Source organism: Alosa pseudoharengus, unplaced genomic scaffold, assembly GCF_046254945.1.
Source record: "Alosa pseudoharengus isolate Yale_2024_CS ecotype anadromous, Long Island Sound unplaced genomic scaffold, YU_APseudo_1.1 YU_APseudo_1.1_scf_5, whole genome shotgun sequence".
Classification (NCBI taxonomy): domain Eukaryota; kingdom Metazoa; phylum Chordata; class Actinopteri; order Clupeiformes; family Clupeidae; genus Alosa; species Alosa pseudoharengus.
Genome location: NW_027468837.1, coordinates 19,319,150 through 19,391,238, shown reverse-complemented (window position 1 = coordinate 19,391,238; position 72,089 = coordinate 19,319,150). Strand labels below are relative to the sequence as shown.

The 72,089-nt window shown below is 41.2% G+C and overlaps 3 protein-coding genes across 6 annotated transcripts; 2 read left to right on the top strand and 1 right to left on the bottom strand.

Annotated features, from left to right (window-relative positions):
* The first annotated feature begins 12,622 nt into the window (after nt 1-12,622).
* rtf2 (replication termination factor 2) lies at nt 12,623-43,744 on the top strand. The gene is made up of 8 exons (XM_076269269.1): nt 12,623-12,793; nt 13,557-13,651; nt 13,821-13,914; nt 14,405-14,541; nt 15,030-15,108; nt 35,269-35,382; nt 37,474-37,528; nt 43,174-43,744. Exons 1-8 carry the CDS (start codon nt 12,725-12,727, stop codon nt 43,398-43,400), a joined length of 870 nt encoding a protein of 289 aa, XP_076125384.1. The 5' UTR covers nt 12,623-12,724; the 3' UTR covers nt 43,401-43,744.
* On the bottom strand, nt 20,193-32,038 carry gcnt7 (glucosaminyl (N-acetyl) transferase family member 7). Its single transcript, XM_076268583.1, has 4 exons — nt 31,951-32,038; nt 28,479-29,463; nt 26,945-27,040; nt 20,193-20,455 (listed from the first exon to the last, which is right to left on the bottom strand). Exons 2-4 carry the CDS (start codon nt 29,425-29,427, stop codon nt 20,193-20,195), a joined length of 1,308 nt encoding a protein of 435 aa, XP_076124698.1. The 5' UTR covers nt 29,428-29,463; nt 31,951-32,038.
* A 5,388-nt stretch (nt 43,745-49,132) lies between the features above and the next one.
* On the top strand, nt 49,133-60,243 carry tfap2c (transcription factor AP-2 gamma (activating enhancer binding protein 2 gamma)). 4 transcript variants are annotated; one of them, XM_076267931.1, is made up of 9 exons: nt 49,133-49,149; nt 51,054-51,241; nt 52,523-52,969; nt 53,152-53,203; nt 54,557-54,628; nt 55,338-55,560; nt 56,902-57,020; nt 58,279-58,420; nt 58,740-60,243. In XM_076267931.1, exons 2-9 carry the CDS (start codon nt 51,194-51,196, stop codon nt 59,032-59,034), a joined length of 1,398 nt encoding a protein of 465 aa, XP_076124046.1. In that variant the 5' UTR covers nt 49,133-49,149; nt 51,054-51,193; the 3' UTR covers nt 59,035-60,243. The 4 variants fall into 4 exon arrangements, with proteins under 4 accessions (XP_076124046.1, XP_076124045.1, XP_076124044.1 ...); XM_076267930.1 differs by lacking the exon at nt 49,133-49,149 and adding an exon at nt 50,861-50,952; XM_076267929.1 differs by lacking the exon at nt 49,133-49,149 and having other exon boundaries at nt 50,861-51,241.
* Nucleotides 60,244-72,089: the final 11,846 nt, after the last annotated feature.

Genomic DNA, 72,089 nt, shown 5'->3' with positions numbered 1-72,089 from the left:
GTGTGCAGCAACACCCCCCACCCCCTCCCACACACACACGCGCATGCATGCATACACACACGCACACACATACTGAACTCATGTGGACTTAATTACTCTGAAGTCAAAGACTCTGGGCTTCATATGGTTAGAGCACGAACCCCTATCCAAATTCCACCTCCGTCCCCACACCACACTCCACCCTCCTATTTCCCCCCAAACCTCCACCCTCCAGCTCCTCTCACACACTCTCGGGGCCGGTGATTGACAGGCAGGGGCTTCAGTGCAGGGATTATGCTGGACGTGGAGGGATGGGAGGGGGGGATTAGGCGCTCTGAGCTTCATTAACCTGAATGTTTACACAAGCTGATCTCTCCCTTTCCTTCCCACAAGTGTCCCCAACCACCCCCACCCGCACACCCACCTCCACCCCCATGCCCTGGGAGAAGCCCAGCAGCCCCATCCCCACCTCCGCCCCCGCCAGACACGCTCCCGGCTGACCAGAGGTGCAAGAGCATGGGGCAGATCGCGGCAGAGTGGACGCCAACTGTGGAGTGTGATGGGTATACCACATGAGAAATCAGTGGCAGACGGTGAAAATAAAATGACAATTTAAAACTGCTGTTGCTGTGGAGAGTCAAAACCGTTTTGCCTCATCCAGAGATCCATTTAGTTGCAGTGTGAGTAGTAATACATTTTATTTGTAAATGCCTTTCAATACACCCAAGGGCATCATGCCATCAAAAATATCAAGGGCACAGCAAAAAAAAAAAAAAAAAAAATGAAAACAGAACAGAAACAGAAATACACAAAACAGGGCAAAACACAGAAATACACAAAACAGGTCAAAACACAGAAGAGAGTGGAGTTCTGAAATGTTTAAATTCAATGTAACATTTACAAAATGTTTATAAGTTTAATATTTCCAGCTGTCATCCCTATGTCTTTAGTGAGTTAAAGCACAGATGAAAATTATTTTCTTCCTTCAGTAAACTTCAAGAAGATTTAAGGTCAAACAGAAAGCCCACTTATGTTTGAAAGCACAGATACATTTGTGTTTGTTCTTAGCCAACTCCAATGGGAATGACTTTGAAGTCTTCATAACCTCTTTCATTGGAGAAAAAATTTGTTTATTTATAAGACTGTTGAGTGTGCAACCCCCCCCCCCCCCCCCTCGGTCTTTTAACAGCAGTTCCATGGGCCAGAGCAAGACTATATCCGCCGCCTACGCGCAATACCTGAGACCACTTCAATGCCTGAGAGAGGAGCAGAGAGAGAGAGAGAGAGAGAAGAGGTGGAGGGGCAGGGACAGGGGAGGTTGAGGAGCAGTAAATTCTTACTCATCAGGCTGCAGACTTCAAACGCCGTTGCTCCTACTTTGTTGCGTCTCTCCGAGGGGCCATTGCACGGTCCTGGAGTCGAAGTCGAGCACTAAAGATAACACTGGGAGCTGTTTGCTCTCAGATTAAAGAGCCTGAGGTAGATGGACTCTGTTCGTGGTTGGGGTGGTGGGGTGGGCTGGGTGAAAGAGGGACTCCCCAAAGGGCCGTTTTTCACACAACGAGGGCCCTGCATTGTTTAGTTACTCCAAGAGAGGTGTTTCCTCTCGGCAGCCGGGTGGAAAAACAAATTTGTCTTTCTCCCGGCTCAGGGAGCGCGCTGAATGCCATGTGTGGACAGCAAAAAGAGGGATACTCTAGCTGCCTCGGGTGCCTTGATGGTTTGTTGATTTTTTTCCTCTCTTTACCAAAAAAAAGATGGACATGTGTGGAATCTGGAAACAACTTCAAGATCGCTGAGGCAGTGAATTTATGTTTAATTCATTTAAACGGGAAAGGGGGTATTTTGGGACCCTTTCCCATATGGCCATCATTTTCTCACCTTAGCTAGGGTTAAAATACAGGGAGGTCTGCGAGAGTGTGTATCGGCTAAATTGCCATCCAATTTTTGAGAAAGGTGTCTGAAGTCTGGGAAAACCCCATATTGCTGTTCAATCTCTGTCCATTCAATTGCATTTCAGACAGAAAAGATATGCTGGGGGAAAGGGAGCAGAGAGAGAGAGAGAGAGAGAGAGAGAGAGAGAGAGAGAGAGAGAGAGAGAGAGAGAAAGGGGGAGATGGTTAAGGGGGGAACATCTGGAACTGATTTTCGAGGGGCGCTTTGGACACGCCAAGGCTGAGCTTGTTTTGACTGGGATTCCTGGGGAAGTTGCTGTTGTTTGTTTTTGACTAGCAAGTGGGCTGCTAATTGATGAGCGCACCATGCCGACACTAATAAGGAATGTCTTCATTCGCCATCGCTGGAGAGGGAGGGTGGGTGTGAGGTAGCAAGAGACAAAAAAACACTGGAACTTTGAGTACGATAATTATGTTCTCAACAACACCTCTCTCTCTCTCTCTCTCTCTCTCTCTCTTTCAGTGTCTGTACTCCTTGGCTCCTGTGAAAAGGAGGATGTTCTGCCCAAAAATCCATCATCCACATTGAATGGAAAGCCCTACTGGCCAGCTACAGAGAGCCTTTTAAACCACATAGCTGAAAGCGGTTGGTCAAAGCTTGATAGGATCAGAGGCCTGGGGAAGCCTGCACCGATAAGGTGATGACATGGAGGTGAATAATGCTTTGTAAATGTACAGCATAGAAATATAGGCTTGTCACTTTCATCCTCTATTCTATCTTTGATTCCTGAATGTGACTCTCTCTCTCTCTCTCTCTCTCGCCCTCTCTCTCTCGTGGTATTTCTTTCTCTCTAGTTCTCTGTCTGGTCACGTAGGGGAAAAGCTCCAATTGGCATGGCGTGTGCCATGTACGAGTCACGAGGTGCGAGTCTGTCGGAGAGGGAGTCTGAAAATGACTCAGACATCTTGGGCTGTCTCTTCCTCAGATGGATTAAGTGCGAATTAACTCATGGCGAAGCGTGCTCCGAACGACTGCATATGCATAAACCATAAACCCCCGAAAAAATTTGCCAAGGAAAATGAACCACAAAAGCCGGTGCGGTCCAAAAGGAGTGGAGCCGTGGTGGTGGTGGAGGAGGAGGAGGAGGAACATTAGAGACTCGCCGTTTTTGGAGATGGTGTATATGCGCGAGAGCAAAAAACCAGCATAAACAGGCCATCAAAGATGCCTGCAGGCCACCGAGTCATGATTACGGGCCTGCTTTGTTTGGGTCTTAAGTGACTCCTTCAGCACAACCTCACTGCCCAGAAGGCAGAGAAAGTCTTCTCCTTACTCTGAATTACTGTAAATCTGCCTCGAACGGGTGCCAAGAATCTGTAGGAAGCTTTAGCGCCGACGCACAAGCTTCTAGAGAAGCAGGGGCTTTTCACCGGCAAGACCATAGAGACAGATGATGATGATTGGGAGTGACACGTCCCAGGTCAGGAAATTTGCTGGCCGCTGATGTCTGTTTCGAAGCATCTAACGGCGATTTGTTTAAGAAGATGGCTGCTGGATGCGGGCAGCTGGTAGCCAAGGAGTGGGTATTTACAGAAGAACTGGAGAATGCCAGTGGTGTGTGTTTACATGTATGTATGTGTGTGTGTGTGTGTGTGTGTGTGTGTATGTGTGTGTGTGTTGGGGGAAGGGGGTGTTGAGGCGAAAATAAAGTTTGACGATGATATGTTTTTATTAGTCGCGTCACTGGTCATGTGGAACTCAAGTATATAATGGAGAAGAAGTCGGGTGAGCTGGGCCTGTCACCTGTGATTTTGGTGAACGTGTTAAAAAAAGGCTGCCATCGGCTCCCCACGGCTACCACTCTGCTGTTTCCACCTCAGGCCTCAGCTGGTGAAACTGTATCTGTGAGCAAAGGGCACACACACACACACACACACACACACACACACACACACACACACACACACACACACACACACACACAGTAGATTAGGTGGGATGTTATTCCCTCTGCTTATGAAAATACAAAAAAGTTAGAGATTGGAGAAACGCTTCACTGAACAGAAAAACCTTAAAACCACACAGTTCTAAATTGTCACTCCCAAGCACTCCTAAATCCTCTAAATGGTTTTGTTATTAGTGTGTGTGTGTGTGTGTGTGTGTGTGTGTTTGTGTCCATAAACCATATATCAGTGCTTATATATAATACATTAAATAAGAATGAATGATATCATGAAAATAGCATCCTTGATGATAAAAATCATACAAAAATAAAATGTCTTGGCAGTATAAGTAATCCTTTCACAACAAAACATCTTTAGGGGAAGCACCTCACTAAATGTCTTTGGAGGATTAGTGGTCTTTCTCTATAGCAGAAGATGTATCAGACACTGCAAGTTAAATTAGATTAATTCATCTGGAATTCTTGTTAGTGTGGAGGGTGTGGCAGTGAATTCTTGCTCTTGCAACTAGGAGGTCTCGAAAATCCAATTTTCTTTAATTAGTCTGTTTTGATGTCCCATGTTTAGTAACACCCAATGTAGTAATACGGCATCAGATTCCAAGCACGTGTCTGGTGAGGAAGAGTTAGAAAAACAATGATTTTTGTTTTTTTTCTTTTTTTTAATATATGATTTATAGAAATATTTCAGAAGTGTAATTTTGTTTTAGACTGACAAATCTAGATTTTGTAAATTGTTTTTCACTATTTTTCGCACTACTTAACGTTATTCTTAGTTTTTCCCATAAGTATTTACAGGATTTGTCCAGTTTACTATGTTACGTTAAGTGTATAGGTATTGCTTAAAGATCATTTTTATATACTCGTAACATATTCCAAACGCAAAACTAAAAATGTTATCCAAATTGGTCCCACCAAAATGGTACTCAATCCATTATCCAGAAAATAAAATCAAAGACAGCTATAGTTATCACTCCCGCCCATCAGGGTCCCTTGTATGCAGATGTCTCTTCAGCCATTCTTATTTACACTAATTAGACTCTCTGTTATGGAGGTGACAGAAAGTGACTACAGGTCTGACCCACAGCTCCCGTCCTGCACCTCATTATCCCATCAATCATCTGGCTCATTCCCTGCAAATGGAGCCCTGGGGTAATACAGGTGAACTTCTCCTATCAGATTTGGGCGACGGGTGACTAATGAGCTTCACTGAGTAGGTCGGGAAAGTGAAGAGAGCTGACCTTGTGGAACAGGTCATCATCAACAACAGAGAGAGATAGCTGGTGAGTGTGGAATACCGTGGTCAATTTAACCATCTGTGTCTCTCTGCCCATTTGAAAGTCTTGAGGTCTGCTTTCATTGAGAATCACGACTGGACAACCAACCTACTAGGCTACCGTACTGGGCTTGTGTCATGTGCACATCGGTGGGGTGTGTTTGTGTAAGTGAAAAACAGTAATTGACCTTTTCAGTACCCACTTTCAAAAAGACTGGACTGCAGTTTGCGCCTCGCTCCCATCAGCCATCACCCCTACCTCTCTTCCCCCCCTCCTCTCTCTCTCTCTCTCTCTCTCTCTCTCCCCCCCACCGTATGGACTCCACACTCGACTCAACGCTGCAAATTTATTGACAGCCTTTAAAAATATTTACTGCAGCACTTCCTCTCCCGATGGGCTCCCTGCCTGTAATCTCCCTCTCCGTTTATTAGATCATTTGTCAAAGCCCTCAGCTTTTCTTCTCTCCTTTTCGGTTTGTCATCCTCCTCCTCCTCCTCTTCATCCCTCAACTCCCACCCACCTCCTCACACACATGCACACACACGCATAGACACACATACACACACATGCACGCATAGACATGCACACACATACACACACACAGGCATAGACACACACACAAACACACACACACTCACACACTTCCTCTTCCCCCTTTGAGAGAGAGTTATTGAGCAGTGGAGTCTGGGCCTGGAGGATTAACTCTTTCCCTGCCTGCCGCTTCCTTTTTAAAACAAGAATTTACAGCTGATTAGCCGGCGCGGCCGAGGGCAGCCTATCCCAGAAGGGGAGCGCACCAAAACATTTATGCAAGGCCCGGCGCGAGGGGCTCCTGATGGGAAACACGTGTGGCGTAGAGCGGCCATACCGAGGGGGGTCCCACCACAGACAGGGGGGCTGGAGCTCACATGAGTGGAAATGGTAGGAAAATCAGAAAACAGAGCAGCCTGCTGGGGAGGGGTGTGTGTGTGTGTGTGTGTGTGTGTGTGTGTGTGTGTGTGTGTGGAGGGGGGGCTACTCATTTGATCTGGGTACGGTGATAAATAAACAGAAGAAGTGGATATGACGGGGGGGAACAGGCTGTGGACTTCCAAAAGCCATGCAGGGCTGAAATGGCTCCCAGGTTCAAGTTTGGTGCAGGCCTCCGTGTGTCGGGCCCTTTTTCCCCTTCCTCCTCTCACTCATTCACTCTCTCTCTCGCTCTTCAAGTCATCCTTCACTCCCTCTAGTCTCTTCCCTCCTCTCTGTCTCTCTGCACTGCCCCCCCTCTCTCTGTCTCTATCTTCCTCTCTCTGTCTCTCTATATATCCCATCCTCCTCTCCTCTGCTCCCTCTCCCTCTCTCTACTGCTCCCTCTCCCTCTATCTCTTTCACTCTATCTCCCTCTCTCCCTTCTCTCCAACTTGCCCTCTCTCTATTTATCCCTCACTTTTTCCTAGCACTTTCTCTCCCTCACTACTCTCTCTCTCTCTCTTTGGCTAAATATGGAAAAAAGAGAAATGGAACCTGATTGAAATTCAGCAGCAGGCTGACGATGAGGTTGGTGGGCAGAGGAGAGGGGGGGGGGGGGGGGAGGGGATGGGGGGGGGGGGGGGGGGTTGCTGTGTTATTATTGGGGTGCCGAGCGAGGCTTTGGCACAGGGGGCCTCAGTAATGGCAGCGCCCCTGTGTGCGCACCATCCCCGCCACGCGGCCGCAGAGCACGCTGGCCCCCACCGCAGGTATGTCCCCCGTCTCCACGGGTAACCCCCGCCTCGGCCAACGAGCTGTCAGAACCTGTCTCCGCTCTCCTCAGCCTAACGAGACCTGACCAGAGCCCCGACCAGCCAGCGACTTGAGTTTTCAGTTCCACTGAACTCCGGCTGAGGTATGGATCTCCCACACCCCCACCCGCCGCCACCCCTCCGTCCCCCCACCCCCGTCCCGCCACCTCCAGCTTCCCTGGGCTGGTCTGATAGGGACTGCCAGCTTTTGTTGGTCTGTCACAGTGGAAAAGATCCTCTTCTACCAGGGCCGCACTGAATCGGAGCCAGGTGGAACTGGAATGGACAAATGTATACAAAACATTAGGAGGCCAGTGCGGTGGAACGAGCCGTATGTGGTCAAAGTCAGCATGGAGCGTGTGTGCGAACATGTGTTCATATTGGTGTATATTAATTGGTCCCAAGCCAGGAAGAATAAGGTCTCATTGAGGACTCCCGCTGTTAAAAACTACAACATCCAGTTTGCTTTTTGAATTAAATAGTTTCTGGGCCCAGTGGTTACTGGGATATGCTCTGGAAGCAGATGATCAGATTAAAATATGGAGCTACTACACATTTACTGTAGACACAGAACAAATAAGAATTGGTCATGGATCATGTTTCCTATAGAAGGAAATTACATGGAGTGAAGCCGATATTTCATTATAAACACATACACAGCAGTGGAGAGAAAAAAAAATCCATTGTGGTTTAAAAATGGCACAACAGTAATGATACAATAGTATGTTACAGACCTGTCTCATCCTCATTTGGCACTACAAGTACCTCAACATCAATTGTGTCTGCAAGCTATGATTACAGCATTGCATGATCTATTTTTAATATGTTCATCTCACATGATTACCCATCATGTTTCTTTGCTGGAGAGTGGACGGCAAAGCAGGGTGCTTTCCTCAAGTTACTAGCTCTGGAGCGGCATAAAAATGCCGTCCCTGGCCAGCAGTGGAGCACCCACAGCCAACACAAACACAACAGTGCCTTTCAAATTAGAGACGGTAAATGCATTTGACTCGGTGCCCTGCCATGGCTCATGCGTGCAATTAATATTGCCCTCATCACCGTAGCCACGCTCAAACCGATTGGTTTACAGTTGAAGGCACGCTGATCCCCACCCCACTCTCTACAACCGCCAATGCCAACCGCACCTCCACCCCCAAACACTGGATTCTATTGTCTGACTCAGACACATATGGGCATGCATACTTGACATGGTCATCCTGCGCTAAGGGCAGACGTGTCCAGCCGTGGTGATACACTGTAGAAAAGATCTGATATGGAGGTGCTGAAAAGTTGGACCCCAGTGTTGACAGTGTTACAAATCTGATGGAGAGTGGTCAAGTGTGCAGTGTAGGTGTAAAGTAACAAACGTACATTTTAGTAGACTATAAACGTACGTTTTGTGGACTATAAATGTCACTGCTGAAGATGACCTGTAGATGGACATCTACACTTTCGTGTTGTGCAGGAGCCTGCTACACACAAGATGTTTTGCAACACATTTGAACGGTGTAGCTGAAAGAGACTTTCAAAGAGTTTTCAAAGAGTTTGCCAACATAACTCTTAGGGATAATGAAAACCCATCTCGAAACATATCTCTGGGTTGAGTTAGATGTAATCAAATTCAACTCTTAACTCAATTTATGAGTTGCTGCTATGGGTCTAATCGAACAAATGGAAGTCAGGTAACATATTAGGCCTACGGAGTGCATTTTGTAAACTAAAAAAAATGGTCTGGAATATGAATCTGAATAGTTAAATAAAAATCCCTCACGTGTTTTCTGATCACAGCATATCATACAATGCTAATCAGTCCAGTGTTTAACAGAACAAATCAATTGTGCGGGCTGCAGATATCCACACAAAGGTACTCTTTCACAAACTAATGGTCACTCACTGATGTGAAGGTCAATGGTAAACTAATCAGCTCTGTGGAAGGCACAGGAAGTAATCGCGTTAGCGCTCACTAAGTCTTCTTGGAGAACATTTATTCCTCACCCAGTCTGTCAAAAAGGCTAGATGTCATCTGCCACCTCTATACCCATTTTTCTAACAGTGCTATTGAGTCAGTGAGTATACAAAGTGCAAAATGATGCTGTAGATCGCGAGCGACGTACAAAATAGTACAAAACATAGTTGCACATAATCAAGTGAATTATGAAACCACACTAGATAAAACAGATTAAATACAAAATTGTTTGTTTTTGTCCTGTGTTGAAAAACAATATACACCAAGCATACATCGCAGATGTGTTTGGTGTACACAGTCAAACAACATCAGCACGTTCTGCTCAATTTGAATAGATTTAGAGTGCTTTTACTGTTGGTTTTATCTGAGACACGCACACTTGAAGATATGTTATTTTCAGTGTTGGATAATTGCACCATGAGGCAAGGTGTCCTAATGCAGGGATCCGCATTCGAACGCAGTCTGATAGCATTCTAATGCTAACAGGGGACAGGGAGCCCAGTAGGATATCACTTCATCTTGTCTTACTAACTGTCCCTCCTGCTCATGCTGTAGATGTTGATGTGATCTTGTACTTCAGCACTGCCAACATTCATATCTCAGCTGTGTTCATGATGTAACAGCTTTTTCAGGTGGTAGAAGGCAAAGATTAGTTACAATTAATGCAATAATTATGTTCACATTGCTTGTCAGTTTAACTGCCCGTCACATTCTCAACTAGATGTACCGCATAGCGGTACAAAATATGACCGCCACTCAGTCCTGTACATCCGTTCCGCGAAAATAAATCACACTTCAATTTGCCTCCATCTTTTACTCCATCCCCCACTCTTGAAACTTTTGTGTATGCTTGTTTGGCATGCCTGCGTGTGTGTGTGCGGCTGCACAGAAAGTAGCCTACTGGTGCTGAAAAGGTGAATAGATTGTAGAATAGCCAAAGAAGATGTAGCATTGTTATAAAACCTTTAAAATCTCTAAACAATCACAAGTAGGGCAGTTCATCACAGTTCATCCATTGCAACTGGATTGATGAAAGGTCACTTACACCTGTAAATTAGGCTACATTGTATTTGGGAAAAGCAAAAGGTATCAGCATAATGTTATTTATTTATTTATAAACAAAAACATCTCTGTTAGTTCCATGCCGTTTTCAACAGCTATCAAAAACAAAGGTAATTTTTGGATGGATGGATTTTTTGTGAATGTTTCTTCTTCTACATAAGATTTTAGTTATCTTTAGTTCATGTGATACTTTATTGTCAATGCACAAAGTAACAGTAGTCTGAAACGAAATGCTGTTTTACATCTAACCAGTTGTGCAAATAACTGACATGTCCAAATGGGCCTTGATGAAATGCGTCGCTGGACTGTTCATACACATTTTAATGAGCCAAAGTTGAAGAGCTGTTGTCCATTATTGTTCGTGCAAATATAGGCTGATTCATGTTCCCTTGCATTGTGTAACTGAGGTCCATGGCTAGTCTGGCTTTCACCAGACCAAGCTCAATCTTTTAAGAAATCAAAAAATAAATAGCGGGCAGATCAGGCTGCGGGTTCACCCAGCCTAGTCCATAGGCACCCGATATTGTTTAATTTTCCGATTGAGATATCCACGCTCTGGCTATTCTAAATGCAAAAATGCATCAGGGAGTTATGACAAAACTGTAACTAACAAACTAGATCCTAACAGAAAGCTGTTAGCTTCCCTAAGCTACAGGTAGGCTTATAAGGTAGGCCTATTTACAACATAAATTGTCAATAGGCTATGCTGGCGACACAAATAAAATCTCCTTTGGAAACCAATGGCTTACGCCTTACAGTATCAAGCGGACTTAAACTGCCATATCGTGGCGAGAAGTTGTAATAAAATTCACGCAGCTCCATGAGTCAAGGAAAGCGCGAATGAAGTAGCCACTTCTAAATGGGACCCACTACACAGTAGCTTAAGGTGTGTTGCTAAAGCAGCCATAATGAAATGAAGGTGTCATTGTTTGGCTACTTCACACACACATGCTTTTTAATTTCACAGACTACAACTACCAAGCTGGAATCAAAGCACATCGATTCCCCTCTCACACCCTGCACGCACTTAAAACAAATAAACAGGCGTCTTAGTCTCACGCATGTATAGGCAAAACTGTATCAGACCGGTGTAACGTTGGTAAATCTTCCATTGCACAGAATGATTTTTGTAGCACGTGCAACAAAACAGTGCTGCTATCAATTTGCTTGGTATAACCGCATTTATAGTTTTCTACAAATGCAATCAATCAAATTGGCCTCCATCACTCAACCAACGCTAACGGTAACATTATCTAGGTCCTAATTGATATTATAAGATTAACGTACCTGCAGTAAAAACCAAGCATGTCCGATAAACATCCTCAGATTTATTTCGGCTTCAAGAAGAAATGGGAATTACATTTCATGCGAACATGTCGTCCATCGACATTACGTCTCACTGCAACGATGCGCCATCTAGTGGACAAACGACTACTTATCGCCAATACTGGAAATGCAGCCATGATGATGATGATGAATATTTGGCTTTCTTTTAATCCTACTGAATTTGTAATTATGTATCGGCTGTTCTAATACCGATAGTATGTGGGTGCCTGTGTGTGTGTGCATGTGTATATGTGTGCACCGCCATCTACAGGCCAATGAGTGTACAGTCACTAAATGTACACATAACCTAATTTTTTTTAGACCCCCCCCCCCCCCATGGATGAAATTCTACGAAACTTGGCCCCCGGGGACGAAACAATTTTTTTCCGTAAAAGTCTAGTGGGGCTACATACCCACCAAATTTCATGTCCCCCGGTGGTTCGGTGTCCCGGGTATCGTTGACCAAAAATTCAGGAAGTAGATGACGGGGGGGGAAAAAAACAAAAACTTTGACAATCCCTATATGACCGCTTCGCTAGCTTCGCTAGCGGCGGTCATAATAATCTATTAATAGTTCAACAGTACTTGTTTTCAAACATATAGTGGGTGTGTATCAATCACTCATTACCCTAGGCCCTCTTATAACAGCTATAGTCACTAAACTAACTTCCATCTACCTCCATGTAGACTCAGTAGAATGAATGAAAGGGCATATAGGCCTATTATTGGCTTTGCATCGCGCCTAACACCAACACTTAGTTGTTCTTATCACTTATACGGCCTCTTGGAACTTATTGCTTAAATAAAACTATATTCCTCTTTTTAATCTTTTAAAATTATATTTCACTTAAACTTGGTTGCTGGAATTTAAGCCTATGTCCTCCACTTCTAAAATAGGCTATCATTTCCTGTATTTACATTTCTGTTTTTGTGCTTCTGAAAGACTGCTCATTTTTCACCAGAAGGAACAGAGATTTAAAAACGGTAACCGGAATCATTTTTGTCCTTACCTCTCCATGGACAGATGTAGGCCTTATTCTATTTTCTTCCTTATGCATTTAACAATTTAAGTGCAAATCCATTGAAATCAACAATGTAAGTCCAATTTTCAATTGAAAACATCCAAATAGTGGGTTAAATACTACTTACAGTAACACAAAATATAACAATAGGTACATTTCTATAAACAAGCAAGCAAAATCTTTTGTTAATTCGTGTTGAACAGTCGAGAGGTAGGCCTACTCACAGGAAAGATTTCTTTGTAATGTTGGATGCATGCTGCCATCTAGTGGACATGCAGCACATTTTCAACAGTTTCAACGATAGGGGGCGGCATCTAGGAAAAGGTTAGTATAAAATCCAAACAGCCGCTCTTGGTCCATCTCATTGATTGATTGTTTACAGTAAATTCCTGAGATTGTAGCAGTTAGCAGTTGCGCACATAGTTCTACTTTCCAAATAGAATTGCTAACCAAGTCTAAATCAACTAGTCAACATGGGATGTGATGGTGGAACTATTCCTAAAAGACACGAGTTGGTGAAAGGGCCTAAGAAGGTAGAAAAGGTAAGAGGTTCAGGTACTTATCGTTAGTCGTAAAACGCACTAACAGCTTAATGCTAGCTCCATGTATGATAGTATAAGCTAACTGAAAGTTAGCTAATCTAAAGATGGCATAACGTTAATGAGTTGCACTCTGAAATATTCTAGTTACAGTCAGCAAACATACAAGTATTATTTTATCGTTAAGTTACAACGATGTCACCCGCGCTTTATAACGTTAACGTTAGCGTTTTCAATTTTAGGCTAAACATGTTAACACTGACAGTAAGGTATGGCAACGTCAGCGACTGCTAGCTTCTAACTTTAACCAGAAGAGTTCTTACAAATTAGTTTGCTTGTTTGTAGGTCCTAGGCCTTGTAAGTTAAACTTAAGTGGCGTTATGCAACCTTTCTGTTTAATGGCAATGGAGTATGAAGACATTTATTTACGATTTGAATGCGCATTGTAGGTAACGTTTGTCAGTTATGTTTATGGCAAACTAGCTAGCTTAGACTTCTGAGCATGAGCTTAACCTTATTCTAGATGGTTGTAACTTGTACACGTTTCTTGATGTTCTAACGTTAACGTTGCACACTGTCACAGCAGATTGTGCATTTGAGTTTATGATTAACGTTTGATACTCTGAATTAGGCACAGGTGGTATGTTAGATCTCGGCCAGCGGAATTGAGTTTTTGTCCTTGACATAAAAAATTATTAACTTATAACATGACTTTGGTATCCTCTTGGTAAATCCTGCCTAACCTCTACCCTAAATTCCTCAACAGGTCGATAAGAGCGCTGAACTTGCTGCCCGATGGAAGTACTGTGCACTGAGTCAGGAGAAACTGCGTCGCCCCATCGTTGCCTGCGATTTGGGAAGGTGTGTGTTCGCTGTCATAGGCAGGCTCTGAACGCTATGGGACTTCGTGCTATATGCTTTTGGCATTCTAGTGAATCTATCTATATCTATTTTGGTGAATATGGAAGTAGTGTCTTTCCAATATGGCACAGTGTGCAGCTCAATTGTTTGTATTTTTCTTCACTTGTAGGTTTTACAACAAAGATGCAGTGATTGAATACCTGCTGGATAAATCCGCTGAGAGACCCAACACTGAAGTGGCAACGCACATTCGTGGTATAAAGGTCAGTTTTGGAATAGTATAGACTTACTGTGATGGTTCATGCAGCGAAAATAAACCATTTTTACAGATGTGGTGTCTTCAAGTTTTTGGTGATCATTATACAGAAAGCCTAAACATGATCAAATGTCATAGGTATATCCAAGTGCTGGGAAATTGGCCCATGTGACTCTTTTACTTGGTTAAATAATCTCTGCTTTAAGAGGAGACCATGTGCTGCCCTTTTTGCAGATCTGTCAAAAGCATTTTATATACTGTTGATCATCAGTTCTTACATATGTAGCATATGTAGTATGTCTTTGTTGCTTTAGGCGATTGGTTTCAGAAGAGGTTTTAGGTGTGATGTTTGGAAATGTCAATTCGTAGATCTTGCTGCAGATATCAAAGCATAATCTCTCAATAATCAGCAACGGCAACAGACCAGATTTAGAATTGTACCTTTGCTGTTGTTTGATTGTTTGATTAGCTGTGTCTCTGCACTTGCAATTGAACAGGATGTTAAGGAGCTGAACCTAACAGACAACCCAGCCTGGGATGGTGAGAGCAACACGAAAGGGGATCGCTATGAAGCCCTGCACCGTGCCATGTTCATCTGCCCAGTGGTTGGCTTGGAGATGAATGGGAAGCACAAGTGAGTACAACTGCAGTGCTTGACTGTGATGAGTTTCTGTACAGACAGGTGCAGTGATCCGTTACAATGCATTAATCAATAAACAAGACAGTTACGTTTTTTTGTTTTTTTCCAAACATCAGTTTAGGTTAAACACACTTTTTTTTGTTTTAAGGGAGTATGCATAGAGGTAAAACCTTCACAATCTTTTAATTACTCAGTCACTCTATGGGGCAGTAATTATAGTTTTTCTGGATGACAATATTGTGATCAGCAACGTGTGTGGTTATGCTAGCAGCCAATCTGTTTCTGATCTTATCTTTTTTTTCTCAGTATACTCATATCAAAGAGTACATGATTAACCAGTACTGCATGTGTTTATTGTGGTTGGTTGTTTTCCTTTTTTCCTTTTTTTTTAAATGTACTTAGATTAGACTGTATGCTAGTGTTGATAATGTTTTCTTCAAAACAAATGAATGTTTATTTAACATTTGTGGAACTTCCTGTAGGTTCAGTTTCCTGCAAACCTGTGGTTGTGTTTTCTCCGAACGTGCCCTTAAGGAAGTCAAAACTGAGATCTGTCACAAGGTAATTTTGCATCTTCTGAATGTATTCTTGTTTGAGTTGTTATACTGTAGAGCTGCACATTCATTTTAGTTTGGTTCATTCTTTTCCCTGTGGATTTTCCGTCTCGTGTCACTGATTGCAAACAATATTCTAAATAATGCTAATCATGATTTTATGGTTCTGTGTTGAATCTACACCTGCTATTTTGAGAATAAAGTCCACTCCTGAAAACTTGTTTTGTTGCTGATAAAGAATTAAAAAAAGAAGACCTCAGGATGCCACAGAGTGGAGACAGAGCGGTAGAGGCATTCAGATAAATTATTACAATCGTTTATTTGGTAAACTTGTGTTTATCTAACCAGTCACAAGTCGAGTAGTCGGACCTGTCTTTTCTCTTACGCATGAAAAAATGAGCAAACATTTACTGATGACTACTTCCCTCTTGTTAACCTCGATAAGACATATTGGTGGTATGCTGCAGCCAAGTAGATACTGCTCATAAGCAATCATCTCAATTTAATAATTTTACACATTTTACAAAATTCAACTCAATATACTATTCTGCTGTATATAAGGAAGTCAAATCAAGTTACAGTGAGAATGCAAGCTGAAAGAGATGGGTTTTTACATTTCTTTTAAAGTTCATAATAGATTCACAATTCTTGATGTGATTGGGAAGAGAATTCCAGACCTTAGGGGCAGTGTGACAGAACGCTATTTCTCCCATGGTGTTGAGGTTCATTTTTGGTGCGTTAAGTAGACCTGCTGAGGAGGAGCGCAGTGAGCGGGCAGGGTTGTAGTTCTCCAAAAGGTCAGTAAGATAGGTGGGAGCATGACGATGGAAAGCCTTGTATGTGAGGAGCAGAATTTTGAATTGGATGCGGTATGCAGTAGGAAGCCAATGAAGCTGGTGAGCACAGGTGTTATATGGCTTGTAGATTTGGAGAGGGTGATCCTTGCTGCAGTGTTTTGGATTAATTGGAGCCGGTGGAGTAGGAAACGGGCAATGATCATGCTGGGAGGAAGAGAGACAGTAGGCTTTGTAGACATATATAGCTGGGTGTCATCAGCATAGCAGTGAGAAGTTGCCGATGCCAATGTTGCACACCCAAGTTTTTGAATATTAAATAGAATGTAATATATAATGCAGTGTTTCCAATACATTGACTTATTTGTGGCGGCCCACCACAATATCAACATTGACCACCACACAATGATTTTCCAGGTTGTACTAAATTGTGCTTAAATCTGGTTAGCATCATAACCACACTGTGCTAATTTGTTAAAAACTGTTGTATTCAAGTTAATTCTGCAAACCAACCACCACAAATGGAATTCAATTCTGTGGGAAACACTAATGTGTGTATGCATCTGTACATAATAGAATGCCAGGAACTGATTTCACCCACCATGCACATTTGCCCCCTCCCCCCCATGTTGACTCCATGCTTACGGCCTAATGTCAATATAATTTAATACGTTTTGGCACTTTAGGCTTCACAAAAATACAAAGTCAACTTCCCTCTCCTCAAAACATTGTAGCACCTCTATGTCAAGGCTATTTAAAGGGCCAGTTCACCCATGTTACTAAAAAAAGACTGAGCTATTTTCTCAAACACCTCTGGCGATAGGCTATCTTTCCATCCAGCTGCTTGGCAGAGTGTGGGGTGGGGGCTTGAAAACGTTTGTAGTCCTGAGGCCCACAGTAATGTTAAGGCACCCCTGATTAGGCTAAGGCCTGCATTATGTAAAATTTGCAATAAATGCAAAATACAATATATTGCATTAGTGTAGACATAAATCTGATTGAGTCTGTACTATACTTGATTTCACATTCAAAGTAAACATATCATAGGCTTACATCTCTGTGACATTGCACATAATTTTGACCTTGTGACGTTTCCTTCTCACAAACTTGTTGTCCACCAAAACTTGTTCTCCAGATCGATGTTTGCAGCTTTTTATCAAAAGTAGTTTATGTTTTGAGACACATTCCTCACCCAAGGCATCTTGCAAAAAATTTAAATACTTTTAATAATAGAAATAATTAAAAACAATTAAAATTACATAAAAGAAAATAAGCAGACATTTATGGAATCAGTCACTTATTAAAGTGTAAAAATGTACACAAACATAATAAAGTGCAGTCTACACACAAAGCCATGGATTTTACAGTAATCATCAGCGTTCACTGATTATCAAAGATGCAAACCACCTACCAAAGGCTCTGATATGAGTTCAGCATGCCCATATAACCACCTGCACTGAGGTCATATGAAGGTTATGCCTGTCATCCTACCTCTGCCTCTATGGAAATGATGACATGGAAACTGATCAGAGCAACCAGTGAGTCATTTGACTTGATTATGATGATTATGTCATTATGATGATTAGGAAAATCGTTACCTGAAAAAAAAAAACTGTTTCAAAATAATTATACATCGCGCCATAAAAATTGATACAGTATTATACATTATGTATAATGTATTGATACATTATGACACATTGTTTTCATTGCACAGCGACAGAATTGCTTTGTATTATTTTTCATTAAGACAACATTCAGGTAGACCTTATTGTGGTAGAGGGAAGGGGTTGTTTTTATATGAACAAAAACAAGCTAAAAATAGTTAATAAAATTAAAACGTTTGTGATGTTTTAGAATAGAGTAAAGAATGATAAGACGCATTGGACCTGTTTGTGTGTGTGTGTGTGATGTGTAGGCTTTCATGGGAAAAGTAAATGATGGCGTGCGGAGACCACATGCAAATCTAAGGCTGCATTTACATTTTTGGGATGATGGTAGCGTAGTAGTTAACCTGTTAGCATTAGGAGTAGTTTGATGGCATACAATCAACATTGCAACATTGCAATGAACATAGCCTGCAATTAACATCGCATCCACCAACAAACCTAAGAATATCTTAAAAGAACAAAGAATGAAGAAAGAAATGTCATGTTATGTCATGTTATGTTGTAGTGCTGACAGACACTATAACAATAGAGGCTTTTGCTGAAGCGCCAGCGTAAGAGTCAGCCCTCGGTTAAGCCGGACGCGGTCAAGACGATCAAGCCTGGGCAAGTTCACCGACAAAGGCAACTATGTGCCGCTCCTCCATATCTGTTATCACCGGCCAAAAGGCGCAGAAATCTAGCTAACCTCTGGTCATTAAAACAGTCCTCAGCTACAAGCGCCATGGGCTTGTGGAACTGCCAATCTGCAATACACAAAGCTGATTTTATTGCTGCCTATGCCAACCACCTTTCTTTGGAACTTCTTGCCCTCACTGAGACTGGGATCTTGCATATCACTGAGACTTGATCGTCTCCTGTCTACCTTGTAAGAATGTAATAACTCCCAATAATGTAATAAAAAAAAAAAAACCCACAACTCCAAAAACATTTAATAAAACCTGATGATGTAATAATCCATTAATAATTATTACATTAATGGGAGGTTATTACATTATCAGGTTAACCTTACTTTTTCCAGAACCTAATAATGTAATATCTCCCAATATTGTAATAACTTTGGCCAACGCTGTAGTAACAGGCGACCATTTATTGGGCGACAAGTGGTGAAGCCCACAAATTCACAGGCTACTGCATGCTAGCCCAGTGCCTTATAACACACACACACACACACACACACACACACACACACACACACACACACACTTTTTGTGTGTGGGTGAAGTGGGCTTTCCAACTTTCCAACCACATGTTCTGTGGATATCAAGCAGTTGGGTGATATATCCGAACAACATTTGGAACTCCGAACTTAGTCGGCTCTTACTGTACACTACTCCCCACCTAGTATTTTGGACGGATGTCATGTAAATGAGCTCATGTCTGAACGAAGCGAAGATAATGCAGAGATTCTGTTCAAAATGTGCATGTTCATCCACGTTCCACCTGTTCGACCACACAGAGATTCAGTTTATGTGCATCGGTGTCGTTCACACATAATGTCCACATAATGTCCCCATGTAAGCATCATATCTGAATCACCCGAAGGGTCGGACATCCGTTGGACAAAGATCTGCAGGACATGTCTGAAAACAGTTTATGACTATCTAACACCACTAAAAAAACAGCAAAACACCGTTATGGGTACCATGGAAACAAAATATCCCTAGACTCCAGTTGTCTGCATGGTTATTTTATGGTACAAATAAAGGCATTAGACCATGTTTTCCTGATGGGGTATCGGAGAACAAACAGTCAACATTAGTAGTCAATATTGCGGATGTAACAGGTTTAATGTGAAAAACAAGGAAATCCTGAATCTGAAAAGCTGCACTGCAAAAATTTGAATCAGATTGTTTTACACAAAAGATCTGATCCGCCTCTCCCTTTTGCACATTTTCTAACAGAATTAAATGGTACACCAAAGCCCAGAGTGCCTCTAGCTTTAATCATGAAAAATAACAATAATAATTCATATTATTTCTTTGGATTGACTGACCTGAATACATCTAGTTGGCACACTTTGCTTCAAGAGCCATTTCATTCCGTCTTCATGTTTATACAGGTTAGAATAGTTACACATAATTTTAACTTTATATATACACTTACACATAGTTTACATTTCAGCTCAACTTACATTCAGAAAACACAAAACATGTCTACTTTCATTAATGTCAAGGCCTATATGGAAAGCATAAGGGACTGGAGTGAGGTTTTTTTTTTTTTTTTACTTAAATGTTATTTGCCAAATATAACATTTTAAGTACTTAATAAACCAAAATATATTCTCTGGATGGCTTGTTATTCACTGCTGTTCATTTTCACATGAGTGAATGTGGAGGACTGGCTTCTGTTATTCGGTTGTAATGTACCTGAGATGTTGATTGCATCATGTTCATAGTGGCATTGCACCACTGCTCTCTTAAGAGAGCCTAGACCTAATTATACCACAGCCATCTCTCTAAAGACTGTCAGTTTAACTGACTCTAGGCCCGTGCCTGTGCCTATTACGAAGTTCTCAGGAGTGCAATGTTTGCGTACCTCAAGGCTATCCGATTTATTGTGATACATTGTAAACATATTAATTTCCTTCAGCATTCCTTAGCTTACTTTATCTCCAATATAGTTTCCATTAGCTAACTTAGGAATAGCAGATTGCTTTTCAGCCCTGCTGTGTTGTTACAGCATTGGCTGGTGTCAACTTCATGTGCTAGATGCCAGGATGGCTGTATGGGCACTGCAGCTTGCTGCAGGACTTTAAGTCGGTGCCACTGCTCTAGACAGTGGAGAGCATCTGGAAAGGTTTCAATTCCAAATTTGTTGGCAAACATACTTTGCTTGTTGATGATCCAAGGGATATCCTCTATGCTGTAGATGCAGATATCCCTGATGTAGTGACCTGAAATTGAGGATTATTACAGACACAGATTAGTGTTGGTCTAGTGAAGTCTCTTGTTTTGTAAACCTTAATTTTGTGTTCCCTGCTTGAAATCAGATGGTCAAAGTCTGTAGAATATCCTTGGAAGGTGATTGTGCTTTATAGACATGGCATTTTGATCAACAATGATTATATAAATCAATCTATCAATAATAATAATAATAATAATAATAATAATAATAATAATAATAAGGGTGTTCCCATATTTATGGAGGTGAGTTTTGAACTTGAATTAATAAACAAATCTTAGTAGCAGTGAATTAATTTCATAACTTTTTAATGTAAGGTCTGCAGCAAATCCTCAAAATGTACATCCTTAAAATACCATTATGTACTTTTGTGGGAGATTACACGTTTTTTACACACTGTATTTAGAAAATAGTTGCATAATGCATTGCACACAGTTGGAGTTACTTAACCTTTTGAGGGTATCCGTGGGGTTTTAATAAGTATTAAAGGTAAACTATGCAGTATTGGCATATTCATTACTGTTTTCTCGGTTTTTGCTTATTTTTCGCTGGCTCTGTCATGACGAATGTCTGAGAAACTCCATCGCTACCTTTTTCTAGCCGTGGCCTGGCGTGTATTTGTATTTGAATGCAGTAAAGCAATTCGTTACACTCGTTATACTTCCTGACACTGAGGCCGTCGGCCCGCCGGCCCACAGTTGCAAGGGTGTTTTTTCCGCTTACAGGCGCTAGGGGGAAGCGAGACGGCCACCATTCAACCCGAAAAAAGTCATATAACCATTCCAATGACTCTGAAGCTGTTAAATTAAGGTAAATTAAGCTAAAAAACGTGCACTTTAAGCTAAAAAAAACTGCATAGTGTGCCTTTAAAAGGTAGTAAATTTTACAATTTTACAAGGTAGCCAGCCATGTACATGGGAGCACTGTATCTGCCTGGCTATGTTAGCTGCTGGCTGTAGCAACTCAAGCTAGGTAAAAGCGATTTTTCTTTTTTTAACCGACCGTACTTGGTGACCTCGAAATGGAGATCTATGTGAGAACTCACCGGATTTCTCCTTTAAATTTGGAACTATTTTTTTAAACAATAAATGGCTCATTCATTGTTTACATGCATTCAGGAGCAGGACACCGCCACTCCTAGGCTGTGTGCGCTGCTGGAAAAATCTTCAAATGATCAGTAATATCACAGGTGAATAATAACTTTGACTCGCACATTGTGAAGGCACAACACACAAAGTTATCTTAACTTAATTGCCGACATAATTTAAGTGCATTAAATAATGACATAATTTAAGTGCATTAAAACCTGGCAAATCCTGGCTTTTTACAGGCGCTCTCCTTCTGTCTGTTAACATTAGGCCTACAGGTGATTTTGAATTAGGCTATTATTACAAGCGATATCAGACAGTTGACAATGAAGTAAGTATGAGGGCAGATGTTTAAGTTAAACAAACTGCTTACACCTGACGATGTCCTGCTTTGCATTAATTTGTGAATTCATAGTAGTCAGAATAAATAACATGTAAATGAAATACAAGAAGTAGGCTACTTTTGCATCCTGATGTTTATTTAGCTTACCACACAGAGGTGGCACATTAAAATAAAAGTTCCTGGACACTTTAGTGTCTAGGCAGTTCAAAAAGTCCCTTGACTGTTTGTGCACACAGAGGGTAATTTGGGGGTGCTATAAGTAGGATTACATTAATACACAGGATTCGATGTTAAAATCCCTTGTGCCAAAAACCAAGGTAAAAACACATTCAGAAGCCCCTACTCAAATTAACTTTAAAACATGGGCGTAGATTTAGGGTGGGACGCTAAGGACTAGTCCTAATCAATATTTTAAGATGACAAAATTGTCCCCACCAATATTTTAGCGAACTTATTTGCGCTGCTGATCATTCCGACAGCCAGCGCAACAGTGAAACGTTGTCATATGATTTGCTGAAAAACAGAGGGGGAGAGGGAAGGGTTATCTGACATGCACGCTACAGTAGGCCTACACGCACGGAGAGTGTCAAAGCAGGCTACTGTACTTGTTTGCACCAGCAGTCAAGCGAGCGGGTGTGTCAACGACAACGGTAAGTTAGGGCTGTCTGCCAAATGTGCCAATACATAGCCTATCCCAAAAAAGGCCAGAGTAAAACATTGTGATATTCCCTTTGCCCTTCAGCATGTACATGTTTGCCCCTTTTTGTGGTTTGTAGATCAGCTATGCTACCCAAAAATACAAAGCTTTTTCATTGCAGTCTATGTCAAATAATTAGCCATACAAACTGGCAACTGGTGACCAGGCTTTCAAATGCTGATTTTACTGTGTAAAATAGCATTAGCTGTTAGGATATTACCCAGGATATTGTGACAGCTAACCTAGCTTCTGTAATCTTTCAACCAAAGTTAGGAGTCATGTTGAATAACTGCACGGACAGTCAGGCTATAAGTCACTATCACTGACTGTTAGGCTAATTGGGCTACCAATTTTGCAGTCGCAATAAACAATGGATCCGAGACATTTTCCTGTTCCTATATTCTGTTTATGTAGGCTAATGTATTTGTGAATGTAGCCTGCACAATGCAAAGAAATAACAGATAAACTGGTGCATTTCCATACTCATAGAAATGAACATTGCAAAACACTTATCTGTTCTATGATCTCATCCCAGAAAGATTTTCTTTGACTTGTTCGTTTTTTGAACATTTATTTTATCTAATGACATAGCAAATATGATTAATTGAATCCACATATCCTTGCACTTGCGAAACTATGTTTCAGCATTCACGTTCTTCTTAAAGTGACAGGCACTCAATTAGATGTACACACCAAATGTGATGATATAGACAAGTGTAGCCTAATAATTTAAATATCAATATGATGTAATCAAATTACTAAATATGTTTAGCTATTAGTAATCATGCAGATCATAAAATACTATAAATAATTATCAGTATACATTTAGTTTATATGAATTCCAAAATATGAAAAAGAAACCTATGACAACCATCACTTTCTATGTGTGTGTGTGTGGAGGGTCAATCAAATTCTATGATTGCCACTGATGTGAATGATCTCACAAATCACACAAACCAAATCAAATTTTAAAAAATTGCAATAGGCTAGTATCGAAATCGAGATTCTTCACTTGCTATTGGTATTGAAACAATAATGTTGGTATCGTGACAACAGGAGTTGTGGATGTGTCCCCACCAAAGCTGAGACCAAACCTACGTCCTTGCTTTAAAAAGCACGCTACCCACAAATCTGCCAACAAATAGTCACAAACACAAGACGAATGGCCCATCCAACAGCAGTATATAATATGTTGCATGTCATTGGGGTTATCAAGTGGGCACCCTCATTCACGGATGTTTCGTTAAGTTAGGCCCACGACACTTCATGAAGGCTTAACAGTGAAACCAGCATCCTGGAGACACTCCCCACCATGCTGCCACCATATTACCACATTGAAATATCCAATACCCAAAATACTCTTAACCAGCCTGGGCAGTTGGCTAGGTTGGTCCATCCCGTGGATGTGGACTGAACCATAACCATAAAAACCCTAGCCAACCACCATCAACCTAGGCACAGCCCATCACAAACACAAAACAAATAAGCCAGTTAGCTTAGCCAGTTAGCTTAGGCCCCATCACGAACACAAAAGAAATTAGCCAGTTAGCTTACGCCCCATGTTGCCACCATATTATCACAATAAACATCCAAATACCCTTAACCAACCTAGGCATGGTCTAGGTTGGTCTGTCCCGTTGATGTGGACTGAACCATAACCATAAAAACCCTAGCCAACCACCATCAACCTAGGCACAGCCCATCACAAACACAAAACAAATTAGCCAGTTAGCTTACGCCCCATGTTGCCACCATATTACCACAATAAACATCCAAATACCCTTAACCAATTGGATCAAATTGTACTGAATAGAATCAACTAGGTATGAACTGAAGTTTGAAATCAATTCATTTCTTACCCCGGTCAATATATTAAAACAACTTTGTTTCAAATTTGGCTTAGAAAGGTGTCGCCGATGAAACTCAAAATGATGTTGATGTTTTCAAATTGTTGAGAATGTATTGAATATCACCTCAGGATTTCTGTATACCCTGCTCTTGTACAAACCCCTACCCTCATTTGTACAAAGACATTTTCTTTTTTAAGTCATTGATCTGAGAGTTAGTATTTGGTCTGATTGATTCAGTAGCTCAAATACTACTTTCAGTGGTTCAAAAGACTCATCTACTTATTAACTGTCCTTAATTAGCATCAGGATTAAGATTTTGTTCTGTGACTTTCAGGGGAGTGTAGTTGTTTTTTTACCGCAAGCCCTTTTATCTTTTTGATAAGGCATGTAAGTAACAAATGTAAGATAAGTGTACTTGGTAGCTGGTATGTTGACAGAAAAATACATAGGCTTACCCACCTAGAGATTTATTTCAAGGTAGGCGTTACTAATCAGGAACATGTTGGTTGCTGGAGATCTCTTGATATCATTTCTTTTAAGTATAACATGGCCATTTGGAAAATGTGTCAGTGTGGGTATAACACCTAAATTATTATTTAAAAGTGTGCAATTGTACTGTATATCAGTTTCTATTAGAGTGGTTACATACAATGAAATATAAACCCAAGTGAACATTTTAAAACATCAACTTTTTATGGAGTTGACCATATGAATAGACCTCAACAGTCCCGCCCCTCCTCCTAGAGATCTTAGTTTCCGAAAGTATGTTTCCCATTCATTTCTCTAATCGACGTCTGGAAAAATCCATATATAAAAAGTTTTAGACCATGCCTTAGGCCAGGGGTGGGCAACTAATTTCCCCAAGGGGCCACATGACAAACTGGGACTGTTGAGGAGGGCCGGACCCAAAATACCGAACTCAAGTCTGAACTCAATTCTGTTCAATTCTATTCTGTTCTTATAACATTAAGTAAATCATATGGTTTTGTTTACTAGTCGTAAGAACAGATGAAAATGTGAGGGAGACAAAGGAAAAACAGCAATATTTAATCTATGACCATTATTTAATCCTCATTATCGAAAATTATTTTTTGACATTGACATTTTTTTTCAGTTTTCAAAGACTGATATAAAAAAGTACTACAATATCTATATAATTAGGCTAGGTCATGAAAATGTGAAGGAGTCAGTACAACCGATAGGCCTGTGCCACCATTTCACACTCAGCAATATTTCATCATTAAATCATTACCATCATTAAATTAACTCTATGCAGAATTAGACTACGAAAATGTGGAGCAGACAATAGTAGGCTGTCATTAGTTAATCAACATGCACAAAGAAAACTATTTTAAAAATGTAGGCTATGGTTTTGCTTTAACTTTATGCACATAACTGTGATTGGTCAACTCGCTCTGTGTGTTGAGCCGGCTGCTTCAAGCAACCTGTGGGTAGTAGCATCATACTAGTTCGCTAACATAAGCTTTGCAAATAAACTCAGACATATTTTGGTTACAATTACGGGGTTATCCGATTGTAAACTGTCTATCTGCCAGTAACTTTTTGAAATGAACACTTCGTATCGCCAACGAGCACCAGTAGGAGTTCGTTCTAACAACCTTTGCGGTGGTGAGCGACGCAAACATAAGAGACACAAAACTTTGAAAGGTTTACGCCGACGTAAAGGCAACTGCATTGTGTCGACGCAGAAGCATAAATTCACCAGCACATCAGTGAGGGTGTTTACGTCGTATGCATCCACGCACAAATGTATGGGCGTACAAATAGCTGTCGCTTTCAAAATAAAAACAACGATATTGATTTGCATGCATTATCTCTATGCTAGGCTCTTGACTATTGTTCTTTCATGGACCTTACGCGGGCCGGTCATGGAAAGCCCACGGGCGGAATGTGGCCCGCGGGCCGTATGTTGCCCATGTATGCCTTAGGCTAACCAGCTACGACGTGACTCATAATCATACATATCATTTTGAATAAAAAAAAAAACTAACAAAATAAAAAAGGCACAAGGTACAAGTCTGTGTACATATTTTAAATTCTGAGTGAAGGAACTACTATCCCATGAGCATTTTCAAACTTACACATTTCGAACATTTGCAGCCTAATGATAGTTTAACATGCCTATATTTTAATGTTAACAAGAAGATGACTAACTTCCTACCGTTTCCATTGAGTAAATTCAACTTTCAAGAAGAGAAAACCGTTTTTATCGGACAGCAACAGATCGGTTCTGACAGCCTCGGTATCCATCTGGATTCCAGCAAGTAACGAGACGACAGGCGTGGAAACAGTGGCATTAAACATTAAACAACGGCGATCTCTACCAATCAAAGGCTCTGCTTTTACCAGCTTTTACACATTAGGATGTTGGGTAGTGTAGTACTTTTCTGTTAAATTGCAAATAAAACATTTCTTCTCAGAACAAGGTTGATGCCCCATTCCGGAATCGGCTGTGGGCAGGACTGTTATGGTCTAATGTTACCTTTACAGCCATTGTGTGTAGTTCCTTCTTGATCTTTCCACTTTATGGCACGAATATCCCCTTCCCAGCCTCCATTTAGATGACTTCCTGGTGCATCTGTGGTCAGAGGAATGCATAATTCAATTTGTTTCCCGTCCACTCAAGAATTATGAATTATGGAGTAAAATGACCACCACACAACAGATAGATGTGTGTGCATACAATTTTGTGAATCTCTGTACTGACTGCAGGATCAATGTTTGTGTTAAACATTTCATCATTTCAATAGGATATTTACTGAGGACTTTCCATGAGGACTTTTACTTTCCATCATGAGATTTGCAATTGTATTGGGGTGTGTATCAGTGTGCCCATTGGAAATGGCACAAGCACAACTTCACAGAGCTTGTGTGTACCAGGGCTTTCTTTTTTACATCTCTTCCTGGGATGGATGAGAATTGATTACTCCCAATTGATTTTAGGCCATCTATATCTATAAAAGCAAGAAGTGTCTGTGTGTGTGTCTGTGTGTCCTAATGTCTGTGGCACGCATATCTCGCTGACTGTTTGTCAGACTGATTTCACTTGGCAGGTGTCTTGCTACGGGCATGAGTAAGTGCAGTGACAAATTTGACGTTGTTTGAATAAGAAATGCAAAAGATAAATATATCGGTAAAAGAAGCACACATTGGCTTTCGCAGCTAGCCACCCCCTCCCACACAGCACTGTACTGTAAGCTATCAGTGAGGATAGAAGCAGGGCTTTGGCAGAACTGGATCAGTGTAGGTTACACAGTGTAGGATGTGTTAACATGTCTGACCTCAACAATAAAGACCCCCTGTATGCGGTTTGCTTGCATAAAATGACTCCGCGGATTTTGCAACAAAGTTAAGCGAGTGCAAGATGTGTTCACATGTCTGACCTCAACATTAAAGACCTCCTGTATGCGGTTTGCTTGCATAAAATGACTCCGCGGATTTTGCAACAACATGCCAAAACACACAGGTATGCAATGGCTCTTCAAAATGATGTAAAAAATGATGTGCAATAAACGGACACTTCGAATAGCCCAGACTACTTTGGACTGTCTTTTGACTTTAAATAAGCAATCGACAATTCCAACTGCAAGGTCCTAAATTGAAACGAGCGATAATGGTCCCGCATTAAAGAACGTCTCAGAATGCCACACATGCCAAGCATGCCAAGCATAACCAGCAACAAGCAACGAGTGGCAGACAGAGTGTGATGTCACTTATAGGCCACTAGAGACTGTTTTTGAGTCACGCCGTTGCAAATTTCATATGATGATGCATCATTCCACAAAATGGTTTGTTTTCTCTATCATCAAGTTATTCAATAGGCTAAGCATATAGCCTTGACTCAAAACAGCTGTTAGGATTATGTCATTTTGATTTGTGGGTCCAGGTGCCTGTGGGGACCCGGGTGCGATTCTGACCCACAATAATTTCCCCATCCCACCCCATTCTTTTCTCCCACTTCCTGTCGCTGTGGTCTGTCTTGTCTATCTGCTTAGGGCTAACTTATTTTCACTCACCTTTAATGTGATTCAGTGTTACCCAGTAGTGCTCATCTGGGCTAAACGTATCCTTAGACCACTCCAAAAAGTCTTTTGCTACTGGACTCTCCAGAACAAACTGTACAAATGCACGGGTCAGGGAGTAGTAGGCTGTTCCAAAGTATATTTGGAGGTTGTGTGGCGGGAGGCTCTTCTTGTGGCCCCTCTTGTGCTGTACTACATAGGAGTCGTCCGCTTCCACATACTGAAACTCTGTGCGATAGCGCTTATCCTTTGGCTGCTTGATCCCAGGTGTCATGTTCCGATCTCGCCACTCTTTGCTCTGCATGTATCGCACCAGCTCCAGGTTGCTCTGAATGGGAAAGTCCTGCCCACAGAGGTTGATGACTTTCCTCCAGCGGACAGAGGACTTTACCAGGTCACTCATGCAGTTGATGTCGGCCTGCAGCCGGGAGAAACCGGCATAAGTCACCCTCTCGCTCACTGTGGCTAAGAAAACATTGTCAAAACACCCAGCCAGGAGCTGGACGCTTTTCTTATAGTCCTCAGGCGCCTTCCTGTCCACGTGAATGCAATAGACGTTATGCGGGGCATAGATGGCTCTCAGGAGCCTCACAAATGTCTCGAGCTCTTTATGGATTGTGATGATAAAGGCCAAAGGGTACTCTTCTTCCTCTTTGCTCAAAGTCCTGGTGATGAAATGAAAATCTGACCACATCTGAGTACAGTTCAGCACCGGGGCCATGAAGTAACCCTCCAGATGGCACTCAGTGCTTTGCCATCTCGTCCCATTCCTGCTGTGGCCCAGGGCTGGACAGTGCTGAGGGAAAGGCCTGCATGTGAGGATGCGACTCTTTGCTTGTGGTGTGTCAAAAACTGTGGTTTTCAAGTATATGATTGAGCAGATAAAAATGCAAATTCCAAGGCAAAAGAGGAAGCTGCATTTGGCATCCTCCAGCTGGGGCATGCTATCACAGCAGTAGCCAGAACAAGATCCCACCTGCTGTAATGTAAACAGTAGGTTTGATTACATATAATGTATGACCATACAGAATATCTACATGCTATTATTCTGTCTATCTACAGATCTCTATCTCTCTATCTCTGTATCTGTCTTTCCATCTCTCTATGAAAATTCATACAATAGTCTTTACCAATGCTTAATCTATGCAATAGCAAATGCTAGTTTAGGTAAATCAGGGCTCTAGTCTGCGACCAAATATGTGTCCAGTGCGACCGAAAGTTTTTATTGGTCGCACGGGTTGTGCCTAAAACTTTACCATTTCAAGTAGGCCTTCTTAAAGTCCTCTGAACTGATTCACACAGCCTATCCTTGCCCCACTCTCTCTCATTCTCTCAAACAACAGAACCACCCCTTGTCTGGAAGAGGCGCAAAGACACAAAAGGCACAAAAGTCTGGGCCAGAGGATAAAACAGAAACTTAAAAAGCACATAGAAAAATTGACCAGTGATTTAGATATCCTACTTGTATGCATTACTTTGTATACATCTCCAGGCTTCAACCAGTGCTGCTGAAGTAGCAAGAGAAAGTCAAGAAGAGGTAACTGTAGAGAAGAGTAGAGGAGGAGGACAGTAGCAAACATGGTGATGTGGGAAAGCCAGCTTAGTGCAAGTAACAGCTTTCTGTTTTTCCGTCAGCAAGCACAGAGGCACTGAATTGAATCCAGAGTAGCTGGATATGCCACACATAACATGTATTTTACAGCTCGGATGCAACGTGACAGTTAATTTAAACTTCACAACGTATTCGGCAAATTAATATACAAGTTTGATACGGCCAAACAAATGGATCTACTTCAAGTGTTCAAATAACATAATGTTAATGATCGTTCTAAATTACGTAGGACAATGGGAAATTCAAACCAAGCAGTGGAATAACATGTAATAGTAGCCTAATGTGAGCACAGTGATCTATGAAATTATTTCTCTTTTTGTTTTTTTCCCTCTACATTAGTAGTGTTTCTTTTGTTTTGTTATAAACCCCCCAGAGTCCTACAAACACACCTGTTCTGCAAAGACCCATCCCCACCCTGACCTATTATTGCCGTGCTGAGAAAATGTTGTGGGTGCAACTACATTATGTGCCGTTGCATCTAAATGAAGTTAGGCGCACCAATGCAACCAATTTAAATGTTAGTCTGGAGTCCTGTAAATTAAATCTGTTCCTTCATGGCCATTTGTCCTAAGCATTTCACTGCACATTACTCTGTGTATGGTTGTGTATGTGACATAAGATTTTAGCTTTCATTTTGAGTAAAAAAAGAAAACCAAAAACTGACTGCTTTTAGCTACACTCTTCTCATAATTTAACTGACAGGGTTTCGGTTCACCTCCACCACCAGGTCACCACATGAGTGAATCAGAAGGTAGCATTTTGTTTTACTTTCCATACTGCTGTAGGCGTGCTAGCTATTGAACTGGAAATACAGGGGTATTTCACCTACGCTATGCAGTCTTGTGCAGTGGCACAGTGCAATGGCACCCCTTGAGATATAGAGCCATTGTATTGCCTACATCACCAGTCTTAAAAACGAGTGTGGAACACTCCAGAAACAAAGAAGCCCATGTGGTCTGCTGACCTTCAGTTGTTATCTAATCGCCTCCCTGGGTACGCTATTCACCTGAGCCCAGTAGAATGTGTCTCATTGGCTGATCGTACATCTGAGATTTGTACTTATCATGGAAATGTGTGGCTTTTTAATGAAATCTCCAGGGTTTGGGCAAGGTAGGCAACCTTGAGTGACAAACAAACACATGTTGATGCCAGTGCATGGAATAAAAGCTAAGTTGGCCAAAGAAATGTTTATGTAAAAATTGTGTTATTTTATATATTTACAATATTGCCCCTATTGGCATCTATGTGAAGTAACAACTTTTTCTACAGTATCTCAAATTTACTTTTCTAATCTGTCACTCCTCAGTACATACCTCTGTATCTGCATCAGGCAAAATTTGATTACTACAATTCTTACTTTATTGTAAAATATATTGCAATAGAAAGATCAATCAAAATTGATGGTTTAAAAATGCAGATATTTTTGAAAGTCACGAATTATCAAAGTTACAATTCTTACCTCTAACATTATGAAAGCATTAAAACCCTTAGCAGTAGCCACAGCCTGTGAGCTGAACATGGTAAAAGAGAATAAATGCATAATCTAACTCACGTAATCAGTGAAGAGAAGTAGCCGGTGCACCTGTGGATCCCCAGCTAGTCTATCAGACAGCTGCAGCCAAAGGGCTCGCTCTATGAATGAGCTGTTTAAAGATGAAGTTCACCTGAACTGAGCTCTCTACACTGGCAAGCAGTGTGGAGTGTTTAATAATAATCATCATTGAACAAAAGAAAAAATCAAATTTCGCTCATATGCCCAGCCCCCTGCTGCATAGACGTATGTATCTATCCCGCCTTTGTATTCCACTCACTCGCGTCACCATCAGTGTTTTTGCCAAGAGCGTGCTACTGTACCTTAAGAGCCTCCGCATGTGGACATTTTGTGATGAACGAGGTTAAACATTAGTGAGGTTCTAGGTCCAGGCCTGGAGCTTTGCAGCGGTGATTGGTGCTGTGGTTTCTCTCTCTCTCTCTCTCTCTCTCTCTCTCTCTCTCTCTCTCTCTCTCTCTCTCTCTTTCTCTTTCTCTCTTTCTTTCTCTCTCTTACACACACAGCGAAGAATCAGGTGGCTAACTCCTGGCTCTGTGTTTCCACCACCAGAGCGTCTAATGCACGAGGCCACTGTAGTTGTCGCTGTCACGGTCGCTGCCAGCGCTGCTGCTGCTGCTGCTGCTGCTGCTGCTGTTGTTGTTCCTGCCACCGTCACATTAGCTGTCTGTCTGTGCGGGGTGTTTGTGGCTGCTGTCCTCCTCTGCCACCCCCCTCTGCTGAGGAGCTGCTCTGCTTCCATTCCCCATGAGGGGACATGACGGGGAGAGGGCCAATCCAGCATAGCAACCAGCCAAGTCTCCTCCCCTTCTTTCACCCACACACACACACGCGCACACACATACACACGCGCGCACACACACACACACACACACACACAAGCACACATTACAGTTTATCTTTCTGGCTGTTTTTCACTTCCTCTCGCTCCTTCACCCTTTCCACTGCTCTCTTGACTCCTCTGTATATATGTATCCAACCAGCTTTTCTCCATCATGAACTTGTTTGACTCTGCCTGCCCAGTTGGATTGAACTGAATCTTGTCTGTGTTGGAAGCCTCAGCTCCCAGCTCTCAGTGAGTGAGCGGACTGGTGCGTGTGTGCCTGTGTTTGCTGCCTGAGCAGCTCCGGAGATTAGCCCTCTTGTCAACACAGATAGAGGTCACATTCAGCTTGCCGTGGTATACAATAGGTCCCCTGGTGGTGAATTAGTTTAGCAGCTTTTGTCTTTGTGTTCATCTGTGCATGTCAGAGAGAGTGAGAGAGAAACTGAGTATGAATATGCAGTCAAGTCATATTTATTTGCATAGCACATTAAAAAAAAGGGAAAAACTGAGTTCCAAAATTATTTACAGGATGAAAAAAACATGTTTCTACATTGCAAATATAGGCTAGAATATAAAGTAATGAATGTGTGTTGTATGTTAACAGCTGGTAATGAGTATGCTGAGTACAACAACATTTTTAAATAATACTTGATCAATATCAAAATTTACTTCTCACATGATCACATTGATATAGCACCTTTTTATACCATGAGTAGGCATAATGTCATGAGGCATAATGCTTGCTATTTGTTTCGTCAAGCTATTTTTCAGTTATACACAGGAAAGATCCTTACTATTGATTGGGACATTCTGCACTGGCCGAATCAAGCCAGCAACCAAGCCAAATTAATACTTATCAACTATAACACACCACAGGGTGTACCCGGGAGCTGCAAAGCCACTCCCTCACAGTACAGCATGAGATGTTGGCAGCCAATTGCTAACCTAGGTTTATCTTTCAGCTGGATACCACCAATTCATGGGTTTCATCAGGCCCCTTTCCACAGGTGTATTACAGTTTTTTTCAGTCGCTAACAAGCATTTGTCTAACCAGTTGTCACATTTTCAAAACTCTAAACACGATTAGTACAGCATCAGTCTTTTGTGGCCATACCATTCACACATTTCATGTCGTTTTTACACAATATGCAGTCAGTGAACACATTTCCACAATGCTTACATTTTCTTAATAGACAAGCTATTATCTCCCAACAAAACTATGGATTGCTTTTGTAGTATTTATGAATGTTAACACACAACATCCCACAATAGCAAACACAATATTCCAAACCTTAGATACAGTATAAAAACCTCTGTTTCTGCTCTGCTTCTGTTACCAAATGGTTTTATCCCAGGTGCATCGCCTTGGATAATATCAGATGCGATGTTGATGAAAACATGGCCTAACTCTGAAGATCGCAGAGATTAGATACAGTACAGTAATGTTGTGCTTTTTTTAGTTCCCCCCTTTTTTATCTGGGCAATACTGTAAAATAGCAAAACTGTAATAGCAATACTCTTAAACTTACAGTATTTCTACTGTACCTCCTGTAGTAAACAGTAAAGGGAAAAAAACTGATTTGCTTTTTAATGGAATGCTTTTGAATGTGGAAATTTAGTGTAAAAATGGTGGATTGCATGTTTTGCATGCAAATACCTGTAAAACTGAAACATAAACGTCTATGCAGTTTTTGTAATGTCAACAATAGCCAGTATTTTGAAACCTTGTGTACTTTGATTGACTGCATCTTGTGAAGTGAAAACAAGTGTTATTCTTTGACAGAATAATTTCATTTTGAGTCAGAATTCCAGTGTTTTTGTGAAGTTAGTGTGGGCAGAGAAAGATGTGTTCTGTTTTAAAATGAAGAGTTATTATATATTTAACAAAATGTGTTTTTAAGAAGAAAATTATCCATTTGTCCAATTGTGTTTTGTAGGTGTGAGTCTGTGTTAAGAGTTTAGAAAAAGTATCTGAAGTATGGATAAGCACTTGTTAGCGATTGAAAAAAATTGTAATTAAGCACCATGCAATCTGCATTAGGGCTGGGAGCAGAGGCAGCGACTGTTCCATTGAAGTCTATGGCCATAGCTCAGAATTTCACCACATATGCTAAGATCTTGGTTCTATAGAGTTTTCATGATCCTCAAACCCTTCTGACCGTTTCAGGTACATTTTTAGCATTTTTGAGCATTCCAGTCTGGTCAACTTTATATCAGATGTACGCCTGTTATTTATTCTACTGCTGTTGGCCGGTTACTACGTACGCATCAACGTACGTGTCAACGACAGCGACACTTCTCTTTATTGAACTCGATCCACATTTTGCGCCCAAAGACATGAACTACGATGAACTATCTTGCTCCGCCATGTATAATCTTTGTATATATTTAAACTAAGTAGTTGAAGTGTTCAAGTAGGCGGTTTGAGACACAGCCATGGACCAGAAAGCAGTTTGACTGCATAGCTCTTGACGTCTTCCAGTTGTTGCCAATTGCCAACGATTGCTCATGATTAGATCGAATTTTGGATGTTGACGTTGAAGGCAACATGAAGGATGCATCTACATTGCCTTCAAAGTCCATCAAAATAAAGGTATCTTAGAAGGCAAAAGATATACCAATATTTGATTCGGACATGCCTCGATGCCTTGCTGCCACCGAACACTATCTTAAAAGGCAGTAATTTTTTGGTTTCCGTTTTCCGCCTATATCCAGCTAATTTGGGTCAAATTTAACAAATACAGTTCTGATATTGTATTGGTAAGTCCCCATTCAACTTGCCTTTTGCTTCCTGCAGTGTGGAGACCCATTCCAAGAGGGAGATCTCGTTGTTCTCAATGGAACCAACGAAGAGGTGGAGAAACTGAAGCTGCGAATGGAGGAAAAGAGAGCCAAGGCCAAAGCAGCAAAGGTATTCACCTTCAAGTTTTTCTTTCACATTCTTACTTTACCTGAAATGATTATTGGAATGAAGAGAACAAGGGTATTTTTTTATTGTTTTGTAGCATGTTTACTTGTATGTATGCACATCATTCTGAATATAACAGAAATAGTTTGTTCTCCCTTTTTTGTAGTCTGTCTGCATTGTGTTATGGGTCAGTCCGTGTCAAAACAAATTTGACAAGGTTGTTGCTGCATTGTGTCAGAGCTTGTTTAAATCTTGTCTATATCATGAATGGGTCCCAAAACCAAAGCCTGTGAAAACTGTTCTGTTTAAATCATGCATATTTTGTTTTAAGACCTTGATATTATTTTAGTTTTACAACTTGAAAAACAAATTATCTTGGAAGCCATGTTTTGGCATTGATATATTGAAATGTATTATTCATAGCCAGCCCAAACTTTTAAGTTCTAGACAAACATTTTCTCAGTACGACTGAATCACGAAAAGTTTGCTCGACATGCTCATCATTTTCTATGAGGCCATAGATTTGGGGCGTAAAGTGGAAAAAGTGTAACATTAACAGTAAGGTCTCCACAAATAAGGTCTCCACAAAAATGTAAGGCTAAAACATTTTTCAGTCATTTTCAGAGGACTACAATAGGTAGGTGGGGTAGCTAGTAGGAACATAGTAGGATCACCTTTGTTGAAGTATTTCATTAGGCAGTGTTGTACCATAGATAAATATTATAAATAAGTATAATAGTGTAATTAGCAATGTTATGATGACCATATTATTTCTCATTGTCTTTATTAGAATTAAACCAGAAGATGGAGGGAATATAAAAAACAAACAAAGAAATTGCATGTCTGGTTCAGGTTGTAGTCTTCCAATCGATTGGTTGTTTTTGCAGTGTTATAATGACCGATCTCACAAGGGGAAGGCTGAAGTCAGTTGGTACTGATACTGGGTCTGGCTCTGACACATTGGTATCAGAAGTGGAAAGGAGATGACTACACTGACAGATCGAAGATCTCATTGAAAATCTACAGCTGGAAGAGTTCATTGCTCACCTAAAGTGGAAAATGCGTGGCCAAAGATACCCTCAGTATCACTCTTGTTGCAATCCATTCCAAATATAGGGCCTTAAATAAAATCAATGGCCATGTTTGTCTTTCAATCCTACACAGTTTGGTCAGGCTAGGAATATTACTTTTTAAGATGCCAGTGCCCAAACATAGATTCCAAGATATGGCATTTTTGACTGTAATTACTAAATAGAAATCAATGGAAGCAACATTAGAATTGAACAAAAATATTTTTCATGTGTTAGTTTTGGGACCGAAACATTATGTAGACAAACTTTGAACAAAATCTGAGACTCTGTGTCTGATTTGACAAGAATTGAGTCAGCCAGCCTGGGACTCAATTTTTGTCATTGCGACACCAATTTGACTTGCCTTATGCAAATTTTTCTTTTTTCTTTTTCACCCTGAACACGGGCAAAATGCACCATTGAGATCAATATTTTATATAGAGTTACCACAGAGTTTGGGGGCAGCCGTGGCCCACTGGTTAGCACTCTGGACTTGTAACCGGAGGGTTGCCGGTTCGAGCCCCGACCAGTGGGCCGCAGCTGAAGTGCCCTTGAGCAATGCACCTAATCCCTCACTGCTCCCCGAGCGCCGCCGTTGAAGCAGGCAGCTCACTGCGCCGGGATTAGTGTGTGCTTCACCTCACTGTGTGCTGTTTGTGTTTCACTAATTCACCGATTGGGTTAAATGCAGAGACCAAATTTCCCTCACGGGATCAAAAAAGGATATATACTTATACTTACTTACTTATACACAGCGCCACCTTTGGTTGTATAGAGTAACCTGTGGTATACAAAACATGGATCTCAACATATTTACTTTTTGATTCATGTAGATTATTTTAACCTTAAACTGACATAAAAGTCATGTTTATATGTCCATGATGACCCCTCTGCAACCTCTTACTGTCATACGAATCATGCACAAACATCTGACATGGGTTCTCTAGGCCTATATTCTGTACATTTTATATTGGACTGCTAAAGACTAACCATGTTGTGTTCTGTGTTTTTGTTTACTGTTCAGAAATCCAAAAAGAGTAAAGTGTCTGAAATGGTTTCCAAGTCAGAAGATTCTGAAGGTAACTTTACAACTTTACACTTGTTTCATTTGTCCTGCATTTGTGTTGTATTATTTTTTTTTCATATATCATACATATACAGTAGGTGTACATGCAGTGCCTTCAAGAATTATTGGCACCCCTGGTAACTAGAAATAGGTATAAAAATAGGTATATATATGAACAGTTTCGTTCCAAAACGCTATATCCACCATTTTAATGAATTTTCATAAATCATTTTATTTACATTTTGTATTCAAAGTCATTTCAGTAGAACTGTAATTCAGTAGAATTGTGTATTGTAATTTATATTTAAAACAGCAACCAACCAAACTATATATATATATATATATATATATATATATATATATATATATATATATATATATATACATATATATATATATACACACACACACACATAAAAATCTCTCTTCATTTTCGTCTACAAAATGAGAAGACAGAATATCTAGCTGTTAAGTTTTCAAAATATTCCGAATGAGTTCATACGCAACAGCTTTCCTGTAGGCTAGTCTACGTGCTGTTGCTGCAACCCTGTGGCTGCAACACGAAACTACATGGAACAAGAAAACGAGATTTCTGCCAGAGTTAGCAAGCTAACTACTTAAGCTTTATGCCACAATGCTACATACCCAGAAGTTGAAGCTTCTCTCATACAAATTAACATCCCCCAGAATGTCCATATGAAAATGTTCATCATGTAATGTCAACTATTTAACTAGTTAGACTGATGATGCAAAGTTTGCTAGCAAGTAAGCTAATATGGAAAGTTCGCTAGCAAGTTAGCTATGGCTAAGATGGAGAGTCTGTTTGGGGAATGTGTTTTGTTTGGGCGCATATCGCCATGTAGCGTGTTACAACACACTCAGCAATAAGACTCCTACAGCAAAGATGGCAACATTTCCGGAAAGGTACTGGCTTGATGAAATTCATTCTGGACTCTCTATTCGACCACATAAAGACCTCGGGATACTTCGGTTTGGCTTTAGGGACCCTTTACTCACTACCACGTAAGTGTTATGTTGTTTGGAACTGTAGAAGAGGTATAAAAAAAGCGTTTTGTAGCGGCGAAATTGAAATGCCCTGCTCACTTCCAGGCTACGAGTTGTGACTGAAAACGGTACAATCGAACTTTCTCAAAACACATCCGAATGACATGATTTTGATGTCAACTCAACGTATGTACCCCCAATCATCCGTAAATCGATCTAAAGTGCATTTTACTCCGGATAATTCCTTTAATATGACAAAGACTAAAAAGGACATTTCGTCACAAGACTAAGACTAAGACTAAATTAAAAATAGGTGACAAAATTAACACTAGCACCAACAAGGAGCACCCAAGAGCAACAGGGACAAGGAAAAACTCCCTTACTAAGGAAGAAACCTTGGGCAGATCCACGGCTCAAGGGGCTAACCCAACTGCCAGGGGTCTTGGTGTGTGTGTTGGGGGGATGAAAAGGGAGATGGGATAGTGTGCTGTGTATGTGGGGAGAGGGCAGTGTGCAATATGTGTGTTGGAGAAGCTTCCTCATGAGACAATGTGCTGTGTATTGGGGGGGGGGGCAGTGTGCTGTAAGTATGTTGGGGATGTGTGTTGGAGAAGTTTCCTGATGAAATAATGTGCTGTGTATGTAGGGGAGGGGGGGGGGGGGCAGTGTACTGCAAGTATGGTGAAGGGACTTACTATTGCAAGCAGAGTACTGTATGTATGATGTATGTGAGTGATGACAGTGCAGATGTGTGTGTGGGCGGGAGGGGAGTGGAGCAGTGACTGTGTGTGTGTGTGTGTGTGGGTAGGTGGGGGCAGTGTGCTGTAAGTATGTAGAGGATGTGTGTTGGAGAAGATCCTGAAGACAATGTGCTGTGTATGTAGGGAGGGGGGGGGGGGGGGGCAGTGTGCAGCAAGTATGTAGAGGAGGCTTACTGTAGCAAGCAGTGTGCTGTATGTATGTGAGGTGATGACAGTGATGATGTAAGTGTGTGTGTGTGTGTGTGCGTGTGTGTGTGCGCGTCATGTCATGTAGGTCTGTGTGTGTGGGGGGGTCATGAGTGCTGAGGAGTGAATGAGTGCAAAGTCAGTATAGTGTGAGTTCAGAGTTGGGAAATGTTTGAGAGTGCTGAGGAGTGAATGTGTGCAAAGTCAGTATAGTGTGAGTTCAGAGTTCGGATGGCCTTGGGATAAAAACTTCTCCTGAGTCTCTCAGTTCTGGCTTTGTGACTACATAGGCGTCTTCTTGATTTCAGCGGTAGGAATAATCCATTGTTAGGATGAGAAGAGTCCTACAGAATCTTTTGGGCTCTTAGGAGTACTCTTCTGGAAAAGATATCTTGTAGAGCAGGGAGTTGAGTTCTTATAGTACGTTCAGCTGACCGCACTACTCTCTGCAGAGTCCTACAACCTCTAACTGTGGAGTTCCCATACCAGGTGATGATGCTACCAGTTAGAACACTCTCAACCGCTGAAGTGTAGAAGGCCTTCATGATGGATGTAGAAACTTTGAATTTCCTTAGCTGACGAAGGAAGTAGAGTCGTTGTCTGGACTTCTTCAGAACATATTGAGTGTTAACAGTCCATGTTAAGTCTTCAGTAATGTGGACACCATATATATATTGGATTTAAAAGTTGACTTCTCTGAAACTATAAGAACCACATTGCAGGATCCATTAGTTTTATAGAAACTGCACACCTGACAGACTTCAAAGCACTAGCTATGATGCTGCTTGATTACTTACAGTAGATGCCTTATGTTGCCTTTGTGTGGTGAAAAAAGTGTCACTGCCCACACAGCAACAACTGCCCACAGCCCACTATCTTGTAGACCACGTTCTGCTGCTAGCTCAATGTGTGGATAAATAAAAACATAAACAAAGCAGTGAAAATGATAGGGATGTAACGATATGCATATCGAAACCAAAATCATGACACTCATATCCACAAACCGTCTCACGGTATGAGAAGGCAGAATCGTGACACACACCTTCTAGTGTTTCCCGCAGCACTTTGCAGTTTACGCGGCTGCACAAGCAACACACATCTCCCACCTTACTTACTGGTATGTTGTCCATAAATAAATAAATCATAATTTCATAGCTTTCATTGTAGACTATGCATGCAACTTTACCAAACAGTATAGAAGTAAACCCCCTCTCCTTGCCCTGTTCTCTCTCTCGCTCATTTGACACGCACCCCTTGGCATGCACATTTAATCCAAGTAAAACATTCACAATCGTGAAAGCAAGGATGCATAGAAGACAACTAACTAAATTACTATTAAATCTGGTTAGCATCATTAGCATGCTGCACACATTTGTTTAAAAGTCTTGCATTCAAGTTGACTGATCATTTCAATACGAATGTTTTCCAAGACTCAAAAGGGCCTGTCCCAAGGAGAAAAAATATTACTTTGAAACTTACACACATGGGGAAACTGAAATAGTCCAACCAATAGACTATGATAAGTTAGGCAACTATGCTACTTTGTTTACAATATTTCCAGGCTTCAACCAAAGAGGTAGAGTTGTAATAGAAATAATCGGACGTAAACGCACGTAAACGCCATTTATGCACCTCAACCGCAACACAGTGTATCCATATTGCTCTGCATTATGGTGTCAGTGACCAATCGTCTTATAGGTTTAATAGTCAGTAGCAGGAAGCATCAAAGATTAGTCACACCTCATCTCATGTAAATGAGTTTGGATAATGAATGGATTTTTAAAATGGATATACACTGATTTCTGAAGCATCAGGACAGCATCCCTCCTACTGCAGCCGGGCAGCTGTGGCCTACTGGTTAGCGCTTCGGACTTGTAACCGGAGGGTTGCTGGTTCGAACCCCGACCAGTAGACTGAAGTGCCCTTGAGCAAGGCACCTAATCCCTGAACCACTGCTCCCCGAGCGCCGCTGTTGTTGCAGGCAGCTCACTGCACCGGGATTAGTGTGTGCTTCACCTCACTGTGTGTTCACTGTGTGCTGATTGTGTTTCACTAATTCACGGATTGGGATAAATGCAGAGACCAAATTTCCCTCACAGGATCAAAAGAGTATATATACTTATACTATACACTTATACTACTGATTATGCCAGAAAACAGCCTTGACTACAAACCCAAAGTGAGTGAGCCCCAGAAACAATACAAAACTGCATTGACATTATTAGGTTACTTCAGACACGAAGTTGCAAGTCAACTCTACCTTTTCCCAATAGCCTATGTTACAAGTAGAATTCAGGATATAAAGTCAGATAGATAACTGGTTGTTATTTCTTGCATTCTCTGGCATTTAAGCCACTGTAATCTAGTGACAAACCTCCTTTGCTAATCAGCTATAATGTTAGACTATAGCCTAATAATATTAACCAACCATGGGAAACCGTGTTTCCGATGTAGCCTGAAATAAAGTTACCTTTCTCATTATTAGCTCACCATTAAAACACAATCTTGGGTACAAAGTCATCACAACTAATTGTGGATGATGCTACATGGCTTCACATCCCAGACATAATAAAGTCTTTAGAGAAATGACTGGGCAAGTTTTCTCTGACAGGCTACCATATGAAATGATAGAGGCCCTTAGCCCTTTTCGAAATGCTACAAAGGCTACATAGCCCAATATGCTTATTTACAGCTTATTTAACTAAAAACATATCGTGAGAAAATGGCATGCGAATCGTTGAGTGTATCGTTACAACCCTAGTGTGAAGGAGCTTGTTTGAACACTGTTCGACTTTAGTTTTCCTTCAGCAATGCCAGTCTGCTTTCGCTAGGCACTTGAAGAGGCCTTGAGAAATGGGTTTTCAGTTATTCAGCTGCAATGCAGGTTATGGAATTATGGTAGGGTTGCAACGGTGGGTCAGGATTATGGAAAAAATATGACTCGTGAAGTCATTCTTTTTACTTGTGGAAGGTGTGTTTATGCTTTTAAGTCAAAACGAGGAAACAACATTGACGCTACAAATATTGTGTTATTCCTTATTGTGTTGTTCAAACAGCTGTTAAATAACTTCCTAATATTGTGTGAGAGCAAAAGAAACTGATTAATAATCTATAGCCTAAAAATAATGTAACATATTTGCACTTCAATCATGCTCTAAAATGTGTTAGTGAGATGGACATGCACCTTGCAAGTGACAAAACTGTACATTTGTCGGGTTCATATAAAAATCACTTAGCCACAGAAGTCTACAATCGGCTACTACTGGACTAAAAAGTGACGTGGGTATCCCAAATTGAGTACCAAATTTATCTCAAATTTTCCATGATAAATTACAATTTGACAGGGCATTCATGTGCAATTTCGAATCGCATACCGTGATTTCCCCCCTATAAACTTGAGGTTCTACATTCATTTTGGCCAAATTTCCTCATTATGAGCTTAATACACAGCGGCAGGCTATATACATGGGAATGCATTTCTAACCTTCATTCTTCTCTCTGATTAAAGCACTTAAGATCTTAATCTGATTCACTGGGCTGCTGGGTGCGGCTTATACACAATGTTGCTAATGCGCAGGAAATGGCTTTATCTTGTTGCCAAATTGTGCTCTTTTAAGTCTGCTAACTCTGCTGTCTTTTTATTCTCTGTCCTCTTGTGCTCACATCAACTATTTATTTTTGTATTGCTTTATTACTTATTTTGCAGCTGCTGGGCCCTCTAACTCTGCGTCCAACTCTACGCTCAGCTCTACATCATCTGACCCCTCCAAGACAACCAAGCCCTCTTCCACCACTGTTGGAAGTAAGAGGTCCGTCCAGGACATGGTGGACAAGTCTGAGACTTATAAATCCCTATTCACCTCCCACAGCTCAGCCAAACGCTCCAAAGACCAGATATCAAACTGGGTCACTCACACACCCTACCACTTTTGAATGCCCCCAGTGGTTTGTCATCATGCTTCTATTGTAATGTCTGTCTTTTATTTCTCTTCATTTACCTCTCATTGTATCTTTTAAAATAGATACAATTGCTCATGCAAGTTTACTTTGTGAAAGTGTTCGTTAGCATAATAGCACCATTTTAAAAGAATGAGTCATATTCTCATATTTTTTTTATGAATGCTTTATTATTAATTAGTAGGCAATATGTTATATTGTCAAAGTGCCCTGCTTTTAAATCCTTTACTTTGATGTACTGATGTCAAATAAAAATGAGTAATACACTGTTGTATTTGAAAATGATCAGCAAAACAATAAAGTCGGCATGAGTAACACAATGGTATTGTTCACAATGGTATCGTTATAACTGTTATCATTTAACCACAGTTTGGAAACTTGCTATCTCATAGCTTGCTATAAGAATCCCAAAAAAGCAGTGATGTTTCGAGATTCATGAACGGAATTCCACAAAACTTGGCATGCATTCAGAGGGTGTCATAATGATCCTACACTTTCCACCAGTCAAAAGCCAAAGATACCTAGGAACACCTCGTTTTTGCTTTTTCATTTTTAACTAGGTGACGCCACAGTATACATCAAATGAGTGGATATGGGATGGGTTGACATGGCCCCTGGAGGCCAACATATAAAAAATGGTCATCCTAGGCATAGGTATTACAAAGCTAGATACTGCATTGGGCTCCAGAATGTGGCGGCCGCGTTTACGTATTCCACATAATAGAACTGGACGGACAATGCTGTATCTAACTTTCTAATATCTATGATCCTAACTTTCTAATATCTATGATCTTGAGATATTCACAGAAAACTGTCTGGCCATCTACAGGCGATTAGTGTACAATCACTAAATGTACACATAAATTAATTTATTGTATGGCCCCCCCATGAACGGAATTCCACGAAACTTGCCATGCATTCAGAGGGTGTCGTAATGATCCTACAGCTCCAATTTTGTGCAGTTTGACCATGTCAGCCAGAGATACTTGAGATTACACCTCATTTTTGCTTTTTCATTTGTAACTAGGTGGCGCTATATATCAAATGAGTGGTTATGGGATGGGTAGACATGGCCCCTTGAGACCAACATGCAACAAAAATTTGGTCCTCATAGGCCCTACCGTTCTCGAGATATTCACAGAAAACTGTCCGCCCTACCCTTCGGAGGTCGAGTCCGGCAGAGGGGTGACAAATCAAAACAAAAATCAATGGTTCTGTGTCATCCTTGTGGATCTATATGGCCACCAAGTTTCGTGCAGCCATCTGACTAAACCAATATAACCACTATGCTAGCTAGGAAGTCATAATAATAATAACAACAACAAATCAATAATAACAATATGACATATCAACAATGACAGCAAAGAGCTTTTCATATTAACAAAAGGCATATTACAGTTTTTTTCAGTTGCTAAAACACTACAACCCATTGGCTGAAGAAAGTTCTCAGTTGCTTGAACTCATTATGCTAATTGTTCAGTCTGTTGTCAATACCTTAAACCATTTCACATGTTACAGTTTTTTCTGATTGCTTAAGCACATTTTTTGTAACTATGGCTTTTTTTGCAAAACTCTACACACAAATAGGAAAACCTTTCACCCAATCAGCAAAACGTAGTTCTCTTGCAAAAGCTAACACACCTAGCTTAACTCTTCACACCTTCGTAAAAATAGTGTTTTCGTATCAAACAGTAAACACAAGCCATCACAATAGTAAGCACACAATGTGCCAACTACACACTGATGGTATGAATAAAAAACACATCTGGCTTTTGCTTTCTCTGTGCACAAGGTAGACTACGTCAGTTTGAGGTCTTTTGTCATAGTTCTGTAAACATACAGGGATCCAAACTTCAAGTATTGGTGTTTATTTACACACATCAAAACAAACACATGTGTGTTTTTCCAAGTCAAAACACAAAATAGCAATGAGTGTGAATTTCACTGAAATCAGTCTACATCGGGTCGTCTCTCTCAAAATTTCGTCTCCATCAAATGCAACGTCCTAGTCCAAGGCACCGGGGAAGAATGCCGTATCCAGGCCTGACATGACAATATCCCCACATGTAGACTGATTTTGTTTGCCTGTAAAAGGGCTATTTCTTTCTCTTCTTACCCTTCCTCTTCCCCCTCCACATCCTCATCTTGCTCCTCCTTGTCCTCTTCCTCTAACTTCACCTCCTTGTCCTTGTCATCCTCTCCCTCTCACTTCTTCACCTCCGCGTCCTCCTCTTCTTCCTCCTACTTCTTCACCTCCACGTCCTATTCTTTGGCCTCCTCTAATTCTTATTCTTCCTGCTCCCTCCATTGTACCCATTGTACATTACCTGTGGCATATTTATAGTGCTTAGGCTGATTGCAAATTACTAATTATTATAAAACAGTTTTCACATGTGAAAGTGTGCCAGAGAGTTGGCAAAATAGTGAAAATAATAGCCATACATGTGTATAGATTTCCTAGAAGTGTGTTGATCATTTGGAAATTAAGTGTAAAGCATGAGTTGTGTTTACAGTTCTGCAAAAAGAGTGCTGTGCAGTGAATTGTGCCTACAGTTGTGCAAAGTTTGTGTTAGAAAATTGCAAACTGAGTGCAAAGCAGTGTTTGTGCTTTTAGTTTTGCGAACTCAGTGAGTGGTTTTGCTATAAGTATTAATAGTTTTAGAAATTGTGCTATAAGAATCACGGTTGTGTTTAAGCATTCAGAAAAAACTGTAAAACATTTGCAGATCTCAGTTACAATTTTTAGCAAAACACATTATCATTCTCAAAACACATTCTGCACTCTAATGCACATGCATACTGGTAAACACAAGTGGCAAAAATGAAATAGAAATAGACATACACATGTCATTGATTAAACCAAAGTCCTTTTAGGCAAGTCCCTCCACTCGGAGGCCATATACCAACGTTTTATGGGCACTCATCGGGCACAGTCTTTGGGTCGAACTGCGCGTGCGCAAGGCTTCACGACACCAATCTTGCTCCAGCGGCGAGATCTCAACACATGATTGGCACGATGTCTTCACAACACACCATATGATTGGCTCAATGTATTCACATCACACCACATGATTGGCTCAATGTATTCACATGTCGACGTTTTGCCGAGGAAGGGGTGGGATATGTGTAGACAACGGCCATATTGGCGTGACAAACTAGCCCCATGCATTTCTATGGAGGATTTTTTGAGTGCTGTGTCTCCTCATTAGAACGTCTCTGATTAAACACAACCACTCAAAATTGATTTCACTTGTTTCAAATGATGTGACAAAACTAATATAAGCCAGTTCAGAGAGCAAACAGGCTGTTGAAGGTGGGAATGAGAATGGATAAGAAACTATGTGAGGACGAGGACGAGTGCATATGCAAGATGGGGGACGAGGAGGAAGGGGAGGATGGCAAGAAAGAGGATTTTTAATGGACACTACAGTGCATTGTAGGCTGTATACTGTACAATACTGTAAACAAATCGTATGGCCCTGAACATTGTGCTTTCCATTTGTTTACAGTACTGACTGCTCAATAGATTTTGACTGGTTGCAAGTTCATATCAACAAAGAACAAGAATCAAAGGACAAGTTTGTGAGATGCAGCGTAGGCTACTGTAAAAATAGGGGTACAAGGAGGAGGAAGAACAAAAAAAAAGGCAAAGAGCAAAGCAAAGTTTTCGATCATCAATAGACAATGATGGAAAAATATTACATTTGTTTTGAGATTAAACCTGTACTTCTCCCTGAGAACTATATGTTTTGAACAATGTGTTTTCTATTTACTGGTGTATTGTTTACTGACTGCTTGATAGTGTATATCATTTTGATCACTTTGTTTATGATTTGAGAGCAGTGTTTGATTTTGAGCACAAGTAAAACTGTTTCGAAGCTAAGTTGATTTTGAGCAGGTAAATCTGTTTTGAGGTGAAAGTTTCATTTTGAGCACAGGTAAAACTGGTGCTTGAAGCTGAGGTTTTGTGTTTAATGTTTTAAGAAAATGGAACAAGGTTTCAGAAATTGTGTTTAAGCAATTAAGAAAAACTGTAAAACCATAACTGTAAGAATTAATTGAAAGCAAGGTGAACAGATGAGTCTAAACATTTCTTGAGAGTGCTCCTATGAGAGTTGCAGGTTAATGGTCCATGCAGGCATCTTTGGATTGTTAAGTGCTACCAGCGCCCTGGTTTCTCAACTGTGCAGGCAACCATGCACTGGTGTCTCTCAACAGCTGCAGTTTTGGTTGAAGCTGGCACGCCTGCATACTTCAAAACAAACAAGTCTGTGACCACAGCGGACAGTCGGACAAGTCTGACACTAGATGCAAAGTAGAGAATAGAATATGAATGAATCCAGGCACAATTACAGGTATGTTCACATTTAAGATCATAGGCTGTGGCATAAATAATAAGTAAAAATCTTTCACTTGTATTGGAGTAATATTTGACAAGGTGTATCTATACTTTAACTTAAGGAAAGGAATTGTGTACTTTGTCCACCTCTGTGCATACAGTATGTAAACACACACACAGTAGTAGTAGGCCTACATTGGCACCATACCTTAACTCACTACAGTCACTAGATGGCAGCAACGACTTGTAGAGGAAAATACGTTTTGTAGATGTTCTGCAGTTGAATTTCTGCCTGACAGCTTTGATAATTCATCTTAGCTGGAGCAAGAGTTAGTCCTTTAAATATCAAAGAATATTATCTAACCACTAGGCCTACAGTATTAAATCGTAGTCTCGGCCTGCGGAAGAATGTTGCTGCCACGCCAGAAAAATAATCAGTTGGCCATCACGTTCATGTGAAATGTTTGTCATAAACTTTGAAAATGTTTTTGCGTTTAAAAAATATATTTTGACTTTATAACAATATATTTTTCTGCAATACTGCACCGTGGTGCAATGAACTAAGACATGACATTCAGATAAAGTGATTTTAATTTGTTTTTATATGAGGCCTTAAATGTCAGTTTTGGTCCAAGAGCTGACAACGACTGTTTCGGACCCAGTTGCTGAGTCACTCGTTGAGCCCGTATGAACTATGAAGCAATAGCCTATTGCAGCTTTATCTTCACCTATCTGTCCTTCAAATGGCCTAAATTATATGTTGGAGATAAATGAGAACTAGTTTATGGAGGTTGAGGTGGTAGGTGAAGAGTAGGCTACAGAATAAATATCAAATTAATGTAGGCTACTGTAGGCTACCAAGGAAAGAGCTGATGCTGGGCTATGAGCTAAACGACAGCATAATGTGGAATGAATTAAGAACATCAAGACCATCATCAAGCAATAAAAATGTTGCTCTTAACTGAAATGCTCAGAAATAAATTAAATGGCCCAGACGTGGATAATTCTAAATTCTACATATAGTAGACCTATATCGGGCTACTAGGCTACTAAAAATACCTGAGGCCAATAGACCTGTCTGTGGCGATTAGATGTTCTTTTCGATCGAAAAACTGACTGATGTTTTCAGTTTTCCTTTATCTTTGTATGGGCCTAAATGCAGAGACTCTGATCTTGAAATCTTGTTATACGTTCTCCGGGGGAATGAATGCAAGAGCCTCAACGCTGAAGACTCTCAGGTGTTTCGCTTAAAGCGCATGCGCGTCCGGGTGCATCCAGGTGTAGTCAGCGATGCAAAGCCCTCGTGCAGCCATCAGTTGCAGTTTTTCGGCAGGACTTGCAGATCTATCCATGCAGATGTCTTTACTAGACAGGCTAGACTGGCGGGTAAGTTTTTGTAGACTCAAATAATGTCCCTCGCATGCTATAGCCCACGCCTTGGTTATGAGACAGCAAATACTTTTTAGATAGAATGGTGGCATGATTGCTCAACGTGTATAACCTCGTTTAAGCTGATTATGTCAATGGGATACAATTATTGTAGCCTAACTGGTCAACTTGTCGAAACAATATAATTTCCATAGGCCTAAGCTTATTGCTATTTAGGGTATTTTACCTAGAGTAGATTAGTGTAAGCGCATTTTAAGAATATAGCCTAACGTAAAATATTGCATGTCAGTCGTTAAGAAAAATGAAAACAGGTGTTGTGGTAAGGCAACAATGCAACAATAGTGGAGCGGAGAAGATACTTTAAAATGACTATACATATATATTGAATATTGAAATAGGGCCCGCGTAGCGAAGAATTCATGGTTCAGAGTCAGTCAGGAGACAATTGACGTATAGCCTAGTCTATATGAAGCACTAACTGACTTTGACAATCGATAAGGTGTTCAAATTAGGCCTATTCTTTTTTGCAAATACCGTTGCTGTTTTGCATTATAATTTCAGAGATAATCCTTGCAGATCTTTGTGGTTTAAATCAAATGCTTAACATTTTTAAAGGCTGTCCCCCAGCAGATAAAATAGGCTGCTTTGGAAGAGGAAGCACACTGGTATGATTTAGCTTATTTAATTTAGTTGTCCAACGGAGACATAGGCCTATTGTTATATAGGCATAGTGATAAATCACTTTTCTAGGCTACTATACATATCTGAAAAGTCGTTGTTATTACTATTGTCATTATTATTGTTGTTGTTGCGGTTGGTGTTTGTGTTGTTATTAGGCATACTACTATTATTGGCCTATTATTATTATCTCTACAATAGTTTACTACAACGCCCACATGTTCATATTAATTAACGATTATTTATAAACGGAAAGCCTACTCTTAACTTTCGCCTAAAGGCTTGTAAAAAATAAAGTTGAAATGTGCTATTTTAATTAATGTATAATTAATGATGAATGACGATTACCAGACATAAGCAGTGAAATATATTATCCAGCGGAAGAGCCACACGTTCTACTTTTCTTAATATATAGCCTGTGTGTGTGTGTGTGTGCTAAGATACACAAACAGTTAATTTACAAAATACCAAAGATGATCCCCAGTTAAGTCAAATAGATAAATCCACAAAATGACCACAAAAGTGCCTAAATGGAATCAATCCCAGTGTTGGCATGCATGGCAGATAAAACAGGTTGATACAAATAGTAAGATAACTTCTGAATTAATTAGTGGTTCCATGGGCTAATGTGAATGAGTGTTCTTGCATTCAAATAAGAAATGTTTGGTATAGACAAATTAAATGACTTGAAACCAACAACACCGACCAAAGACCACTATAAAGGCATTCGCTGCTGAATAAAACATAAGACTAGCTTTATAAACGACAGTTTACCTAAATCTGGTTTTATCTGCAAGTCGAATGCAACACATTGTTCCATTTCTTATTAGTTCATTTGTGAGCAATCTTTGTAGGCTACTTATCGAAGTAGACGGACAGTGAATTTATTGGTCCTCCAGTGTTGCTATAGCCAATGGGCAATATATTTCCTTGCGTTGCGCATGACGTCATCGGAGGGTCACGCCTACTTGTAGTGGCAATGCAAATATAGCGTAGATCTGAAGCGTTTTATCAGGAGTTAGAAGTTCCGTGGGATTGAACCGAAACTCGTTGGCCGTCAGAGGGAGTCTCTCATTTCTGCAGTACAGCAATTTTGGTGTCACTCGTCTCTGCAGCTTCCTTGTAAGCACCGGGCTCATCTTTTTAGGCTACTCATTGCGAGCAGCGTTGGGATCTGTGCCTCACTGATAGCACAACTCTTCATAAAGAATCTTTTTTTTTAGTTACAGAAACTGTGTCTCGTGACTTAGAACAAGTTGATGCCTGTTTACATTGAACAAATACTCAAACTATCTGGATTAAGGATTCGAGGACAACCAGCTCTTCAGTCTTGTTTATCGACTTGAAATTCGGCTGTCTAAACATGTTGTGGAAACTAGCAGATAACGTAAAGTACGAGGAGGACTGTGAGGTGAGTGGACCTAAAACTTTAAACAGACTGGTTGAATACGTTTTGAATGGAGTCGACATTTTTAATAGATGAAGCTGCAAATGGTGGTAACCTAGGAGGTTGTAACCACCGCGGATAGACCGACTAACTCTCATCAGACAAACATGCTGGCCATCATCAGTTGCATAAAGTTTTTGCAGTTATGGTTCATGGTTCACAATTTTTAACCTAGGCCTGCATTAAAAAGAATTAGGCCTATGTTTGAAAAAAAAAAAAAAAAAAAAAAAAAAGTCGAAACTCTCCAAAGTTGCATCTCCTCTAAGCCGAAACTTTAACAGCTTACAATAAAATAACTTCTAAAAAATGGAAAACACGATAACAATGCAATGTAAGATGCAATGTGACCATTGTCTACTAATTTGTTAAGCACCAGTTTTGTTTTCCAAGTTGCCGTCTTGACGATCGAAACAGCACATTTCTCTGATAATCTGGTAACGTTTACCAGACTTTTTTTCTTATTCATAATTTTCTTTTTTATTGTCTTGTGAATTTGTCTTGCTTCTTCGTATATTTGCTTAGAGAGAAGTAGGCTAGTCCTCGTAAGAAGGACTGACAGCCAACATAAAGCTAGGTCAGGCTGACAACCCACTATCACTCACGGACAAATGGCTGTTTTGGCAGAATTCGTTTATTTATTAGGCGACAACTTCATTGTTATACCTTCATCCAAGAAACTGTGTGGTCATTGGGTTGCCTGAAACAGTTAAGACTTGTTATGTTCCTCTGACACTCAGTCTAAACTGCACCGACTTGTTGAGGACAGTTTGATCCGTAAATTTCGCGCATTGCAACACACCCAATAAAAGCAACCATTCCATTGTACATTCTGGTTTCCCGTGAAAAGAAAGTCAAATATAGCCTATCCTACTTTGGGATGACTAACTTTACAGACCAATAACAAATGTAGAGCCTAAATAAATAAAAAAAAATAGATCTAAATGCGAAGTAGATTTACTGTTCATTTAGGCCTAGGCCTAGGCTACTTCATCTCTAAATTAACATATTGCCTCACTTGAATTATTTGAGTTTCGACATGACACTGTATCTGTCGTCGTTAAATCGAATAAAATATATACATCGAAAAAGTAGGCCTGGGAATTTTTTAGGATGGTCAAATCATTGAATGTCAAATCATTGAATGTTATATATATAGCCTATATATATATATATATATATATATATATCTTCCTATCGTTCCTGAGGTTGACCCTAATATTATTGATCTATTTACCTTTATTTCAGGAAAGACATGATGGCAGTAGTAATGGAAACCCAAGATTACCACACTTGCCCGCCGTGAGCCAGCATCTCTATAGCCCGGCACCATCTCTGTCGCATTCAGGCAGCTCCGACTTCCAGCCGCCGTACTTCCCTCCCCCCTACCAACCTCTGTCGTATCCTCAGTCCAGCGACCCTTATTCCCACATTAGCGACCCTTTCAATATCAACTCTATACACCAGTCTCCAGCATCAACCCAGCAGCAGTCATGGCCTGGTCGTCAGAGCCAGGACATTGGACCACGCGGCGGCCTCGCCAGCCAGATACTCGGCCTGGAGGGTGGCTCGTCCGGGGTGAGAAGAGAAGGGTTTCGACGACCGGAGCTTTTACCTCCTCATGTTCAAGGCATCGACTCTATTGGAGAGAACATGGGACTGCATGAGATGGGTCACGGTTTAGACGATGTTCAGGTGGGTGTTTATAACTTTGATTGATGCTAATGAATAAAGCATGTCTTGGGAAAATTAAAGATGTTTGGCAAAAAGGCCCAAATTCTTCTCACGCCCAGCTATTTGTATGTTGATATCCAGCATCTGTGTTCTTTTCAGTGGATAGCCACAGTGTGATTAACAAAACTGTACTTGTCTTACAGCATGTGGATGATCACAGTATTGTAATGGCAGACCAAACAGTCATCAAAAAAGGTTTGTTTCAAGCTGTTTATTGGGATTTGCTTATTGCTGTTAGAAATATCAATTAGTCTAAGTTATTCAGTAGAAAATTAAGAAAACTATGAAGCTGAAAACACTATGCACCAGTATTTGCTGCACAAGAATAAAATATATGTATCAGGCCTACTCATTTTGGTTTAATGATGCAACAAGTGACAGAAAAGGAACCCCAAAGTGCAGTGTGGTGAAAACAGAGTTGCCTTTATATTGTAAATTTAATAAATACATTGATCATATTAGAGAGCACCATTCTGACTTTCTAGCCAGCACTTCAGTTTTTGTTCTTTTTGTTGTGGCGTACTGCATGAAAAAAGTCTGAAGGAGCACCTCTACCGATACTTGTTCAGGGATTGTGAGGAGTTGTGGTTGTTGTAGTTCATATGTAAATCCTTAATCCCTTTAGTCAGGTGGTGCATTTCAATAATCTTAGCCTGATCCCGAGTGCATTCTAGCTCCAAAGAGAAATAGGTGTGCTGATTCAGCCAGGTAGAATTCTTTGAAAATGACAGGCTAGCTGACTGACACGCTCTGAAGGTTGGGCAATCTTTAAGACACTGTGTTGAACTCCAAAAGACTCCTAAAACGTTTTGTTGTTGAGGACGGTGATCTCTGCTCTTTTCAATTTTCACTGAAGGGCTGTCACAGGGTTTAGTTTACTGCTTTCTCACGTACACGCAAACACACCCAGAGACATGATCTCACACACACATACATATACAATTCCACAAGGATAGTTTTCAGGCAGGTATGCTTGGGGTGTGGCACTTAAATTCAGAAAGTCATGTCTGTCTTTTGATCTGACTAGGAAGATTTCTCTGCAAGAACTAGCCAAGACGTTTTTTGTCCTGGGCTTCGATTGATGAATATAAAAAATGCATGCTTTTTTGTTTTGTAATTATCTGAAGGACTTCTAACAGATGTATAAATGAATGGATAATTACTGTGAGATTATGCTTATCTGATGCAATTCAACTGTCATGGTATGTTTTCCTTGGACCACAATTTCTTGTGTATCCCACTAAATATAATATAGTTTAATCTTTTTTTTTGTCTTACACAAAATTACAATAATACAATAATAATAATAAGCACACAATAAAAGCACATCAAGACATGCTGATATTTCCTATGATAATTATAGATGCTGTGACATTACAGATATGCAGAATAAGATACTTTATTTAACGTCACACACAGAGTTTAGACATTTTACATTTGATATTTTTTGTATGTGGTTTAGTATGGTCAACCGAGTGCTAAAAGCACACAGGGAGTTTTATCCTAGTGACTAATAATGAACCTGCTCCCTTGTGATTCTTGTCTCAGTATTAGGACTAAGAAGTGGCAGGAACCATGATCGCTTACAGAAGACTTATTTTGAGGGTGGCTTTCTTGCGGGTGAGGATTAAAGTACTTGGCGTGTGTGTTTGCCAGTAGTCAGATCATATGTCTTGAGAGCCAAATACCTAAACGATGCTGCATTGCTGTGGTGTACCTGAAAAGACAACCCAAGTTTGTGAGGTGAACGGTCTTGGGCAAGTGTGATATTCCATCAGCGGTGTAATAGTTGCTCTCCAAGACACATGGGAATACCCCCCTCTCTCCCACCTCCTGCTCCCTAGAGGAATGATGTGTTGGAAGCTTAAGGGAATGTCCATGATATTGACAATTGTACTCAAAATATTAGCTTTAGGTGCACTGTGAAATGTTAGCTTGGGCAGTGTTTAGGCTTTGTGTGTGATGGTAATGTCCTCATAAAAGATTGCTTTATAGGTATTTTATCATGCATGTCTTTTTGTCGATTTCACTTGGCAGTTTGGACCTCAGCTGAAGTAGGCTATACATAGTTGTATGGTTGCAAACTATAAAGCTGTTTGTGCCGTTGACCACATATAACATTTCGGAACCTATATTTTAGTCATTTACCCTCATGATCATTTTTAAATTATTAGTGACAGCTATTGAGAGTGAAAGGTGAAAAAATTGTGGTAGTAAGGATTCACTTCGAGGGACACCTCTCCATGCTCAGTCTTACTCAACATTTTTATCTGCAGTCCTAGGGGCTGAAAGTTTAGCTTATTTACAATCTTACATCCTTCCCTCCCAGGCCCAGTGTCTCTGCCAAAGGGGAACGCCCTTGGTCTACCCTTCCAGAAGGAGCAGCTGCTGGGCATGGTGTCCAACCCCACGGAGGTCTTCTGCTCGGTGCCTGGACGTCTCTCGCTGCTCAGCTCTACGTCCAAGTACAAAGTGACGGTGGCGGAGGTGCAGCGGCGCCTGTCTCCACCCGAGTGTCTCAACGCTTCCCTGTTGGGGGGTGTTCTGCGCAGGTGAGTCAGGTCAATGTGTGCACAATGTTAGCTGCGGCTGAAACTTGAACTGTTGAACAGATTTTCCTCGAAGAACTAGTGACAAAAGTAGCTCACGTAATTTTGTAGACTGTACTTGCGCGTCTGTACAATGCTCAAATGCAATCACAGTCATAAGCACTGTATATTCATGGTCTTACCCATATTTGGCCATCTATATTTCATCCTCTGGCAGATTCAAAATAAAACTAATTCAGTTGACTGTGGAGCTTTCATAAAGACTTAAAACAGTGACCTTATATGTTTAAATATTTAAACATTGTTCATAGGAAGTAGTTTATTTACATATTTTAAGGTGCATGTGTGTGTGAAGTATCATATCTACATTTGTGACATGAGAATACATATGTCTTGTTTTAAGGTTGTGTATTGGGATTATGTAGCATTAGCATCAGTGTGTCTTGGGAGTGTGAGTGTTTGCAGTGTGTGTTAGGAGTCGCTTGGCTGATTGTAATTGTTGCAGAGCAGTTGACCTTGTGCCCCATATGTCAACAGTCAGTTGCTGTGGGGGCTACAGTAGAGATTGTGGGGTGGTGATGGTGTGTGTGTGTGTGTGTGTGTGTGTGTGTGGGGGGGGGGTGTATACATCCCCCTGACCAGAATCTGTGTTTTTGCTAAGAGAGCACGATTTCCCTCTCCCATGTGCCCCCTGCTATACAGACACACACACACATACACACACACAAGCACACACACACACACACATAAGCACACCCTCACTCTGAGGCCCTGTAAAGTAGGTCACACAGTGACATAAGAGGAGGATGAGGGGGGCTTGGGAGGGTCGCTCACACGCTTCCCCAAAGATGCTGCTCTCTGCCACTCACCACGGAGAGTGCGAGGCCCGGGCATCAGTCATGTGGAAAAACGAATCGGCCACAGCAAACGTGGGGAATCTCTGTGTGCGATTGTGCGTGTTTTTGAGTGTGGAAAAAAAAAAGAGAAAAAAAAAAGCTAAACACAAAACAATGTTGGACTAAAGCATCATTCCCATCAGCGTTCGTTAGGTCAAAAAAGCATCCTTTTGTCTGTCTTTTGTCTGCTGCAGCCGACCCCTCGACTGGGCTCCTTCTCTAATTTCTCTGTCGTCTCCGTTACTGATATCAGCCCCAGGGCACCATGTTTTGCAAGAGATATTTAAGGAGGAGGATAAGGAGTTTCATTCAGCATAATGTGAAATAAAGAATAAGCCTGACATGTCGTAATGCTTTGCAGTGCATATGTCTTACGTTGGGGTAATGTTTAGTTTGTTTGTGACTCGCGCAGTGGTCTCATTTGCTTCATCATTTCATTGTTTCACAGGGCCAAGTCGAAGAATGGTGGACGGTCCCTGAGAGAGAAGCTGGATAAAATCGGACTGAACCTGCCAGCCGGACGGAGGAAGGCTGCCAACGTCACACTGCTCACTGCACTAGTAGAAGGTACACCATATCATGTCTAATAATACTGAAACTTCTGTTTTATCATTAATCTGTATACTCTCATGCTACTGGTTCTGGAATAAAAAAATGTATGCTTTTGTGACAGTGCAATAGGAGGTATGCGAACATAGCACAGCCTACACATAGTAACAGCGTTGGGATCGTAGGGTTTGTTGGTGTTGTTCGGATGACTGTTCATTTAGCTATGTGTTTCTAATTAGCTTCTCACTGTCCTCCTTTCATCTATAATTTTAAACAGATAAAGCCATTGCCCATTTTGTGGCTCTGTTCAGGCAGACACTTGCACAACTATATGCCAGTGATGGCAACGTCTAAAATGTCTGCCCCTAATGTTTAATGGTAAATAACTAACAGCCTACTCAGAACTTGACGAACCGGAAAGCAAACTGATAATGAGAGTTGTTGTGCAAATCTGCCGTGTGTTTTGAAAGATGTGATTGTTAAAGCAAAGTTAAAGATGCTAGGCAGCCCATGTCAGGTACCCCCCCTCTTTTGTCACTAAGAAGCATGTGAGGATCATATAGAGCCTTATGATGTGTTCCTCTGATAAAAGGCAGTGCTGTTCGTTCTCTTCACTGACATTTGTCTTCGTTCTCTGGAACACATCCAAGTAATGATTCATAAGTGATCGGGACTTTCTTACTGGAATCACGAGTCTGCGAGAGCCTCCAGCCACATGTAATACTGTGGAGTTTTATTTATTTATTTAATTATTTATCTTCTATTGCTCTTCCATGGCATTCTGTGCCATGGACAAGGCAGCAGGGACATGACTGGGAGGCTGTGTTATTTAAAGACCTTCAAAGCTGAAGCGAGACTTATTATCACGTGTTTGTTTGCCAAGAGGAGAGGCTGACCTTAAAGATGGAGAAAGTGATGTGCGTGTCTATCAATAAGTCGCTCTTTAGGCTCCGTAGGCCGCTCAGACGCCTGTGGCCACAGAAGCCCATTAAGAGTGTACAGGATGACTCCGCCAACCCCCAATGCTCAGAGGGTGTTATCATCTCTGAACACCACCCCCCACCCCCCCACACACACCCAAAGAAACACACACACATACATACACTTAGCCTCAGCAACAGAGACGAATAACTGATTTGTTCAATCAGCACTTGGTATGCCTCTCTGAATCTCGAGGCAAAGACATATGGCTTGGTGATATGGGCTTATAGTACATCCTGGTAGTCAGGAAAGTTGCTCAGACCCTAACTTTGTTTCTGTCTCTGCTTGTGTGCAGGAGAGGCCGTGCACCTTGCCAGAGATTTCGGCTATGTGTGCGAGACAGAGTTTCCGGCAAAAGCCGTGGCAGAGTACCTTGGCCGACCACATGTGGAACGTAATGAAATCAACTCCCGCAAAAACATGCTCCTGGCTGCCAAGTAAGTCCCCATGTGAATGACTGATTCTTACAATGCCTCATCCATTAATCCTACGTGTAGTCTGCAATACATGTTGCAATTGAATGAAATCCACATACAATATTTGAATATGTTGTCTTTTCAGTGTTTTACTGTTTTGCCCTCAGATTACCACTGCTTTGTGTTTAAAGCTGTAGCACCTCATCGCAGTGTAGAGACTAATTCATTAGTGACCAATTGAATTACTACATACACATACAAATTGTACAAATGTCTCTCCAGTGTAAAGCGACTGTTTTTGTACAGTATTGTAAATATGCTTTTCCTCTTCTCTGTTCAGACAAATCTGTAAGGAGTTCACTGACCTGCTGAGTCAGGACCGCTCCCCGCTGGGGAACTCTCGTCCCGCGCCTATCCTGGAGCCGGGCATCCAGGGCTGTTTGACCCACTTCAGCCTCATCACCCACGGCTTCGGATCCCCGGCCATCTGCGCCGCCATGACCTCGCTGCAGAACTATCTGAACGAGGCGCTCAAACAGGTGGACAAAATGTACCTGAGCTCGGGCAGCGACACGCAAGGCTCATCCGACGGCGGCAGCAAAAGCTCGGAGAAGATGGAGAAACACAGGAAGTGAGGGACCCCAAGCACTCCCCCACACCCCCCACGCCTCCGGACAGGAAATAGACTGTCACTCCGACTCTTACTTTGTTGCGTCTTAAACCACATTACAAACTTGTCACGTGTTTGTCGTTGTTTGCTATTTCAGTTTTAGGTCCTGATTTTGTCCATTTGTCACGCACCTACCCTCCAAGTCTGTGATAGCCATTTTTTCCCTTGACATTGTTTGAAATGAAAAAAGACATTTAACACTTCTTTTTGTCTGTCGGTTCGGTCTCATTGAAGCTCTCTGGGTCCCACGTGTGCAAGTGGTCGACAGATTTTTATGCAACAATAGTGGCCTTTGGGCACTCTTTTTTTGGCAAAGGACAGGCTTACTTTCCCGAGGACATCATTTCAAGATGGCTGGCTGCGTCAGTCTCTCTCATACTTTGATTGTGTGTGTGTGTGTGTGTGTGTGTGTGTGTGTGTGTGTGTGTGAGGTGGGCACGCAGTTTCCTCTGGCTTTTCCTCAAAGGTGCTGATTCCGTATTGGACGTGCAGAGAACTGATGCTGTATTTTCAAAAGACGTTATTTGTTCTTTGCTTGTACTTTCAAATGTCTTCATTGGCAACAGTGTTATTGTGTTTTTGACCATGGGAGTGATATAAGTTGTCGAATGCGAGATTGAAGTGTATGCATGGGTGTGAATGAATTCAAATATGTATTAATTAATACCTAATAAGAATGATGAAAAGTATCTGTCATGGTAAGAGCAACATTGTCATCAGTAAAAGGTGAAATTAAATTAATTTTCTTTGTGGAATTAAATTATCTGGAACTGTAGTCATAGAAATTCAAAGATTTAAAAAAGTACCCGTGAGTGCTAATATAAATGAATAGAAAGCCATTTGTTGTATGCATGTATGTCTGTATGTATATACATTTGTATATATGTCTTTTTAAAGGAGTGCTTTTAATTAGAAATAAGACAAAAACTGAGGATTTTTTCACTTACCTTGACCTGAATGTAAATATTTTCTAATTTATGTTGTAATTTAATGTGATCTGTAAATATTGGTACATTGCTGGTGTAAGGTTTAACTTTTTCAAATGTGTTAAACTTTTGTAAATGGGTTAGTTTTTTACCCTTTAGTGACTAGACAATGGGAATGATATGCTTCCCATGTATGTGTAAACTTTCAAAGGTACTGGGGCAAAAAAGAATAAAAACTTGATGCTGTTTCTAATGTCATGTGTCAGAGTTCTGCCAATTTAGATTGTTTACTTACTAACATGAATATATATATAGAACTGTTGCAGAAATGTTCACTTCGATAGCCATGCAGCACTTTTAGTGAAGCATGCCATGGAGGATTTGGTGCCAAACGTGTGTGTGGAGATTTTATCTAAGTAAATGGCAAACCAAGCAACTGTAGGAACATCAGTATCTGATATTTCCGAACAGCATTGAAAAGCATTACAGAGACTAATTGTAATTATGGTTTGTGGTTATAATTTTAAGTTGCACATGAATGATATCTTAGGGTCTTTTTCCTTTCAAAGAAAGTCTGACGTTTCCTCTAACATAAGCAATTCCTAAAGTCAATTTAAATGGTCGTTCACTTTACAGTGGTGTATTATTATGCCACGACATAGTTTTAGACTATTCATTGTAACCACATTTTGAATAACAACATAGCTTTACTATTATTGTGGCTTGATGACATCTGTCTTAAAGTATTATTTCAAAATCTTGAGGCAAAATCTTGACAAATGGCCTAGATTAACATGGCTTTATGGTACATAAAGAAACATGCAAATTTGGTAGAAAACTAAGACTTATTCTATTTATTCTAATTATGTCAAGGCTCAAAATACATGTCAAACCTATTTCCTCTTCAACTGATTTATGTTAGGTCCATGCTCTCTCCTACTCAACAGGTAAAAGGTCAGTGCCTTGTACAATTTCAAGTTCCTGTTGCCACACATGTGATTGTGTGTTTTAGCATGCGGTTAGCAGAACACTAAACACAGCCTCTCTAGACGAATGCTGGCTGTCTGACTCAGAGAGTGCCTGACAACAGGGCAAGTGTGAGCTGCTCCCCCCAGAACCTGTCCGACCAGCAGTGTGGCTATGGGGCCCGGCCTACCGTTGACTGGAGTAACTGCCTTCAGTTACCCGGCGTTCATTTTCAAGGGAAGGCTGAAAGATGAGATGTGACTTGCTTTGACTGCTTTTTTTGGTGACTGGCATCACACCTTTGCTGCAATGCCAGAACCGCAGTAACCAATGGCAGCGCCTGTTTGACATGTAGCTGTTGCTCATTTGCAAGTTTTGTGCTAAGGCAATAAGTCAACTGGTTGTTTGTGAAGATACCACACACCTTAATGAGTCAGTTAAGGTTTTCCTGCTGTGCCAGCCTTCTTCTACTGGAGTGGTTTATTTGCATTGGCTTAGACCAATCTGTCATCACAGAAATGTCATCAGGGTTTTACTCCGAATTAAAAACACATTGTGGATGGAACATTGCGTTTGAGGGGTATTTATTAGGAGACACGTTTCTTTTGGACTGTGAAGGATAGTAAGAAATCATGTTTGTACCTGTCTACTGTATGTGAAACAGCACAGAAAGACAGTGTGTATCTGCAGCTCGTCTTCTCTTGTTTAAAGAAAGAACACAGATAGTGTTGATACAGTATGGAGGACTATTCATGGGCACTGTCATGACTTTTTACACACAGACTCAGTGAACGGCATCTGGAGTTGTGACTTGTTCTTGCTGAACATGGGGAGGGAATGCCTTGGCTAATGCTACTAAAAAAAAAAAAAGTTAAGATTAGAGATGTTCTACTCTGTCAAATACCCATCACAGTAATTCCACAGTAACTACTGTAGCAACATTGTGTCATTGGTAATTATTTGTTTGTTAGTTAAAGATCGCTTGCCTGACATTGCATGATGGTTAAAAACAGGTAGCGGCAGTGCATACTCCCAATCATTTGTGCTGCTCTCATAGGCCGTTAATGCAGTGTTGGTTTCAATCAATCTGTTGGGAATTAAGAGCAATTTGCATTTCACACAAACAGGACCAAAGATTTCCCTCCACTGTGACCGCACATTAATAAGGGGTCTGAGGAAGTCTTGTCATGTGTCAATCACCTTGGCCAGATGTTAGCCATTTTGAATATATCCCCACCACAGCTGTAGAGCAATTTACTGTAATTAGCAAAGACAGCATTAGGCTTCAATAGGGAGAAATGGAACACAACAATAAGATGAACATGGGGGGTCTAACCAAAGCCTTGTTTGGCAGGGGGAGAAAACATATGGGAGGGGTTGCAGCATGTGGTTTGTGTGTACGTATGTCTGTGTATGTGTGTGTGTGTGTGTGTGTGAGTGTGTATTTTGAGGTGTATGTGTATGTGGGGGGTGGTGGTTTGATGCCATGTTTTGGGAGATTGGGGTGGGGTGTTTGAGGCGGTGTTATTGGTCATGGCGATGGGGAAGCTAAATAATGAGAACATAAAAAGTCTGCAGGGGGCGAATGGCTAATCCTGAGAGAAAATGTGGAAGAAATTAATCTAAATTACAGACCGGGGAGATTCAGCTCCACTGTGGAAGGGGTGGGGTGGGGTGGAGTGGGCAGGGCTGGACAAGAGGGGGCAGGCGTGGGGGGGGGGGGTGGTGGGCGTGGATGATGGGGTTTGGGTTGCGTATAGATTGGTGAGGAGATATTTGAAGGATGGGGTGGGTTGAGGTGGATTGGTGGCTCTGGGGGAGGGGTCAATCACAGAACCGAGTGACTCTTCTTTTTGTTTTCTTTTGACTCATTCTGTGGGAATGCAATGGCCTGTCCCCCCCAATCCACTCTCTGTCCACCCAAACACCCCCCTCCTTCTCCCTCCCTCTTTCTCTCTCTCTCTCTCTCTCTCTCGCTCGCTCGCTCACACATATTACCAATTAGCGCGGCCAGTCCCAGAGACCACAGCCCTCACGCTCTTGCCTCCCCTCCCGCCAGACCCTCGCAGACAGCAGATGTCTTCGTTTCTAGGGGAACTGACTCCAGTCTGCTGTGGACACCAGAAATCTTTACGCACTCAGTCCAGACCTCGTCCTGAAGTGCTCAGCTGAGTGAGGATGTCCCCCCATTACTTTCAGATGGCAGACAGATTCTCTCTCTCTCTCTCTCTCTCTCTCTCTCTCTCTCCCCCCCACCCATAAAAGTGCCTCTTGTTTCCTATTTTACAGTACACAAAAACAGATAAATTACAGGATGGCCAACACCACACATTCAGCCAAATTAAAAGCATGTGTGTCTTTCCCAACAAACATACAAACGGACTGTTCACCTCACCAGCACTGAGTACCAGTAATCAACACAAGCTGCTCGGTTGTTTGGAGGTTGAAAAATGAACGCATATTATGTTTTTTTCCCCATCAAGAAATGCTTTTGAAATAGGAACAAAAACATGACAGAAATCAAACACTTGAATATACCTTGGTTGGTAATGGCTCAGATGTCTCAGAAGCCATGGAGGATTTTAGGGGCTTGGATTATGAGGATGATTCCAAAGCTTGGTTTCTCCAAAGCGCACATGCTCCATTCCCAAGACACCATTGGCCGTTATGAGTGTTAATCTCACCTCTTTTCTGACTGTCTTAAGCTGGGAGAGTGGAGTGGACTCGGGACTCTAATCAGCCACCTGCTGTCCATGGGAGCCCCACCCGATGGACCACAGAGGCGCAATGGTGCCAGCTGTCCATCAAACACATTCATGGGAGAGGATGAAAGGCTTCTCTCGGTGACCCTCCCATTAACCTCACCCCAGAGTTTACACATGCTATCAGTACATGCCTTTCCTTAGCATTACAATAGTTAAAGTGTTAACATTTGTTGACATTATTTATTTATTTGGTTTGATGATATATAACATCATACAATGGTGATAATATTAGAACAGAGGACAGTGACTGTATAAAGGGTATCTGCTCATTATTTCTGACATTCTTGAGGATAAGTCTCATTGCCCACAAGCAAATAACTTACCCTTTACAAAGAGCACTGGAGCAGTTAATTTTTTTTTTCTCGGTAAAATAACACTGAACAAAGGAAAAGCATTTAGAAACTGAGGCAGGCCAAACTGTAGACCAAACGAGGCCATTAAAATGGTTTTGTCCGAGCATTCACATACATTTTCTCCTTTTCGTCTCACTCAGACAGTCAATGGGAAAATGGGGTCAATATATTTACATCTTTTGTATGATACTGTATCATGTGGATGTTTTTTTGCACCCTTGAGCTTCACTGTCACCATAGAAATATTTGAAATGATGATCCATGTATGAATCACACTTGCTCTTACCCTCCCTGCATACAATATGAAGCCTTCAACAAATTTGTTACTAAGCATGGTTTTTAGATAAGCATTTACCAAATCTCTAGTAATCACTCACTGTTTTTAAGAGCTGTCTGAAGACACACCTGGATACTGTCTCTGTCCACCACCTAGTGACAGTTTTGTGATTATTACTGAGCTGACAAAGTGCAAGCTCCTCTTCAAAAGTTCACACCTACCATGCACTCATGTTCAAACAAACAATAACAAGTTGCTCATCTATTTTAATACCATGGCAGCTTGAAAGTTAAATGTCTTAATTTGAAGACAGTTCCAGGAGTCCAGGAAAATAATATTGTTTTAGTGTTTGAACACATATTTTAAAAATATTTTAAGACGTAGGAGATAGCATACATGCATTGTTTGGTCCTTTGGAATACATATTTTCTTGCCTTACCAGGAGGCTACTTTATCTTTGTCAAACAGTTTTCATAACCTGCCACTTTCTCTCAAACAGTGAAGTAAATTGAACATTGAGAGATTCGTTTGGCGTCAACACAGAAGCAAACATTCTTCTTGTATCCGTGGATACCCTCTTCAGGCAGGGCTGTTTAGGTCTAATGAGCCATATAAATATGACATGTCATCACATGCAGCCATGATGGCTTGTTCCAGTCATTTTGTCATCCCTGCTCAAACAAGATAATATGCCTTTTGTAAAATTCTTTACAAATCTTCTGAGTTATTATTTGGTGCCTGAAGATCTTATCATGAGAATGTATTGACAACTTCCATAAAACCTTATTTTGTATGTGACCCCAACTATGTCACTTTTAAAACATGAGATCTAGTGTTTCTATAAGCCCTACAACTGTGAGCTACTTGATTTACACTTAACCAGACATTTCTCTTCGCTCTGTTCTCTTCTCTGATTGTTCTTATCATGCATTGTTCCTCCACTTTCACACATGTTCATCTCCATTCAACATATGGCTACATTACGTTATTTTAAATTATCTCTATTCTTTTACTTGGTGTCACTCCATCACTGCTGATGATTGAAATGTCAGTCATATTGAAATTTAATTTGACAAATTCTTAACACGTGTTTCAAAAACAATCTCAAATTTACAAATTGATTTGCCACTGAAATGTACTTTACATAATTATAAAGTAGACAAACACAAAAGCTATTCCAAAAAAGTCTGTCTTGCCTTGCCTGCACCAAGTACATTGGATGCAAAACAATGCAAAAGCCCACTTTTTCAAAAAGACAATATTCACATCTCCACAACATGTAATGGCAACATCCTTCCTGATATTTGGAAATACATTTAGGCAGGTATAAACTTGGCAACCAAATTTAAGAAATCTTCCTTTAGAAACAGCTGACAGGTATACAAAACACTCAGTAACTAACTGGAAGGTCAGATGAGCTAATGCTCCCAGTGAACTTTCTGGAATCGTTATGCAACTTAGATTAATTGTAGCAATAAAGAAGAGTTGGGGATTTTTGAGACCCTCATTTTTTGCATTTTGTGTGTGTGTTTTGTTCAAGTCTTTTTTTACATGACTGCAATTCTTGGTTACGTCTATTGCAGGCAGTCATTCAAGATAGTTCCACTGGCTCGGTCATGGAGGTTTATTATGTCTATGCTTCAGAGGGGGGGGAAATGAAGGGCAGTGTGACTTTCAGGTCATTGGATTTAGCATTTCTTTTTACAGAGGTTAGGCTACCTTTGCAGCATAAACCAGCGCAGCAGAATCAAAGAAAAAGGGATGGATGGAGAGAAACGGGAGAGAGAGAGCGAGAGAGGGAGAGAGAGAAAGAAAGAAAGAGAGAGAGGGGCAGAATAGAGCCAATATACCCATAGGCACAATCCTGGCTTTATGGTTCAGCTAAAGGTAAAAGTCATTACCCTACCCGTCGTCACTAACCAGCTGTACTGCATGGCTAAAGAAGGGCCTTCAGGCACTTTGGATTTTCACTGATAAATATAGCAAAGTGGCAGAGGGGGGAAAACTGGATTCAACTGAGTGTGCCTATGTTGTAATTCACTCCGAGCAACCATGAAATGCGTTCGCGCGCCACAGTACAGAGGTTTGCAGATGGGGCTGGGCTTGTTCGGCTTAAATTCTTTACACCACCTTGTTATTTTTGCTCCGTTTACCCGTCAGACCTGTGCTGGGACAGGAGAGAGTCTTAAGGTGGATAAACAAAACAAACAAAACAAAAGAGAAGAGAAAGACAAAAGCAGGCTACAGAGCAACGTGGTACTCATCCAGGGCAATGACTGAGGCTTGAATGGGCTCTGTAGACAATAAATGTTTCCAGTACGGGGTGAATCATCGTGAAAACCGCATTCATTTCCTGCATGTGTTTATCTAGTCAGAGGGGAAGAGCTGCAACAGTTGCCCAGACTTGTATTGCGGCGCAGGAGATGGTCAAAAAGGAGAGATGACGGTAGTTGCTGGCATATCCGAGACTGAGCCTGATTCTCACCATCCCCTGTGGCACTGCGCATGGGAGTAGGGGGTGTTTTTTTTTTTTTTGGACAGACAGGAAAACGCAACGAGACTAAAAATGGAACAGTTTATGGCGGCATCTTACATTGAATCAGGGTGTGATGCAGTCTCGGACATTCCAGATGCAGGAGTACACTCATCGCAGGAGAGGACAGAGGTGACTATGCAACACTTCAGAAGAACCCGTCACTGTGTGCATGTTTACACAGGAGTGCACAGAACCAGTCCCACACCAGTCATGAGCACATTAGAAGTTGTCAGTCAGTACCATAACAGCGAGAGTAATGGCTTTGTGACATCACATATTAACAGACTGATTTCAGTTTATGGGTTCCTTGCCAAAAAAATAATCAACTAGCTAGCCCTAATTACTCTGCTCATTTTCATTGAGATACTAGTCTGGCTCCTCACAATGGGTTTATGTTTGCCTCAGCCTCAGCCACCAGGATGGGGGGCCAATCAGAGAGGACAGAGACGTTAGTTTCGAAATCGAAAGTGGGTGTGGTAAATGGTAGCAATGCCTACCAACATACATACAGCAAAGGTAAACACATTGTTTCCTGACTGCCAATGAGGCTTATTGTCAGTTTGTAACGTTAGGAATCCCTGATCAATGTGATCAGTTTTTTCAAAGTTATTCCAAAGTTAACGCTCTACAAGTCTACATCCATTTTGATGCTAAGGTTGATGCTAAGGTTTCCAGGTATGAGCATCAAGACTCTTCACTAAGTGAAACAAAGTAGTGAGTCTGGTGAAACCAGGCTACTAATCAACATAAAAGGTGTTTAATTCCCAAGAGTATCACTCGTTCATCTGTGCCTTTCAGCATGTCAAACCTCAAGATGAAGCACCACTCTAATTCTCATAATCACTCCTGGTCGACGTACTATGCCCAAGGGCGTGTGTGAAAGTGCAAGAAATGACTGGTCACTGCCTTTTTCCAAAATTACTGGTTAAGATATCACTGCATGCAGGTTATGGGTGTGTCTCGAAGTACGGCTGCTAGGGACCTGCAGATGTGCCTGTGGAAACCTACTGTCTTCAAACGGAAAAGGTGTGTTCTGTGTGTGTGTGTGTGTGTGTGTGTGTGTGTGTGTGTGTGTGTAGACGATGGCCATGTTCCAGGGCATATCCTCCAACATGTCGGAGAGACGCAACGTGACGACATGCATCAGTGCCACCCTGTCAGCCAGAGTTCTTCCTAAACAACACAGACAACGGAACGGATCACACTACTCCTCAGCTACAAAACAACAGCAGATTACATTTCACTTCAGAGCAGAAGGGGTGAGAGGATACTGTGGTCCGCACATAGAACCAGAGCAAGCTATGTGTATACTTGCACTGATATGTGGATAAAGGGGAATTCAGAGTATTTACAGAGTTATTATTATTATTATTATTATTATTATTATTATTGTATTAATATTATTATTATTATTATTATTATTATTATTATTATTATTATTGTACAGAGTTTTTTTACAATCTGAATGTGTAAGAATCATGTTTGGAAGAATCATTTTCAGGTCCTGTTATATCAAATGTAAGCAATTGCTATTTATTGGTGAAATCCTTGTGAAAACCGACTTTTTCTGTTTGAGCTATCCATGAGGGAAAATCTGTTGGTTATTGTCTTCTTCAACACTATTTTTAAACATAAGGTTTTCAGTTGCCTCTTCCTCAAATGTCCCACTTATAAGCTTCTAAGTGTCTTCATAATTTACTCTTATGAAAAGCTCCACAGGATCTCATTCTACTTCATGTCTGCAAAGTACACTCACTAGAATATGTTTCCTGTAGTATATACAGTATATACGGCAATGATCTCTGCATATGGTAGTAGTTTTCTTCATTCACCTTTAAAAATATACATCTACAAAAGGCTACTTCATTTGAATGGCTTATGGAAATTGATTACATTATGTTGGCAGTGGAACTGCTCTGGTGCTGATTGGGAGACTTCAAAGTCTTCCGGCAGCTTTTGCCCACAGGGCACCAAACAGACTTTTTTTACCACTGGATCAAATTATCCTAATCCTGCATGTTAAAAGACTGATACCATGATATAGCAAAGTACTTCCTCTATGCACTCTGTGCTTAGGGGATGGGAGTTGGGGTGGGATTTTCCAAACAACTGAATTTAAAACTGGTTCACTAAATATTGTTGTCGCGCAGATATTAACCTTGACTTCGAGAGAACTTTAAGAACAATAAGGATCGTTGTCCCTGCCAACAACAACATACTGTGCTGTGCATGTGTGCGTGTGTGTGTCTGTGTGTGTGTGTGTGTGTGTGTCTGTGTGTGTGTCTCACTCTCTCTCTCTGGGTCTGTTGTAATTGTATGTGTTTATATGTGTATGCTGGAAGCCCACATGCACCTGCCTTGGGTGAGAAGAAAGAGGCTAAACAAGCGTGACTGCCCCAGACAATGGTTCTGCTGACGGTCCCAATTTTTTAGACTGACATATCTGAGAAAAAAAAGATGAGCGAGAGAGAGAGAGAGAGATAGAGAGAGAGAGAGAGAGAGAGAGAGAGAGAGAGAGAGAGAGAGGCAGATGGTGAGGGCAAAGAGATAAATGTCTTATCTCATCATGTTTACAAACTGACAAACACTGCACAATTAGGTGATCCTGTGTCATGTGTTGACACTATTTATTTTGAAAAAATGTCCCAGAGATGGGTGAAGTACTAGGAAAACAGGTACGTAGAATAACAAGTAGACAAACTTTAGTCCACTAGTTTGCGATATATATCTATATCACCGTGTTCCTGTATGAGACTGGTTTTGTGTGTGTGTGAGTGTGTGTGTGTGTGTGTGTGTGTGAGTGTGTGAATTTGTGCCTTTCTCTCAGTGACAGCATCTCGACAGGACAGAGGGCAGATGGTGTCTGGGAGGTGAGCCATCGGATTTCTTTTTTCTTTAAGCGAGAGACCTGTCTCAATGAGGAAGAGATGAGATATTGGGAAATACTTCTGCCAGGTAATGATGACAGAGTCAGGGAGGGAAGGGGAGAGGAGGAGATGGCCACGCAAGTTTATATCTAGCCGTTAATAACACAGACACACAGCCGACAGGTGGGAACTTGTTTTGTTTCTAGGAAAACCGGTGCCTGTTGTCACCCCACTGTACTGCCATGCTTGCTGTTTTTTTTTTTTTTCAGTTTTGTTTTACCACCTTTATGGCGGTTCCCTCCCTCTTTGAAATGTTCCATGCGGCCCATCCCTGCCAGGAACATGGTTCTATGCAAGATTCCCCCGGTTATGTCAGCCTGGAGAAGGAGCACGGCAGCCCCACTGGAGCGGGATGCTGAGAGGGGGAAATATGTGTGGCCTGTAAAATTTGGTCGTGTTGAGGCACGTTGTGACTCCACACACGAGGTAGGTCTAATAAGGTATGAGGTATTACCCTCCTTCTCTGTGTGCAAATTGAGCACATGGAAAGCTGAACACAAAGACGGAGTGGTTAAGCACTGGATTAATGGTAATAACTGACTGACACTCTTTCTGTGATATAAAACCAAGGAATGAGACAACCTTTAAACTAAATTGCACACTGGGACTTCCAGACTTCTAGGACTCAGCTCAGTACTCTCTCTTGGCCTCTCAGCCATTTGTAATATGACACTAGACCATTATGGACTCACTAACACATTACATCAATTATGGCTTCTCTCCTTGTCTTCAAATTGTGCACAGCTGGATTTTAGAATGTAAGAGCATGGACGCTACCTAAAAGTAACAATACACCATTCAACAGCATTCTTGCCTCTTCAGGCCTGTTATGTAGTGTCAGTGTGACATTTTGACTTTATTTTCCCTTCCCTGCTCCTCTTTTGTAAGTGTGTGTTTGTTTGTTTTTCTGTTTGTTTACTTGGCACCATCCTCTCTGTCTATGACCTGCGTGTGCCCTGTTCCGGATGCCAGGCAGCCACCACATCTGACGAACCTCTGCCTGGCAATGCGGAGGAAGTTCAAAGGTCGCCGAACCACTGAGAGTGTCAGTGAGGGGAGAGGGGGGGTTACACCAGGGCGGGACAGACAGAACATGGGCTGTCCTCCCCACCAAGAACCCCCCTCCCTTCTCATGCTGTGTGCAAAGGAAGTACAGGGGCACAGGGATGAAAGAGAAAAGGGGAGGGAGGGGGAGAGAGAGAGAGAGAGAGAAAGAGAGAGAGAGAGCATCAAGCAGCCTGTACACGCATAAACATCCTCAAGGCAATTGGAGTCATCCTGGGAATATTTATCTTAGCTGGTAACGCAAAGAGGCAGCCAACCCCTAATCTGGCCCACAGCTATTTTCTCTGAAATCAGGGAAAGAGAGAGGGAGGGAGGGAGGAGAGAAGGATGGAGAGATGCAGAGAGAGAGAGAGAGATGGAGGGAGAGTGGACAGACAAGGGAACACCGTTCCAGTCTGAGAACAGACTCAGTGTGGGACACAGAGAGAGAGAGAGAAAGAGAGAGAGAGGCAAGGAAAACAGAGACAGAGAAATATAGAGATAGATGGAGGAGAAAGACAGACATAGCAGGAGCTGGAAGAGAGTGAAAAACAGAGAGAAAGAAAGACAGAGAGAGAGAGAGAGAGAAAGAGACATGTATAAATGGGAGTCGACAGGGGTGGCTTGGCATCAGGGCAAGTGCAGATTGAGTGAGATGCCGGGGGCTGGGTAGTGAGGCATGTGCCGTGTGTGTGTGTGTGTGTGTGTGTGTGTGTGTGTGTGTGTGTGTGTGTGTGTGTGTGGGTGTGTGTGTGTGTGTGTGCACGCGTGCATGTGTGTATGGTTGTTTGTGTCAGGCGTAGGGTTGCCAACCACTCCGTAAAATACGGAATCGTCCCGTATTTGAAAAGAAAATGACTTGTTCTGTATTGAACCGATACAGAACGCATTTTGTTCTGTATTTTTGGGAATCCACTTAGTGCAAATCCATGACAGAACAGTATTATAAATTAGACTATGAACGAAGACTGCGCGATTTGTACGAGATAAAGGGAAACCTCACTGCTGTCATTCATCCCTCTCGGTTTGTCATCAGTATCCCAACAGAGAATCCACTTTTCGTTTAAGCCACTGTGAATCACGTATATAGCAGTGTGAGGTGAACTAAATTATACTCTAATTTTTCTAGATTGTGCAAATAATGTATGCTCATTTTAGTAAATAGTGCCCTCATTTTAGTAAATAGGTTATAGTGGGCCCATTTGGCTAATGATGCACTATTTAGT

What these genes read in the sequence shown, in the direction of transcription:
- rtf2 (XM_076269269.1), top strand. Translation starts at nt 12,725, where the DNA reads ATGGGATGTGATGGTGGAACTATTCCTAAAAGACACGAGTTGGTGAAA. An exon ending in GTTGCCTGCGATTTGGGAAG is followed by an intron (nt 13,652 to 13,820) that starts GTGTGTGTTCGC and finishes CTTCACTTGTAG; the next exon opens with GTTTTACAACAAAGATGCAG. An exon ending in CCAAGGCCAAAGCAGCAAAG is followed by an intron (nt 35,383 to 37,473) that starts GTATTCACCTTC and finishes TTTACTGTTCAG; the next exon opens with AAATCCAAAAAGAGTAAAGT.
- gcnt7 (XM_076268583.1), bottom strand. Translation starts at nt 29,427, where the DNA reads ATGCCCCAGCTGGAGGATGCCAAATGCAGCTTCCTCTTTTGCCTTGGA. An exon ending in AACACTGAATCACATTAAAG is followed by an intron (nt 27,041 to 28,478) that starts GTGAGTGAAAAT and finishes CTCTGACCACAG; the next exon opens with ATGCACCAGGAAGTCATCTA. An exon ending in TACACACAATGGCTGTAAAG is followed by an intron (nt 20,456 to 26,944) that starts GTAACATTAGAC and finishes CCTCAATTTCAG; the next exon opens with GTCACTACATCAGGGATATC.
- tfap2c (XM_076267931.1), top strand. Translation starts at nt 51,194, where the DNA reads ATGTTGTGGAAACTAGCAGATAACGTAAAGTACGAGGAGGACTGTGAG. An exon ending in AGTACGAGGAGGACTGTGAG is followed by an intron (nt 51,242 to 52,522) that starts GTGAGTGGACCT and finishes CCTTTATTTCAG; the next exon opens with GAAAGACATGATGGCAGTAG. An exon ending in AACATGCTCCTGGCTGCCAA is followed by an intron (nt 58,421 to 58,739) that starts GTAAGTCCCCAT and finishes TTCTCTGTTCAG; the next exon opens with ACAAATCTGTAAGGAGTTCA.